The 72,089-nt window shown below is 45.1% G+C and overlaps 1 protein-coding gene across 1 annotated transcript; it reads left to right on the top strand.

Annotated features, from left to right (window-relative positions):
- Positions 1-21,118: 21,118 nt before the first annotated feature.
- On the top strand, positions 21,119-53,492 carry TIGAR (TP53 induced glycolysis regulatory phosphatase). Its single transcript, XM_077468510.1, has 6 exons — positions 21,119-21,485; positions 27,224-27,261; positions 29,857-29,978; positions 40,221-40,298; positions 41,303-41,413; positions 47,442-53,492. The coding sequence occupies exons 1-6, from the start codon at positions 21,454-21,456 to the stop codon at positions 47,886-47,888; spliced, it is 828 nt and encodes a 275-aa protein (XP_077324636.1). The 5' UTR covers positions 21,119-21,453; the 3' UTR covers positions 47,889-53,492.
- The last annotated feature ends 18,597 nt before the right edge of the window (positions 53,493-72,089 follow it).

Below are 72,089 nucleotides of genomic sequence, written 5' to 3'. Positions count from 1 at the left end.
TCTTGGCTGCAACTGGCTCCAGGTCGCGACCCCCAGGGTCCCCCAGCTCACACCCACAGTAGGGAACAGGAGGATAGGGATGGTGAGGGACAAAGCCAAGGTCGGGGCCACAAGCAGAACAGAATAGTCGGGTACACGCCAATAGGTCAGGGTCACAGGCAAGCAGGGATGGTCAGAACACGCCAAGGTTGGTAACGGAAATCAATAGCAGAGCACACGACAGGAAACAGGAAGCTAATACACAAAGGAATACACAATGGTTGATCAGCACTGAGCCCTGCAGTGCACAGGTTTATATAGGCTCCCTGATAGGGCCTGGGGTGGAGCCATGCTTAGAGGAGAGGTTATAAAAACCACCAGGTGGAAGTAGCTGGCTTCTTAGTCTGAAGACATGAGGGAAGGTAAGCAAACACAGGAAGATCACTGCATAACCATGACAAAAGATGAGCAAACTGTCAAAAAAGGAGATGTTTATGAAAAAAAACAAACACAAAATCCCCCCCCCCCCCCAAAAAAAAAAAATAATGTGTAGATGTGACGATTTCAAATATTGTATTGCTGAAATGAGTAAAAAAAACTGAAGAAATACATGCGGGAGAAGTGTGTGTGACTATGAGCATCAAAAGAAGTTCATTCTTGCAGCATTGTAAAGAACAAGAGAATGCGCTTCATGAAAGAATTTTTAACATTGCAGCGTGATGAATGTGCTATATCGATTACGAGCAGTAGTTTTACCTGAGCGAGCGCTTCCGTGTCCAAATTTGATTGTGACCATGCATGGCACCTTGTCCGTCGGAGTAGGCTACACATGATCGGAGTATTTCCGATCGGAGCATTTTGTCGGAAAATTTTAGCGGCAAGTTGGAAAAGTTGGTCCGTCGCAGACCACACACAGTCGGAATATCCGACAAAACGGTCCGATCGGAAACATTCCGTCGGAATCTCCGACCGTGTGTAGAAAGGCTTAGACTTTATTAATTTTCAACTTAAATTAGAAGAACTAGTAGTAATTCAGTTCTCTCTCCCTAAGGTGTCAGCGGCTGCATGTGCGATAAAAGTGTATGTATGTAGCTGCGGGTTACATACATAGTCATACAGTAGACCACACTGTTTTCCGGCCCCCGGGTATGAGCGGAGACATCACGGAACACAGACTAGGATACAGTCTGGTCTACAGCAGAGGTGCTCAGCCAATCACAGCAAGCAATGTAGACTAGTCTGTGTTTCTAGAAGTCTCCACCCATATCTGGAACACAGTGTGGTATAGTGTATAGTACTGGAGTATGTAGACAGCCACAGATACAGAACATACAGTTTTGCACATACAGCGGGCTGAAAGCTTAGGGAGAGACAATCAATGACTGACAGTTTGTCCCAACAACAAACTATAAAGAATAACAACATAATATGGCAGAAGGCTGTTATTCTGTTTCACAGTATCTGTGAAATATATAAGTATGCTAAATGCAATAAATATTTACTTTCAACCTGAGAGAACTGTAGTAATTTTATTTTTTTCCCCCTAAGTTCTCTCCCTAATGCCGCGTACACACGATCGGAATTCTCATCAGAAAAAGCTCTGATGGTTTTCCCGACGGAGTTCGGCTCAAGCTGTTTTGCCTACACACAGTCACATCAAATTCCGATCATTTATAACGCCGTGACGTACAACACATATGACGTGACTAGAAAAAGGAAGTTCAATAGCCAGTAGCCAATAGCTTTTGTCTCGTAGTTGAATCTGAGCATGCGTGATTTTTGGCGTGTCGGAATTGCATACACACGATCGGAATTACCGATAGAAAGTTTTTTTCGTTGGGAAAATTGAGAACATGCTATCAATTTTTGGCTGGCGGAAATTCGGACAGCTAAATTCCGATGGAGCATACACACGGTCGCATTTTCCGAAGAAAAGCTCTCATCTGTCTTTTTCTGGCCGGAATTCCGATCGTGTGTACGTGACATAAGGTGTTAGCGGCTGCATGTGCGATAAAAGTGTATGCATGTAGCTGCGAGTTACATACATAGTCATACAGTAGACTGCACTGTGTTCCGGACCCCGGATATATGAGCGGAGACATCCTGGAACACAGTCTACAGTCTGGTCTACAGCAGCGGTGCTCAGGCAATCATAGCAAGCAATGTAGACTAGTCTGTTTCTAGAAGTCTCCACCCATATCTGGAACACAGTGTGGTATAGTGTATAGTACTGGAATATGTAGACAGCCACAGATACAAAACATACAGTTTTGCACATGCAGCGGGCTGAAAGCTTAGGGAGAGACATAGTTTGGCCCAACAGCAACAAACTATGTATGTGTGCACAGTACTAAAACGGAAGATCTCTTAAATTGAAGAAGTGCAAAAAACTGTAGAACTACTACAATGAACAACCAACTAATGGCAGTATGGCACAATTAGACAATTGGAACATACTGGTAGTCAGTCATACTATGTTGTATGTTCCAATTGTCCAATAGCACAGTCCAATGCCAATTCATTTACTATGTTCAACAACATGGTAAATGAATTGGTCTATGCTACGGATTTATAAATATATTTCAGTAAAAGTGGCAGATTTCGCTTTAAGAACAAAAGTTGCTCAGCTTTCTCACAGGAGAGACGGTTTCTCTTCTCGTCAAGAATACGAGATGCTAGACTGAATAGTCTCTCACTCTCTGTACTGGTGTTTGGGGCAGATAAATATCTGCGTGCAATCTGTGCAAGCAAAGGAAAACGTTGTTTGTTGATGCGCCAGTACGCAAGGGGATTGTCACTTCTGGCGATAGGCTGTTCAGCTAAATAAATGTCCAGCTGTTGGGTAGCTGCACTTGTTGTGGCATTGCTATGGACCAGGGTGCATTCATGTAAAATTTCTTCAAACATATCAGATATGGAGGGAGCGTGTTCCTCTTCACTTGTATGCAACCGTTTCTTTTCACTTTCCTCTGTGCTACACCTGAAAACTCCTTCACTGGATGCTTCCACCACCTCCATTTGTGCCTGTATCATTTCCCGTGCACACTGCTTTTTCTCAACATTAAAATAATGCTCTTTAAATCGAGGAACTGTTGCAATGCAGTACAGAGGGTTGGACTCAGTATCTTGAAACCGGTTGGTAACCGTCTCCAGTAGAGTGGTTTTAGCCGTTTTACGCCATGGTCTGTTTCTATCTCTTTTCCTAGCAGATGCTTCAGTGCAGCAATCAAGGGAATAACTTCAGAAATGGAAGCATTAGTTGAGCTTATTTCTTTTGTTAACTGTTCAAATGGAGATAGAAGAGACAAACTATTTTCAACTAACATCCACTGATGTGCGCTCAGTGTTGCCGGCAGCTCGTAATCTGCAATGTATGCAGCTAAAACACGCTTTTGTTCAAAAAGACTTTGCAGCATATAGTAGGTGCTGTTCCAAGGAGTGGCTACAGCTTGCTGCAGTCGTTTCGGTGGCATTCCAAACTGTATCTGCAAAGCTTGAAATCTGGAATAAGCAAACTGAGAATTCTTAAAGTTACCCACAATTTTTCTTCCTTTTGATACAATATCAGATATGGTGCGCTGACTCAGCAATCCTTCATTCACAGCCAATTGCAGCGTGTGTGCAATACACGGTATGCTTCTAAGTTCACTGTCCTCCATTGCCTTTGCCGTGTTCCGCGCATTATCTCGGACAATCAAATGCACTTTAGACTCAGTTTCAGCTATTGCTGCTGCAGTATGTGATCCAACAAACTCACGTGCGTTAAGTAGGATGTTTTGCAATAGAAATTTGTCATCTATCCACTGCGCTGTCAGGCTAAGCATGCTCGTTGGACTGACGTCTGAACTCCAAATGTCGGTAGTAAAACTGATTGCTATGATATCGGTAGTCATGAGCTCTTGAATGTGTTTTCTAACACTGCAAAACAAATCAGGTAGACAGGTATCTGCAAAGAAGTGTCTGCTTGGTAGTGAGTAACGCGGCACAATATGTTGCATGAGCCTACGGAATCCAATGTCCTCCACAAAAGAGAATGGCTGGTCGTCTAATGCAATAAATTCCATAATTTTATCTGTTATGGTACGAGCTTTGGGACTGTCACTTGCAAATTTTTTAACCTTTTCAAAGACCGTGGCCACAGATGGTGTTGAGCCTGAGTCACTTTTTGGAAGTGGCACTGTTTTCTTGTAATCTGAATGCTGAACTGGATGTGACTATCACTTTTTTTTTTTTAACGCTGCAGCTCTTGCCATGCAAGGTAGTTATATGTCTGCACTGCAGTACATTTGACTTGTACCAAAAAGATAATATAATTGCACTGATTAAATTTAATTTTAAATGGAATGGATTGCTTGCATGCAAATTGCAATTGCATGCTATATTACATTTTTTTGAGCTATTCTGTTGTCTTCTTGTCATTGCATTTGTCAGCGTAGTATTATAACTAAGTTATACATGATTTGTTGAAACATGGCACTACACAATAAAATATATATAATATATATAAAATACATATATATTATATACAGTGCCTTGCGAAAGTATTCGCCCCCCTTGAACTTTTCAACCTTTTGCCACATTTCAGGCTTCAAACATAAAGATATAAAATTTTAATTTTTTGTGAAGAATCACCAACAAGTGGGACACAATTGTGAAGTGGAACGAAATCTTTTGGATTTTTGAAACTTTTATAACTAATAAAAAAATGAAAAGTGGGGCGTGCAAAATTATTCGGCCCCCTTGCTTTAATACTTTGTAGAGCCACCTTTTGCTGCGATTACAGCTGCAAGTCGCTTGGGGTATGTCTCTATCAGTTTTGCACATCGAGAGACTGAAATTCTTGCCCATTCTTCCTTGCAAAACAGCTCAAGCTCAGTGAGGTTGGATGGAGAGCGTTTGTGAACAGCAGTTTTCAGCTCTTTCCACAGATTCTCGATTGGATTCAGGTCTGGACTTTGACTTGGCCATTCTAACACCTGGATACGTTTATTTGTGAACCATTCCTTTGTAGATTTTGCTGTATGTTTGGGATCATTGTCTTGTTGGAAGATAAATCTCTGTCCCAGTTTCAGGTCTTTTGCAGTCTTTTGAGGGTGATGAGCTGTGTTGCTTTTATGCCAAACATATCATTTTGCATTGTGGGCAAAAAGTTCGATTTTGGTTTCATCTGACCAGAGCACCTTCTTCCACATGTTTGGTGTGTCTCCCAGGTGGCTTGTGGCAAACTTTAGACGAGACTTTTTATGGATATCTTTGAGAAATGGCTTTCTTCTTGCCACTCTTCCATAAAGGCCAGATTTGTGCAGTGTACGAATGATTGTTGTCCTATGGACAGACTCTCCCACCTCAGCTGTAGTTCTCTGCAGTTCATCCAGAGTGATCATGGGCCTCTTGGCTGCATCTCTGATCAGTCTTCTCCTTTTCTGAGCTGAAAGTTTAGAGGGACGGCCAGGTCTTGGTAGATTTGCAGTGGTCTGATACTCCTTCCATTTCAAAATGATCGCTTGCACAGTGCTCCTTGGGATGTTTAAAGCTTGGGAAATCTTTTTGTATCCAAATCCGGCTTTAAACTTCTCCACAACAGTATTACGCACCTGCCTGGTGTGTTCCTTGGTCTTCATGATGCTCTCTGTGCTTTCAACAGAACCCTGAGACTATCACAGAGCAGGTGCATTTATACAGAGACTTGCTTACACACAGGTGGATTCTATTTATCACCATCAGTCATTTAGGACAACATTGGATCATTCAGAGATCCTCGCTGAACTTCTGGAGTGAGTTTGCTGCACTGAAAGTAAAGGGGCCGAATAATTTTGCACGCACCACTTTTCAGTTTTTTAATTGCTAAAAAAGTTTAAATTATCCAATAGATTTCGTTCCACTTCACAATTGTGTCCCACTTGTTGGTGATTTTTCACCAAAAATTAAAATGTTATATCTTTATGTTTGAAGCCTGAAATGTGGCAAAAGGTTGAAAAGTTCAAGGGGGCCGAATACTTTCGCAAGGCACTGTATATAGTTATTAAATATAATATAATATATTATATTGCGAACTGTCATGTTTTAAAAAATCATGTGCTTGCTGTCATGTCAGTGTGTACTGTGTATAGCTAATAACTAACTATACTATACCAAAATGACAAATTCAATGACATCAGTTTTATATATAATATTATTTTTGCTACAAGTCAGATGTTCTGCAGTGCAGACAGACATATTTAATACCATACTGCATGGCACAAAGGCGTAAGTAATACATGTTGTTTGACTGCTATGACAGTTTCAGTAGTATAGTAAAATAAAATTAGTTGGATTGTTTGTCAGTTTAAGGCAATGCATTGCTCACCGGCGAATAGTAGTAATGGTAGCCATCCAGGAGGGACAGTGCCCACTCTTGTACTTCAGTATGCTATGTGCAGCCCTCTATGAAGCCGTCTCTCGGGTTCCAGCAGCGTCTCTTGGGTCCCAGCAGCGTCTCACGGGTCCCAGCAGCGTCTCACGGGTCCCAGCAGCATCTCACAAGCACGAGGAGCGTCCGCTGGGAAGGTGCCAGCGTCTCAGCAGGAAACGTGCTTTCGAGTGCGGCGTCTTATCCACGAGGAACGTGCAAGCCGCCCACAGAATGAGTGACATCATCCGAAGTTTCTCCCACCGCTACTGCGCATGCGCGATTTTCGGCGCCATTATCGGCAAGAATTCTCTTTCGGCAAAATGCAGAAAAGGCAATTTTCGGCCGATATGTTTCGGCGACTGAAATTTCGGTGCATCCCTAGTAGATAGCTAAATAACCAGTCCAAAATGTAAAGTCTGAAATTAAAAGGAAAGGGCTGCAGTACAGTTATATGCAGTAAAAGATAGCTCAATAATATCCAATACATGCAGGTGCTGAAAAAGTACATGCAGTATAAGCGTCCTCGCTTTTACCCCACGGTCCCCCTCCTCTACTTCCCCCTTCCCAGCATCCCCTCCATCCAATCCAACAGCAGTAGTCGGAATGCATCATGTGGAAGGACACACCACTTTTAAATTAAGGGTAGGTGAACTCTTGGAGTGACTATCTAATACTATATAATAATGTGCAATATTGAATATAGAATGTAATGAGATGATGGTCTGGTGGGCATGGGAGAAGTAGCCTCCTCTCTATGGTATAGAAGATGCATCTGTGCGTTTGACAATATGATCTAGCATATGGTATATTTTGATGGATTGGGTGGGTGGACGGGGCCCATCCGGATGGGAGTGGCAGGCTTTGGTGGGCATCACCTAGACATGCGAATGGCTCTATTTAGAGGGAACCTAGAGAAAGTTAGTCTGCTATCGCTGAGGCTCTAATAAAGAGGGTACTCTCTCGTAAAACGTAAGTTGTTTGCGATACCATCTGGTTCCTCCTAATGCCCAGTCCAGGTTGCAGGTGTCTAGAAGTCACAGTTCCGAATTCTTGGAGCAATGTTAAGCCTTCTTTTTGACGTTTGTATGCGAGTATGACTCTTGTTTTTATTTAAATAAAATTTATCTTTGGTAATGCGCAAGGTTGGTGCGCCCTCCCTGTTTTTCTATGTTTCAGCTCTAAGGATACCCATTGTTCTGAGGAGGGCAGAAAGATCTTTAACTTTCCATATTGTTACCAACGAGTTAGGCCGCGTACACACGGGCGGATTGTCTGGCCAACTAAGTTCGTCAGACAATCCGACAGACAGTCCGTTCAAAATTTGCATGAACGGACTTGACCACACACGATGAGCAGACAGTCCGCTAAAAGCGTGCGCGATGACGTGTACAGCACGTACGACGGGACTAGAAAAACGACGTCCTATACACTGCAATGCAACCTTCGGCCGTGTAAATCCTTTCTGAGCATGCGCCATACTTAGTCCGTCCAACTTGCCTACACACGAGCGGACTGTCCGCTGAAACCAAGTTTGGACGGACAAATCCAAGTTTGAACGGACAAAATTTCGGAAATTCCGTAAGACTTTGTTCGTCAGACAGTCCGCTGAAAAAGTCCGCTGAAGCCCACACACAAGCGGATTGTCCGCTGAAACACGGTTCAGCGGACTAAGTTGGACAGACAATCCGCCCGTGTGTACGCGGCCTTAGCTACACCACTTACATGTGGATTTAGCTCCAAAGTGCAGGAGAGTGTTTTGTGTCGTGAGATATTGAGTAACAGCATCTGCACTGGTAGGCACAGACAGCACAGTGCACCCACACCCAGCCATTGACTCCTGGCTGGGCAGAGGTGGAGCCACCAAGACTGGTATTTGCCACTGATCAAAGGCTCAGGTGTGGCCTTTTCCAGGGTGCATCAGAGTGGTCCAGGGGACACCCTCCCCCCCACCCCTGGTTCTGGTCCCTGCCCTACATGCTTAGATTTTGCTTGCAAAAAGGGATTACTCTTTTGGCTGGTGTGCGTGGGAGGTCTATTCACGCCACCACATAAATTATAATATCTCATAACGTGTTACAGAGGTGATACCATCTAATGTGAGTGGCACAGCGTGTCCTCCTTTTGACCACAGCACCCATAAGGAGATTTGGGGTGCCCCCAGCCATTGAGCACGTTGAGGGGGCCCTTTTTGGGGCTACTTTTGTACTTGCATCAAGGAGGTTGGATATTGATGTCACATTGAGAGGGCCTTTGGGGGCTATTTATGGATAGGGATCAGTATGGTCAGCCATTGACATCTTATCAGGCACCCGAATGACACATCGGAACTCTGCAGTATATTCTCTATAACTTTGGAAGCTTCTTTGAGTTCAGGATCATCTAAACTGCTCCCCTGGACAGGCTCCTCACTCTTCTTAAGAGTTTAATTAAATAGTGGTCATTGTTTTTAATGTGGAGATTGTTACAATTTGTGTAAATTAAATTTCATTAAAGGTTTTGTACTGTATTTTGGGGACGGTTATCGGAGTATGGGAACATTACTTTTGAATAGTTTGGTGATTATTTTGTGCTGGGTGGGTAGGTTAAAGTGACACTAAAGCTTTGTGTTTGTTTTTTCCTTAAAATAACAAACGTGTCATACTTACCTCCACTGTGAAGCTCGTTTTGTACCGAGTGGCCCCGAACATCCACTTCTGGGGTCCCTCGGCGGCTCTCACGGCTCCTCCCCGCATTAGATAACCCCCTGGGAGATGCGCTCTCCCGGGGAGGTTTCCTAGGCGGGCGCGCTCCCAAGTCATTCATTTGGGTGTTCATAGAAGCCGAATGTATGATTTGGCTCCGCCCGTCAGGTCCTTGGATTTGACTGACAGCAGCGGGAGCCAATGGCTGCTATGCTATCAATACATCTAATCAATACCCGAGAAACCGGCTTTTGCTGGTCTGCTCCTGCCCGGGACGAGACAGAGGGGGTACAGGTAAGTAAAACGGGGACTCAGGGAGGCTACAGTATTACAGGAGGTTTTTCACCTCACTGCATAGATTGCAGTGAGGTGAAAAACCTCTAGGGCAGTGATGGTGAACCTTGGCACTCCAGATGTTTTGGAACTACATTTCCCATGATGCTCATACACTCTGCAGTGTAGTTGAGCATCATGGGAAATGTAGTTCCAAAACATCTGGGGTGCCAAGGTTCGCCATCACTGCTCTAGGGGTTTACAACCCCTTTAAGTCCAAATCAGTTCCCTTTTATCATTGGGTATCACCTAGATGGCTGCAGCACCAATCCCAGCTGCAACTGTTCCTAAGACCAAGAAATGAGGGATCAAATGCCTCAGATTGCTCAGCTCTCCGTCCTCAGCCTGCAGAGAGCCAGTGACTGTCAACAGGGCTGGTGCAAGGATTTTTGAGACCCTAGGCGAAACCTCATTTTGCCGCCTCCACCCCCCTGCCCTGCCCATGTATACCTCACCTTTTTAATGAAGCGCCCATCAAATGCAGCCTCAGCAGCACCCATCAAAAGTAGCCTACTAGCGCATTTGATGTTTTCTTGCTTCTATTCATTCAGGAGTTGGGACACAGACTCAGTCCTCCGACGCTGCTGTGCCTCTGACACTATATGTGAACGGAGCAGTGGCTGCCAGCTGATGCTGGGACCTAGTTGCTTGCTGCAGAGAGAAGGGAGTAGGAACACCAGTGGCCAGGCTCCCTAGGCAGCTGCCTAGTGTTAGCACCGGCCCTGGCTGTCAATCTCCAGCTCTCTGCTCTGCCCCTCCAGTGCTCACTAGAGCAATGGGCTCTGGAGGGGGTGGAAGTGGCTGGATCAGGCTCTTAGCTGGTCACTGAGAGGCTGAGCCAGCTGTTGGTCTAGGCTTCTGGGTGGATGCTGACCACATGGTTAAGATCTTTTCAGAGCCTAGACTGGCTCTGTGATGTCAGCTAAAGCCCACTGTCGGCTGAAAACCGGTCACAGGAGTGCAGAAATAACTGCACTCCTGTGACCCACAGGTGAAGTACAGCCAAAATAGTTTTGGCCCTACTTCTCCTTTAACCAGTTTAACCTCCTTTCAGGTGGATGTTATATAACGTCCTCCCTGTCATGGCGCTTGTGCGTGCCCCCAGGGGTGTGCAGCATGGCAATCGTGGTGAGCCCTGTCCCTCAGCGCATAAATGATCAGGGTAAAAAGCCAAGGACATTGGCTCTTTACCATGTGATCTGCTTTGTCCACTCACAACTGATCCCATGTAAGCAAATACTGGTTTTCGCCATTTCCTTTACTCAGCATTGTCAGTGTGTGAGGAAAGGAAAGCTGTTTTTCCAGTGTACCCCCATCAGTGCCAATCAGTGTCCATCAATGCAGCATATAACTGCTGCCTCATCAGTGCCTCTTCATTAGTGCAGCATATCAATACCCATCAGTGCCGTTTATCAGTGCCGCCTCATCAGTGGCCATCAGGGCAGCCTATCAGTGCTCATTAGTGAAGAAGAAAAATTACTTATTAATAAAACTTTGTAACAGAAACAAAAGAAAAAGATGTATATTTATTTTTTTCAATTTTGGTCTTTTTCCGTTTGTTTAGCAAAAAATAAAAACCCCAGTGGTGATTAAATATCACCAAAAGAAAGCTCTGTCTAAGAAAAAAAAAATGCAACCCATGTGTGTTTTTGATTCATTTAGATGGGGAACTGCGTTTTTAGTGCAGTTTTCAAAACTGCACCAAAGATGCAGCACGCAGGACTTTTTAAAACTCACCACACCCACAGCACAGTAGTGTTAAGAGTCCCAAAGCATTGAAAGGGATTGCGTTTTTCTGCCTTTTCAGCATGGTAAAAACGCATCAGTGTGAGAGCAGCCTTGAGGGCTCGTTCGCGCATTCAGTGCCTCCTGAAGAGCGATCCCTCTTTGACAATAGGGATGGGCTCCGGCCTGTTCGGATCATATCCTCCAGGAAGCTGTCACTGCACACCGCCAATCACAGGCATTTCCCGGCCTGCAAACGCACACACACACACGCTGCCTATGATTGGTGGTGTGCAGTGATAACTTCCTGGCACACGCCTGAACACATCATTATTTGACAGGAGGGAAAGATGTTATGTTGGTGCCTCCCCGATTAACCACTTAAAGACCGGCCGTCGTTTGACAGCGGCACAATGGTTCTCCTGTGCAAATCGGCGTAGGTGTACGGCAGCTTGCGCAAGCTCCGTTGCCAAAGGCGGCGACATTGACTTCCTTCGCTAGTCCCGGCTACCTGGAGCGCGTTCAAAATGAACGGACTTTCCTCCGTGTGTGGGCAAGTCTGTTCATTTCAAAACTCCGCCGGAAAAGTCCCGTGTGTGGGCAGGTCCACTCGTTCGGGAATTTGGCGGACTTTCCGGCGGTTTGTCCGCCAGACTAAGTCCGGCGGATAGTCTGAACGTGTGTACGTGGCATTAGACTTACCGGTAATTATTTTTCTAGGAGTCTTCCAGGACAGCCTCTGAGACATACAGTAGGGCTCTTCCCTCTGGGACAGGAAACACATTCACCCAAATGGTTAAGAGGAGGTCCTCCAGGCCTTCCCTTTCAGTTTCCACAAGAACCGCCGGAAGGCTCTGAAAGACATAACACACTGGCATAACATTAGTATATGCCCTTTGCACCAGCTATAAAATGCTGGGTGGGAAACCAGGCTGTCCTGGAAGACTCCTAGAAAAAGAGTTACCAGTAAGTCTAACTCTGGTTTTCTCTTATCGTCTTCCAGGACAGCCTCTGAGATGATAAGCAAGAAACTTACTCTGTTAGGGCGGGACCACTGCCTGGAGGACCTTTCTCCCAAATGCCTGCTCTTTATCAGCAACCAGGTCCAAGCGGTAATGCTTTGCGAATGTGGAGTAGCTGGACCGTGTCGCTGCTCTGCAAATCTCCTCCGGAGTGGCATTGGCTTTCTCTGCCCATGAAGCTGAAACCGCCCTAGTTGAATGTGCCTTAACTAGAGGAGCTTTCCTCCCTGCCAACCTGTATACTTCAAACTGTCATCCTAATCCATCTGGCGATGGTGGATTTTGATTCCTTAAATCCTGTTTGTGACCCCGCAAAATTTCACATTCACAAACAAAGATTCTGTCTTCCTGAAGTCTTTGCTGATATCTAAACTAAAAGGCTACGCCTAATGTCAACTAAACTGAATTCTCCTTCCTCATCACCCACTGAGGAAGAGTAAAATGTTGGCAGGATAATGTCCTGAATTCTATAAAAAGTAGAAGAAACATTGGGGAGGAAACTAGGATCAGTTTTAGGCTAGGTTCACACCGTAGCAATGCGGGAACGCCGCGAATCCGCAGTGTTTTCCCGCATCGCATGCCTCCCGCCGGCAGTTCACACTGCCCTATGCGGACTGCTGGGAGTGTCAATGAAATCTTAATGACACCCCCAGATCCGTCCGCATATCGCAGTGCGATCTGCACACTCGGACAGGAATCGGATCGCATGGTGTGAACACCCATGCGATCCGATTCTGCTGCAGACCAAAAAAAGGGTCCCGTGCGAGTTTGCGGCGGGTGCGATGCGAATTCAGCCATACTATCTGTATGGCTGAACTCGCATCGCTACAGAGATCGGATGTGATTTGCACTGCAGTGCGGTGCGAATCACATCCGGATCTCCCACCCGCAGCAGTGTGAACCCAGCCTATAGCACAACCCTATCCTCCAAAATCAACAAAAAAGGCTCTCTAATTGATAGCACCTGCAACTCACTCACTCTTCTGGCTAAGGTGATTGCAATCAAAAAAGCAGTCTTTAGAAGTACCCACTTAACATCAGATTTCTGCAGAGGTTCGAAGGGACTATTTGTAAGTGCAACAAGTACCAAGGATAGATCCCAAGAGGGACAGGCTCTGACCTTCACTGGCCTGGTCCTGGAGAGGGCTTTAAAGAAACTCTTTACAAAACAATCTTTCTGCGGGGGACCTGAAGAAAAATGCTCAAAGCGGCAGCCTATACCTTCAGGGTGCTGATAGAAAGCCCTAATTCCACTACTGCCTGGAAGAAGTCCAACACTGCTGGAATTCCTGGTTATTCCTTCCCCTGTTCTGATAACCAGGAATTGAACCTCTTCCACACCTTGGTGTAAATAGCCCTGGTTACTGGTTTATGGCACTCTAAGAGAGTCTTGATGACTCTTTCTGAAAAGCCTTGGGCCCTTAACAGCTGTTCCTCAGATACCACGCTGTAAGTCTGAGGGTTTCTGAGAATGCCGGATAGGACCCTGTGTATCCAGATCCTAACCTCATCGGAAGAAGGGGACTGCAAACCAGGCCCTTCTTGGCCAGAAAGGGGCTATCAAATTGAGATCCGTTTCCTGGGTCTGAAATTTCTGGAGGACCGCCACGACTAGCCTTACTGGGGGGACGGGGGGGACGCATCGCAAAGGCTGAAGTGCCATGCCTTGGCGAAGGCATCCATCCCTCTGGCTTGATCCCGCGAGTGCAGGGAGAAGAACTGAGCAACTTTCTTTTGCTTTCTGAGGCGAACAGATCCACCTCTGGTATGCCCCAGGTCCTCACAACCCGCTCAAATACTTCCTGGTTGAATGACAATTCGTCCTGTTTTACTCGCTGACGACTGAGAAAGTCTGCCAGAGAGTTCTGAGTCTCCTTTAAATGTACTGCTGACAGTTTGTGCCCGGTTTGATTCAGCCCAAGCAAAAATGTTGCCTATTATCTGCAATGCAGGGCTCCTGGTCCCCCCCCCCACTTGTTTATATATTCGACAGCGGCCGCATTGTCCGACCTTACTTGAAGATTCTGTCCCTTTATTCTTTGCTGAAAGGCTACTATCGCCCTCTGCACTGCCAGTAATTTCCTCTGATTTGAGGTCTGTCTGGGTTACACCTGAGATCAGGATCCTTGAGCCAGATCCTTTTGCAGACATCCGAAGCCCCAGCCGAAAGAGCTGGCGTCTGTTGTCAGCACATAACAGACCCCTGTCCAACTTGCGATCGGTTCGCCCCCACCACAGTGTCCTTTTGGCTCAGGTGGATCTAGGCATAGGTTGATCCAACCCCTGCTGGCTGCCATCCCAGCTCTGCAGAAGGAGAGCCTGTAACGGGCGCTGGTGGAACCTTGCCCAAGGGGCTGCCAGAAAACAGGATGTCATTAAACCTATCACTCTCATGACTTCTGACTTGGGCTTTCTGATTGGTCTGAATCTGCGCTACTGCTAGACCTACTTTCTCTATCTTTTCTGGCGGGAGGAAGACCTACCTCTTTACTGAAGAAATTCTGTAACCCAGGTACCGTACCTCCTGGGTTGGGATCAGCTGGGACTTGTCCAGATTGATCAACCAACCAGAGAACACAGGAAGCAATGTGCCTCCTGTAGATTTTCTTCCAGCTGCTGGTAAGACTGGGCATATCATCCAGATAGGGGATCACTGTGATGGCCCTGATGTGCAGCGGAGCTAGGACCTCTGCCAGGATCTTCGTTAAAATCCTGGAAGAGGATGCTAGGCCAAACGGTAGTGCCCTGAAATGGAAGTGGAGAATTTCCGAGATCACCCTGACTGCCAGTCTGAGGAATTTCTGGAATTCCCAATGTATCAACCCATGCAATATGCATCCCTGAGATCGATCGCACCATATAGCAATCGGAACACAGGAGATTAGTTACCGAGATGATAGACTCCATCCTGAAATGCTTGTATCTGTTAAACTTGTTCCGGGAGGGAGATTGAGACACAACCTGAACTTGCCTGCCGGTTTTCGAACTACGAACACATGGGAATATACCCCCTATCCGCGTTCCGTATCTGGTACTCGGCTGATGACCTGTTGATTCAGCAACTCTCCCAACAGTAAACTCAGAGCTTCTGCCTTCTCTCGGTCTCTGGGTAACGGGGTTACTAAAAAAGTAGGTGGGGGAATGGCGTTGAACTCCAACTTGTAGCCATTTTCTATTCTCTTTAATAAGGCTTGAAGTTGCCTTGGTCCATTGTGGGAGGAAATCCCCCAACCTTCCTCCCACTGGAACACAAGAGTCACTGGGGCTTTGGGGTGGTTTGAGGAGGATTGAATAGTATTCCTCCTCTGCCACATCCCTTATGACTTGTCCAGTGTTTTTTAGGCCGACCCTCTCTCTCCTGCTGGGTCTGTTGTCTAAAACCTTGAAAAAGACATCTGCCCTCAGGCTTCTTCTTTTTCTGTCCTGGGTATGCTCCATGGCCTCCTGCAGCCCAGAACTATAGAGGTGATCGCTTGAGAAAGGCAATCTACAAAGCCTGAGTTTTGATGCTGCATCACCCAACCAAGCTTTGAACCATATAGCCCTACTTGTGGCATTAACCAAAGCTGCAGACCTGGCCGCTAGCTTTACCGACTCTGCAGATGCGACGGCTAGGAACCCAACTGTTTTAAATAATAAAGGAAAGGATTTTAGCAGCTGTTGTCGGGACGTGCCTGCAGAAATGTGAGACTGCAACTGGGTTAACCAGCATTCAAAATTTCTAGCAACACAGGTAGCTGCAAGGGCTGGTTTAAGCCAAATAGAAGAGGCGTCCCAAGCCCTCTTTAGCAGCACATCACCCCTTTTGTCCATGGGTTCCTTAAGGGATCCCAGATCGTCGAAGGCCAAATCAGTCTTTTTGGAAACCTTCGCTAGCGGTGCATCCAACTTAGGAACCTTGTTCCAAGGCTGGGCCGTGTCTTTTTTAAACGGAAATCTACGTTTGAGCCTGGCTGAAAAGAATAGTCTCCTTTCAGGGTGCTTCCACTCCAGCAAGATGGGGTATACTAGAGACTTGTGCACAGGAAAAACTCTGGATTTTTGGGCAGAGACCCCCTGATACATGAGGTCATGGTTATAGTTGTACCGACTCCTCTCTGATCTCTAGGGTGTCATAGATCGCTTTTAATAAGTCCCGAACATCGTCCAGTGTCAATTTGTACCTGGACCCTCTGGAGCAAGCCTCCTCCTCTTCAGTATCAGACCCGGAGTCTGCTTGAGAAGAGGCAAGTGATCTGGGCTCTCTCTCCCTTTCTTCCGTATCCTACTGACTGGGCTCAGATAGGGAGGGCAAACTTGCTGCTCTAGATATGGACACAAAGGGACCCTGCAACCTATCCATCATTCCTCTAAATGATTTGAAAGTGGATGCAATGTCATCTTTTACTGACGTAAGGATCTTATGACACTCTGTCATGGAGTCATCCTTAGTTAAATTATTGACTCATTTGGGGCAAAGCAGTTTCTCCCAATTGGGACCGAGTTTTGTCCCACAAACGGCACAGTTTCTCCTGGAAGGCTGCATCTGAGACCTGTCCTGTGCTTTACTTTTAAATCAAGACAGAAAACAACCTGTGAGCGCCTATCACCAACCCCCAACACCACTGTGCTCAGGGGAAGGAGAGAGGTACCCAGCCCTTCACCTGTGGTTCCCCACCCAGGGAAGGACTTTGGTCACAAGGAACTTACCCCCTCCCAGAGGGAGCCATGGGCTGCCCTCACCTCGCTTACCTGAGAGGTGCCGGTGCCAGAAGAACTGGAGTTAACCGCCTGAACTGCAGCAGTGTCACAGCCTCTGCTGGATCTACACAGGCTCCGGACGCCCAGCAAGCCACACGCTGCGCCTGGAGACCAGAACCTTGTCTCCCGGCACCCCCTGATGATGCAGCTCCACCGGAAGCCGTGTCACTTCCGTTCGTTGGAATGCATATGCCTCTCCTTGGATGCACGCACATTCGTTGCTGTACCCGGAAGAGCCGGGCAGCATGCATCCCCGCGATGGGCGCAGTTAGTTCACTGGCGAGCCTCAGGAGGACAAGAGTCAGATCTGTGTGGTGCAATGAAGGTAGGGGACCCGCTGCTCTTCAGGGGTCCAACTTGCCCCAAGTTTGTAGGCAGCGGTGTACAAGCAGCCCTCTCTTCACTGCTCTAGACAGAGGGGCGCTTTGGGCAGAGAAGAAGGTAACTCAGAGGATCCTCCAGGACAGTCCTGGAACATAGAGCTCCCCAGATTCCTCACATGCTTCCTTCCTGTCCAGCAGGAAACACAAAAACTAAGGGGAATGGCTGGAGGATCTCCTCTTAACCATTTGGGTGAATGTGTTTCCTGTCCCGGAGGTAGGAGCGCTATGTCTCAGAGGCTGTCCTTGAAGACGATAAGAGAAAATATTGTTTTGTTTTGTTTTTCAAAATTGACACACTTTTTTGTTTATAGCGCAAAAAATGAAAACCGCAGAGGTGATCAAATACCACCACAAGAAAGCTCTTTTTGTGGGAAAAAAGGACGTCAATTTTGCTTGAGTACAGCATTGCACGACAGTGCAATCGTCAGTTAAAGCAACGCAGTACCGAATTAAAAAATGGCCTGGTCATTAAGGGGGTAAAACCTTCCGGGACTGAAGTGGTTAAAACGGGCCTTCAGTCATTTTTTTCAACTTTCATTCTATTAAATCTTCTGCCTTTGATGTTTTAACTTTGGATAGTAAAACATTTTTTTTCTGCCAGTAAATACCTTATACAGCCCTTTTCTTTTTTTCTTCTCTGGTAAACAGCCTAGGCTTATGACATCATGCACAACTCTCTCTCTTACTCTTGTGAGAGTTTGCCAGAAAGGGAGGGGGGGGGGATGAGTCAAAGGAGGGCCAATGAGAGCTGCAGAGCTGGAGGTGTGTCTGTGTAAATCCAGGAAGTGAACAGGCAGCAGCTTCTGCTGCCCACAGTTAAAATGGTTGCAGCCAGACTCAGTGGAGGGAGATTTCTGCAGCATATTGGGCAAGTACAGAATAAAATAATATGAAAAGTGGTTGGAGGGAAGCTTCAGAATGGCAAAGATATTTTTAGTACAGTTTATGTGAGCAGACTACAGTTCATCTTTAACCCTATAAATGCCATGATTGCAGCACAGCCCCATAGACTTGCATTGGTTGCATTCCATGGTGGGAACTAAGCACAGTACACCATAGCCCTGAGAACTGCATACACAGGTTCAGATGGGTGGTTGGGGGGAGTTCAACCACCTGGTCATACCACCCCCTAGCCATACAGGTGAATCCTAACTGCTGCAATGTTTATGCTGTACCTGTATGTTACTGAGCACAGTGTTTCAACGCTAGCCTAGTCGTAGTAAAAGGATGTGTGTTGTGTGGACTCAGGTGCTAGGTAACTGTAGCCCTTTACACCACACCCAATATTCTGCATTACATAGTCACACCCCTATCCGCCTCTTTATAAAAGGTATGTAGCACTGACCCCGAAGGAGCGGCTGGTTTTGTTGGGCTTACTGTTACCTTCTTGACCTCGTGTACGTCTAGGGGTTACCCGAGGTAGATGGCCCAAAGGACTGCAGAGACTGACACTGAATCCACTTTGATTATATTTATTTGACAACAAGTAGATAGAACAGTCTCTCAATGAAGGGTAGAGGGTTGGGTAGGAAGTTCAGGTACTCTTGGAACTGAAAAAGATAGGAAGTCTCTCACTATAAAAATCCAGAGAATTACTGTTCACAACTGGATTCTCACAGCTACCGAATAGACCTCCTCTCACTAGGCCTAGCAGCCGATAGAGTGTTTGAATAAAGCAAAGTCTCTGCCACTGACTTGATATAGAACACTTGAACAAAGTCTATGCCACAGAGTTGATGTAGAACACTTGTGAATAAAGTCTCTGCCACAGACTTGAATGTAACTGAAGGATGTACATAAATTTAGAGAGCTATCATACGGTACCAGTATCTCGCAGCCGGTCCGGCGATACCGTATGAATGTAGATTCACTTGGCGCCTTTCAACTGAGCCTCCTTCTGAGAAGCCAGCCTTATGCATGGCCTTCTCCCGAAGAGTCCTCCCCTGGTTGCTTCTCCAGTTGCTGGGCCTCTCCACAGATGAGACGGCATCGGACCACCATTGAATCCTCCTCCCAGTTACTTTGCCTTGGGCTAGCCAGCCCTGAGACTTGGAATTGGATGGATCCGCACCCCAGGCCATGAGGGCTGGTCAGGAGGACAAGGACCAAACAGACAGAAAAATCTTCTGGACCGGAACCCAGAAGCATTTGATGTCAGTACCTTAACCACTTGCCGCCCGCCCTATTACAAATAGACGGCGGCAAAGTGGTTTCATAATCCTAACCGGACATCATATGACGTGATCAGGATTATGAGCCGCTGCGCGCCCCCGGGGGCGCGCATCGCGGCGATCGTTGTTGCGGGGTGTCAGTCTGACACCCGGCAACTACGATCTCGGTAAAGAGTCTCCGACGGAGACTCTTTACCACGTGATCAGCCGTGTCCAATCACGGCTGATCACAGTGTAAATGGGAAGAGCCTGTGATCGGCTTTTCCTCACTCGCGTCTGTCAGACGCGAGTAGAGGAGAGCCGATCGGCTGCTCCTCTGACAGGGGGGGTCTGTGCTGATCGATTATCAGCACAGCCCCCCCGAGGATGCCCACACTGGACCACCAGGGACGCCACCAGACCACCAGGGATGCCCAGCAGAGGTAATCCTCCAGGGATGCCAGTCAGGCACAATGGATGCCAATCAGTGCCCATAATGGATGGCAATCAGTGCCCACAATGGGCATCACTGATTGGCATGCATTATTGTTTGGCACTGATTGGCATCCATTAGTACAGTATAACACCTGTGTTGCTAATGAGTGCCCACCTGTGCTGCTAATGAATGCCCACCTGTGCCGCTAATGAGTGCCCACCTGTGCCGCCTATCAGTGCCCACCTGTGCCGCCTATCAGTGCCCACCCATGCCCATCTGTGCCGCCTACCCATGCCCATCTGTGCCACCTACCCATGCCCATCTGTGCCGCCCATCCATGCCAATCCGTGCCAGCTATCAGTGCCAATTTGTGCCACCTATCAGTGTCCATCCGTGTCGCCTATCAGTGTCGCCTATCGGTGCCGCCTATCAGTGTCCATCAATGCCACCTCATCAGTGCCACTTCATTGGTGCCCATCAGTGCCGCCTTATCAGTGCCCATCAGTGTAGCCCCATCAGTGCCCATCCGTGAAGGAGAAAACGTACTTATTTACAAAGTTTTGAAACTGAAACAAAAAAAAAACATTTTTTTTTCAAAATTTTCGGTATTTTTTTATTTGTAGCACAAAAAATAAAAACCGCAGAGGTGATCAAATACCACCAAAAGAAAGCTCTATTTGTGGAAAAAAAATGATAAAAATTTCATTTGGGTACAGTGTAGCATGACCGCGCAATTGTCAAAGTGCGACAGCGCTGAAAGCTCAAAATTGGTCTGGGCAGGAAGGTGTTTAAGTGCCCGGTATTGAAGTGGTTAAGTACCCTCTCCCAGAATGTACAGCAAGATGACACTCCCACTGGGCTGGTTCAGAGAAAGAATGGCACTCAATACGCCTAACTAAACTGCGTTCTCACATTTGCCAGTGGTGACAGTGACACCTGTGGCCAAGCAGAACCCAGTGCAATCCAGCTAGACTGGTACTGAAACCATAATTTGGTATAATTGACCCTAAAACACAACTGTGGCTTTAGGAATTTTAAATAGAGAAAAACACATAGCGCGTGCTCTTCAGGAGGCGGCGCTACTGGTATAAAGCTGAGAGAAGGTTTACCTAGCCTGGAGAGGTCTCCTCACTTCCCGTGTGTTGGAGAGGACAGGAAGTGATGGGGAATCACTTGGACAGGACACAACTAGGAACATTAATTCTATTCTACTCTCCACACAATAAGAAGTTGTGGCATTAGAATGAGATCATTTCCAGTCATAGCTGTGAGCAGCTGCTGCACCAAACCTCCAGCAGTGCCCTATTGAAGAGCGCGGTGTGTAGCTCAGTGTCGGCTTACCTCCTCTGGGCTTTCACAATGAGTAAGGAGAAAGCCCAGACTCACCCAGAGGAAGGTGCACTCACGCCAGTCAGTGTCCACATTGTCCGCGCCAGCCAATCAGCGCGCCCGTGAGCCCCAGTCAACGCGAGCTCATCTCCGTCCCGCGCCGTGATTGGTTGAGACGGCGTTACATTGAATCAGTCCTGGAGTCGCCCCGCAATGCAGAACAGCGGAGGACTGGCACAGTGATCGGGGCATGTGTGTGTGCCCGGCAGAGGAGTCCTACCACCATGGCCAGCTTCGCCTTAACCATCGTCAGACAGTAAGTAGATCCCCACCCCTATGTACACCAGGCGGCTGTCTGCAGATCCGCAGGAGAGAAAGGTCACCAGTGAGACAGAGAGGGGATCAATCACTGGGGGCCACTGGATCCTGCCGGGGGGGGCTGGGGGGACACACACCTCCCACTGGATCCTGCCTGGGGGGGGGAACACACCTCACACTGGATCCTGCCTGGGGGGGGGGAACACACCTCCCACTGGATCCTGCCTGGGGGGGGGGAACACACCTCCCACTGGATCCTGCCTGGGGGGGGGGAACACACCTCCCACTGGATCCTGCCTGGGGGGGGGGAACAAACCTCCCACTGGATCCTGCCTGGGGGGGGAACACACCTCCCACTGGATCCTGCCTGGGGGGGGGAACACACCTCCCACTGGATCCTGCCTGGGGGGGGGGAACACACCTCCCACTGGATCCTGCCTGGGGGGGGGGGACACACCTCCCACTGGATCCTGCCTGGGGGGGGGGGGGGGGGAACACACCTCCCACTGGATCCTGCCTGGGGGGGGGGGGAACACACCTCCCACTGGATCCTGCCTGGGGGGGGGGGGGAACACACCTCCCACTGGATCCTGCCTGGGGGGGGGGGGGAACACACCTCCCACTGGATCCTGCCTGGGGGGGGGGGGAACACACCTCCCACTGGATCCTGCCTGGGGGGGGGGGGGGAACACACCTCCCACTGGATCCTGCCTGGGGGGGGGGGAACACACCTCCCACTGGATCCTGCCTGGGGGGGGGGGGGAACACACCTCCCACTGGATCCTGCCGGGGGGGGGGCACACGCACCTCCCACTGGATCCTGCCGGGGGGGGGGGAACACACCTCCCACTGGATCCTGCCGGGGGGGGGGCACACGCACCTCCCACTGGATCCTGCCGGGGGGGGGGGCACACGCACCTCCCACTGGATCCTGCCGGGGGGGGGGGCACACGCACCTCCCACTGGATCCTGCCGGGGGGGGGGCACACGCACCTCCCACTGGATCCTGCCGGGGGGGGGGGCACACGCACCTCCCACTGGATCCTGCCGGGGGGGGGGCACACGCACCTCCCACTGGATCCTGCCGGGGGGGGGGCACACGCACCTCCCACTGGATCCTGCCGGGGGGGGGGGCACACGCACCTCCCACTGGATCCTGCCGGGGGGGGGGGGCACACGCACCTCCCACTGGATCCTGCCGGGGGGGGGCACACGCACCTCCCACTGGATCCTGCCGGGGGGGGGGCACACGCACCTCCCACTGGATCCTGCCGGGGGGGGGGGACACACGCACCTCCCACTGGATCCTGCCGGGGGGGGGGGGCACACGCACCTCCCACTGGATCCTGCCGGGGGGGGGGGCACACGCACCTCCCACTGGATCCTGCCGGGGGGGGGGCACACGCACCTCCCACTGGATCCTGCCGGGGGGGGGCACACGCACCTCCCACTGGATCCTGCCGGGGGGGGGGCACACGCACCTCCCACTGGATCCTGCCGGGGGGGGGGCACACGCACCTCCCACTGGATCCTGCCGGGGGGGGGCACACGCACCTCCCACTGGATCCTGCCGGGGGGGGGGCACACGCACCTCCCACTGGATCCTGCCGGGGGGGGGGGGCACACGCACCTCCCGCTGGATCCTGCCGGGGGGGGCACACGCACCTCCCGCTGGATCCTGCCGGGGGGGGCACACGCACCTCCCGCTGGATCCTGCCGGGGGGGCACACGCACCTCCCGCTGGATCCTGCCGGGGGGGGCACACGCACCTCCCGCTGGATCCTGCCGGGGGGGGCACACGCACCTCCCGCTGGATCCTGCCGGGGGGGGCACACGCACCTCCCGCTGGATCCTGCCGGGGGGGGCACACGCACCTCCCGCTGGATCCTGCCTGGGGGAGGGGCACCCCCCTCCCGCTGGATCCTGCCTGGGGGAGGGGCACACACCTCCCACTGGATCCTGCCTGGGGGAGGGGCACACACCTCCCACTGGATCCTGCCTGGGGGGGGCACACACCTCCCACTGGATCCTGCCTGGGGGAGGGGCACACACCTCCCACTGGATCCTGCCTGGGGGGGGCACACACCTCCCACTGGATCCTGCCTGGGGGAGGGGCACACACCTCCCACTGGATCCTACGGGGGGGGGGGCACACACCTCCCTTTGAATGAGGGGAGGAGGTTGTATTGCTTATTTATTATTTTCAGGTTTACACAAAGTGACAATATCAAGAGACAAAACCAGAGAAGATCTACAAATATCATCCAGTGTTTTATTTATAAATGTGGAACAAATACACATGGATCAATAGAAGCCTGTATATGTCATAGAAATGGGGGGGGGGGGGGGGTTGAAAACTTAAAATCTAACCCCAAAAATTTGGGGACGTTCGCAGTGGCCACACCTTAAAATGCTCCGTTTTTACTGCACAGGCCGGTGACCCTTTTGAGGTATGCTGCGCTGCTTCAGCACATCGCACTGTTTACATTTTTTTCTTTCTACAACTTTATTGAGAATGTGCAGCGGCGTCCAACACACTGGAAAAATGTGGCGTGACCGCATTTTTCCACACCGCGCATCGCACTGGTATTGCGGTGTGAACAGGACACATAGAAGACAATTGCATTCTGTTTTCTCTTGTCATTACGCCATTTATCGCGCTAAAGATGACCCTGTCATAAAAAAATGTTGTCATCCATTCAGTGATATTTTTGTTAAGAAAAACGGATTCAGTTTACATCAGTTAACATCCTCCTCCTATTTAGTTCTGTTCCTTTTACATCTGCTTCCAGAACAAAAATAGACTTTTTAACCCCTTCCTGCCGGTGTTCTGCCTAAAACTCCAACTTGCCAAAATCTCCAACCACGTCCCTTCCGGTGATTCTGCAACACAAATAATTTGAGATTTGGAGGGGTTGGCTGTTTTCACAGAACAGCAGCGTATACACTATGGTACACCATATAATCAGTGGGCATTGTAAGTCCGCTCGATACTGACCAACAACATGAGCGCCTCCACGGCGGCGACACCTTTTTTCCTTCTTAAGCCCCGTACACACGATCAGAAAGTCGTACGGAAAATACTGCTTTTGGATCGTTGGTACAGAGCTTTCGAGAGCCGATCTTGATAGTTCGTCCGATATTATTCGGACATGCATGGAAATTTTTTTGCGTGCGATGCCAGATCGTACGATTTTTGTTTAATCAGCACAGCTATCATTCGAAAATAGAATACAAATGCATTACAACACATGGCATCACATCAGAAAATGCTTTGCATTCATTAAGAGTTATGGCTCTTTCACCTGGGGCGGATCAGTGATGATCCGCCCCGTGGATATCTGCTTGCTTAGCAGGGATCACTCCGTCGATAGCCGCTGAGCAGGAAGATGACCGATCTGTCTCTGCACACCGCGCAGGGACAGACCTGTCAGAGCGCCGCTCTCTCCTATGGGGGATCGGATGAAGGCGGACCGCAGTGTCCTTCGTCCCCTGACCCGATGACGGATGGAAAAGTAGGTTTCTCCTCCGTCACACTTTTTCGGATCGGAGCGGGTCAGATGTCAGCGGACATGTCACCACTGACATCCGACGCTACATAGACCTCTATGGAGCATCCGTTCAGGTCCGCCTGAAAAACTGACAGGTGGACCTGAACGGAGCTGTAGTGTGAAAGAGGCCTTATACAAGACATTCTGTGAATGGCACCTGTGCTGACCAAATGACCGCCTATGTTCATCAAGCAGCATGGGGCCCTGAAGTTAGCAGAATTCAGTGTAGTAGCAGTGCCTATTACAGTGATTTCTAGCTTCCACAGGGATTGGTCAGGTATGGTCCAAGCTTGACTAATGTAACTATACAAAAAGGCCATGCCTAAACTTCAGCTTTAAGTGAAGATCCTCAGCTTGAGCAGCACAATGGTGTAGTGGTTAGCACTCTCGCCTTGCAGTAAAAAAGGGTCGCTGGTTCAAATCCCAACCATGACACTACCTACCTGGAGTTTGCATGTTCTCCCTTTGCCTGCGTGGGTTTCCTCTGAGTACTCTTCCGGTTTCCTCCCACACTTCAAAGACATTCTGATAGGTTAATTGGCTTCTGTTTAATTTGGCCCTAGTATATGAATGTGAGTTAGGGACCCTAGATTGTAAGCTCCTTGAAGGTAGGGAATGGGTATGTGAATGTATGATGTATATGTAAAGCGCTGAGTAAATTGAAGGCGCTTTATAAGTACCTTTTAAATAAAATAAAATAAATAATAACTCCTTTAGCACATCATCACACCATACTCGCCTCTCCGGCGGCCTGTTTCCCTGAGTGCAGGATCTAAGGCTGGCCAGAGATGAGTCTTTTATTTATTTATTTATTTAGTTCAACCTGATGGTTGTAAACTGACTTTATATCCCTATCCACACACTTGATGTGGAATCGTACCCTCTGTGTTTTTGTATTCTGACAGCAGGGAGACTTGCCTGCTGCCAGAACACGCTGATCAGCGCTGCCGGCTATAGCTTGCAGTGCTGATTGAGTGGAAATTTTCCAACAGGCAAGTCGATTTGTTAGATCAACTTCTGTACAACCGCAGTGCCAATACATGGATCGAAATTCGGCCAGTCCCTACTGAACCAGCCGAAATTCGATCCATGTATGGCTGGCTTAATTCCTTTCTATGACCTCTACTGTCTACGTCACTGCTGGGAACACAGAGTTCTGAGACGAGTATAATATTTCTTCTACAATGTCCCACCTACTATATCTGTCACCCTGGTAGGATTCTTTTTTAAACGCCCCCATCATCATGAAATCAAATGCTTGCTGGGGGAGGGAGCAGAGTTGGCCAGCAGAGGGCGGACAGCAGTAGCTATAAGTATGATTCCGACTTTATGCAGAGAGACTGAACCTAGCATATCAATCCACCCAAAGTGCAGGGGCTCAGAGACAAGATCTCTTGTATAGTTGCCAACAATTACATTTAAAACGGCCTCCAGCATTGGTGTTCAGTGTTTTCTTAACAGACCACACACTCCCATGCTGTTGTCTGGTACTACGCTTCTACGGTCAGGTGGAGATCACTCTAACAGTAAATGTCACATGCCCAAAATGCTTGCAAGCTCTCACAATAAATTGCTGAGTCTAGAGCTTATAGGTCCATAACCATAAGGTGAAGTGGCAGAAAAAGGGTGGCAGAAAATCTGCAACTTAAGAATGAAGTGGTAGTGCTGGATCCACAAATAACTGACCCCAAGCATAAGCTAAAGACCAGGCCAGTATGGGTCCAACAATAGAATGCAGAACAAATGCAAAATCCTGAAGCTCTTGGTACATGTAGGTCACTCTGCTTGACAGTTTTGGCTTCTTTTGGTGCTGGAGTGTTGAGGGCACATTGCTGCCACTCTGCATTCTGTCAGTGGCTGCACCATGGCATCCTCTAAGTGGTGGTACCTGATGTGCTGGTGCACAAGGTCTTCTCTGTAGGACATCTCTGAGGACTTTATTTAGCCATCATACCTCTCCTGTACTGGCTGGCCAATGTCCAACGGCTTTAGTTTTACAAATAACAACATAGAGCATTTTGTAGCATATATGAGCGCGCTGATCAGAAAATGATATGTGTTCTCCAGAATAGACTGCATGAATGTGTATTTTATGCTATTTTTGTTTTGTCCGCTGCTTCATGTGTGTATCTGTGGAATGAATGTTCAGCTATGCATATTAATAAACTCTCTCTCCTCCATGCAGTGGGGAAACACGCTACAACAAAGAAAAACTACTGCAAGGTAGGATTTATAAAAACATTTTTTTACTGTTTTTCAGCGAACCAGGGTTAACAAAGAGTACTGGTCACCAGTGCCCACATAGCAACAGCTTTTCCAAAAGATCTTCCAACAGTGCCAATCTAAAGGGCTCCACTTTCAAAAGGCTCTTGAAGGACACCCCTTGAGATCCTGACGTATACAAAGGTCTGCACTGAAACGCATCCATTGCCACAGGCAACTGGCAATAGTTTGCTGAGGCTCCATGAGGCTTATAATGGAGGCGGTCCTCACTTGTGACTTTTGCAATAGTCAAAATCAGAGTACTTGATGCACCTTGGTTTCACGGTCTTCCAAGTTGCTCTGCAGCAGCACTTATGTTTGTCTGTGAAGGTTTTCATTGATCCAGGTTGTGGTATAGCTGGAGGTAGTCAAATTTCACTGGACTTGTTTAGTAATGTTGAATTCCTTTTATCATCCAAGTGGTTTCAACAGTCTAAGCCCTTGTACACACGGTCGGACAATCCATCGGAATGTGTCCTATCGGACCATGTCGTTGGATAGTCCGACTGTGTGTGGTATGCATCGGACTGATTCCGTCCGAATATCCGTCGGACTCAATTTTCCAACATGTTGGAAATATTTCCCGACCAACTGGGCCGATCGGATCATGTGTAGAGAATTTTGTTCGGACCAAGTGCCACGCATGCTCAGATCAAATTCCTACATCAAAGCTATTGGCTACTAGCCTGAATGTAGTCCCATCGTAACGAAATTACGTCATCACGTTCTGAAAGGTCGGATTTTTCGACAACTTTGTCCGACCGTGTGTATGCAACAGTTTCGGACAAGATCCGACGGACAAAATCCGACGGATTTGGTTGTGGAAATCTCCGACCGTGTGTACAGGGGCTAAGTGTTGGAATTACACCTTAGGCCTCATGCACACTGGGTGTTAAAAACGCCACTTTTAGGAGCATTCTACTTTTTTTCTGCCGCTGAACACCCTTCATTGTTCGCCTATATATCCATGCACACATAGGTGTTTAGAGGCAGAAAAAACCCTAATGCCAGTGCATTCAGGAGCAGCAGCGTTTTGGTTGAAAAAATGCCTGACATGCCTAAATGCGTGTTAACGTTAGGGTTATTCAGCACTTGAGCGTTAATTTATTTTAATGGCCAGAAAAAAATGATCATTCTGGACAATGAAATGAATTGACAACCATTCGCTTGGCGTGCCTAAATGCGGTTTTATGTGCAGTTTTGACACTGCTTTTCTCTTGCCAGGAGAAAGGCGTTCAGGAGAGCTGGGCCCAGTGTGCATGAAGATTGACTTGCGATTGGTGGTGTGAGCAGCATTGATGTACATGAGAACAAGATGGTCTCACACCTCCTGTAACAATCTCAGTCAACATATGTCTTGACACATTTCATGGTGATTGGCTCAAGGCAAGTTAACCATGTGGATGTAAATGCTGGGATATGTTTCCTTCATTCATTAGAACTGAGAAAGCCATTTGGATGGGTGGCAAAACATCTTCAGCATTACAAAACCAGTCTAGGTAAAAGTGTAATGCCGCGTACACACGATCGGAATTGTCGTTGGAAAAAGCTCTGATGGTTTTCCCGATGGAATTCGGCTCAAGCTGTCTTGCCTACACACGGTCACATCAAATTCCGATCATTTATAACGTGGGGATGTACAACACGTAAGACGAGACTAGAAAAAGGAAGTTCAATAGTCAGTAGCCAATAGCTTCTGTCTCGTAGTTGAATCTGAGCATGCGTGATTTTTGGCATGTCGGAATTGCATACACACGATCGGAATTACCGATAGAAAGTTTTTCCATTGCGAAAATTGAGAACATGCTATACATTTTTGGCTAGCGTAAATTCGGACAGCTAAATTCCGATGGAGCATACACACGGTCGCATTTTCGGATTAAAAGCTCTCATCGGTCTTTTTCTGGCCAGAATTCTGACCGTGTGTACGCGGCATTACAAACTATGTATATTGTGCTATAATTCTTTGAAGATCCAGTCTGTAGATTAGAGGGAAGTAATTGTAAAGCTGTGAATGTCACAGTTTCATCTATACCAGGGGTCTAAAGACTTTCCAAGCAAAGGGCCAATTTTCTGTCCTTCAGGCTTTGGGGGGGCTGGACTGTGACTAGTGGATGTATAAAATGCCCTGGCATCAGTGTCCCATCATTGGTATTGAAAGGAGAAATATTGCCCCATTGAGAGGGTTAATAGAGGTAATGGTGACCCATCATTGGTGTCAGTTGATGAAATATTGGCCGAGGGCCAGATAAAGGCAAGCAAAGGGCGCCCCTGGTCCTTGGTTTAGAGACCACTGATCTATACAATTCATCTGCTGGGGCTTCTGGTCCCAGCACAACTCTGCTTGGTACATGTGATAAAAAGCTATGGGAGTTTTTCCGATACCCAGTGCACTGCAGGGTGACACTCAAGGAGAGAAAGTAAGTTGGCTGGCATAATGACCCATACCAACCAAAAAAATTTATAAATCACACAAAAATGGCTGATTTAGGCTACATGCTACTGTAGTTTGTATATTTTTGCTTTATTAAATTAGCCCATATGTCATGTCTACAGGGCAGGGTGTGGATGCGCCTCTCTCTGAAATTGGCTTCAAGCAGGCCGAAGCTGCTGGCAGATTCCTCAGCGGTGTGAAATTTACTCATGTCTTCTCCAGTGACTTGGTTCGGGCAAAGCAGGTGAGTTAATTTCTTGATTTTATTTAATGTCTCCTGTGGTATTGCTAATATTTTTTAACCTTTTCTGTGTTATGATATAATGTAAAAGACCTATGGATTTAGCTTTAAAATGTTACAGCATAAACCTGCAAATGTACAAGAACTATGTAGAAATGTATTAAATTGCATTTGTGGTCCCTGCTTAACTTTGACTTTATAGATGTATTTGCTGGCAAACCTGACAGGAGCTCTGAGAGGGAGAGCTGAACTGCTGAGCCATTGCTGGGAGCATTGAGGATGATTTGCTCCACAGTGCCTGCACATACAGAGAGCAGCAAGAGCTTGCTTTAAAGTAGAAATACGCTCAATCAAATGGCAAGCGTCCATCAATACAGACAAGTGAAAACAATACTCCCACTAAGTCTATGCATGTATAGATTGATGCACTTCTTTCTTTTACAGCTTTTTGTATGAAAGTCCACAGTCAGGTAACCATTCTGCTCACAACACATTAGGCGGCACATGACGTCATAGTCTCGGGTTCCAATGAAACGTCTTTCACTAATAACAGACATGCATGGCTCATTCGCCAATTGGGAAACTGCACTAAAAGTGCTTCGACTTTGCCTGTATCCCATCAATGGTGGAACGTAAAGATTGTAAGGGGGCTGAGTGACATCGCAAGTTGCATGGTGATGCTGATAATAGCCAGTAGTTTTAAAGGTGGATTTCTTGAATATTGGTGCACAAACAGAATTCAAACATTGCCTTATACATTTATCAAGGTACATGTGGTTTATGCCTATTTAGTGTTCACTTAGTACTACTAGAGTTAATGTCCGCTTTAAAGGGTAATTCGCCCCTTCCTGACTAACGACGCTACAAAGCAATTTATTCAGGGTATTTCCTGCCTCGACTACTGCAACTCCCTCCTCACTGGCCTACCTTTACACAGGCTATTCCCCCATCAGTCTATTATAAATGCTGCTAGACCAGGGGTGTCCAAACTACGGCCCTCCAGCTGTTGCAGAACTACACATCCCATGAGGCATTGTAAAACTCTGACATTCAAAGACATGACTAGGCATGATGGGGATTGTAGTTCCTGAACAACTGGAGGGCCGTAGTTTGGACACCCCTGTGCTAGACTAATACACCTTACTAACCGATCCATGACTGCTTACCCCTCTCTACCAATCTCTTCATGGGGCTTCCCCTACCCCATCATATAAAATTCAAAATACTAACCATAACATACAAGGCCATCCACAACATCGCCCCCAGCTACATCACCAACCTCATCTGCAGATATCACCCACAGTGTCCCCTCCGCTCCTTCCAAGACCTACTGCTCTCTAGCTCCCTCTTTACCTCCTCCCATGTTCGCCTACAGAGCTTCTCCCATCCTCTGGAACTCCCTGCCCCAGTATGACTGGTCAGCCCCTACCCTGTCTGCCTTTTAGGCGATCCCCGAAAATGCACTTATTCAGGGAAGCCTATCCCATTTTCACCTAAGAACTATACTCGAGTCCCCTCCATCAGATCACCCTCCGCAGCTATTAACTTTTGTACCACCTCCCCCTCCCCTTAGATTATAAGCTCCATGAGCAGAGCCCTCCTATTCATTCTGTATTGAGTTGTATTGTGATTGTACTGACACCCCCCCCCCCCCTCTACATTGTAAAGTGCTGCACAAACTATTGGCGCTAAAGGGACAGCCCATTACTGTGTAACACAGGCATGTCCAAAGTCTGGCTCGTGTTCTGGTTTGATGTGGCCCCCACTTGGAATCTGCATATATATACATCTGTGGCCCCCATAGCTCGAGCATGTTATGTTTTTTATGCTGTTAATATATCTATCTTCTTTAGCGTGACAAATCCCGAGCGCTGCGCTCATTCTTAGTATGAGCTGGGGCATGTGGCTGGGCCCTTATGAAGCTGACAGCGCGAAGAGCGAATCACAGGCACTGTGACTATTCCCGGTCTCTGCATCCGCGGACTGCAGATGCAGAGATCGGGGAAATGTCACAGTGCCTGTGATTGGCGGTGGCGCTGCGTGCTGTCAGCTTCCTTGCGGGCTCGGGCACATAAACTTGTGAACACACCCTGGCTCATACTAAGAATGAGCACGGCGCTCTGTATTTGTCAGGCTAAAGAAGATGGATATATTAACAGCATAAAAAACGTAATGTGCTCAAGCTTTGGGGGCCACAGATGGATATACTTGGGGGGGCCACATCAAACCAGAATGCGGTACAAGAGAGAGATTTTGAGAGATTTTTTTTTTAAAACATAACACGCCTGAGTTCGTTGTTGCCCTGAGCGGAGAAGATATATATTGTGATCAATGTTATAAAATGAATAGTATGCCATCTGCAATAAAACTTTTTGTATAAAATATTTAATTTGCATTTAATTTTAATGGTTCAAAATATGTCAGGTAAAATGGTCGGCTCTCACGCATGTTCATATGAAATCTATCCGTCTTTGAAAAAAGTTTGGACACCCCTGGTGTAACAGTGTGGGGAGACATGCGGACATTGGTTTTGAAAGTAAGTGTGTGTGTAGCATGGGATAGAGGGAGTTGCACACGGTAGGTGAGGGTTACTACTTGTCAGTATAAGTGGAGGAGTCCTCAAGCCACCTGTCCTATATTTGGTTGTATTTAGTCTTGCAACCCCTGTGTGAATACAGTATTTTTTTTTTGTAGGGGAGGGTGGTATTGACGGCCCTAATCCTCTGTTGGATGGGGGGGGGGAGGGGAGACGACTCTGTATGTATGATGATGATGATAATAATAATAAATCCACCTTCTGCAAAAAAATAAATGCACCCATATTGATAAAAAAGAAAATGTATCGGAGCATGCAAAGCATTGCGGCTGTGATCACCAGATCGCGGGTGAGGTGCAAAAGCTTCTGCAGGCTATTCCTCCAGCCCTTCAGTTATGAGGCTGGAGAAAATGCAGTTATATTGAGACCCTTGGGGAAAGATGGGACATGTAGTGTTTTCATTTATAGATCTCTGTGGAAGGATGACATGGGTGTGTGGGCAGAGCCATGCATACTGGCATCAAATTAAAAAAACTCCCAAGATGCTGCGGAAAGGACCATCCAGATTCGGTTGGGGGGGGGTATATGGTGCACCCTAATTTAGGGCGTGACATGAAACATGGTCAACATGGTAAACCTCTCTTTTAGGTGATCTGGCCACAGGTGCACTTTAGGCTGTTATATTAGGGAGCCTAATAGACATAGGTATTGGGGAATGGTTAGTCGGCACACACATTCCCTGATGTTTCCTGTGCTGTTTTAAAACTGGAGTGCTGTAGATGTGCAGACTCTTCTGTTTAGGGCAAAGAGAAGGAGTTGGGCACAGGGCATCCTATAGTGACTGTTGTGAATCCCAAGACCAGTTATATAGACTGGCATGTGCGGCCACATAGACCAATTTGATAAAAAAAAAAAAAAGAAAAAATACAGATTAAGGGGCTGCTGTCCAATGTTTAGACTGAAGGGTCCTGGCTTGGAAATCCAATTTCTTAGCAGGCTGCGCATGCCGCAAGGCATAACATACCCTTGATAATGACAAGGTTAACTTTTACTGCTTAGTGGGCATTCAAGTAAAGGAAAAAAATAATAAACAAGCAAAAACATTCTCCCAGAAATAGAAGCATTTCTCTCGACCTGTCTCCAAGGCAACCAATGTCTTTCTCCCTCCTTCCGCCAGTTTGTCAGCACCCCTCCTTCCTGAACTTGCCAGCTGAGAATATTGTAAACTCACCGAGGGCAAATCGCTGCTGTCACACAGCATTTAGTGTTATTGGATCGCTTGTCAAAATCCACCTACAACTGAAGAATCAATCCTATTAGATTTTCTGCAGATTTTTGTCTTCAGATTTACCAAAACCATATAATATGAGGTAAAACCTTAAGAGTTTCAATTTGCATGAAATCAGGCAGGCCTTGCACTACATGGTTTTAGTAAATCTGAAGACAAAAATCTGCAGAAAATCTAATGGTGTGTATGGGGCTTTACCTTTCAGTGGACATTTAAAAGGACCCTGTCAGGACAAAATTGTTAGGAGCGCTAAGCCCTCATGTCCGAGTGACTTCACTGGCTGCATAATTAGCGATTAGCAAGCAAAAATTACATACTAGGAGCTGAAGTCAACAATGGCAGCTCCAATTCTGGCAGATTCCCTTTTTAAATAGTATTTTTTTTTTTCACCACACCCCTTGTTATTGCTGCATTAGAAATATCAGAGTATATGAATAGGACAGCACAGTGGCTTGGTGGTTAATTCCTAGCAGCACCGAGGCATCCCAGTCAGGATACTATCTGCATGGAGTTTACATGTTCTGGTAATGCTTGTGTGGGTTTTCCTCCTTCTTCCTTTTTTTTTTTTTTTCCCCTCACACTCCAAAGACATGCTGGTAGGTAATTGGCTCCTGTCTTGGTTTTCCCTAGTATGTGTGTGAGATTGGAGCGTTAGACTGCAAGCTCCTTGAAGGAAAATACTGATGTGAATGTACAGTGTGTAAAGCACTGGGTAAATCGGCATAAATAAACACCTCAAATAAATCAGGCTGGGTTTTCCTTTACCCAGTCGCTGTCTTCCTTTTTGCCCGTCTGCTAGCTGAACTCATTTTGCCTCTTACACATTTAGATATGATCCCTGTATATACAGTGGTGTGAAAAAGTGTTTGCCCCCTTCCTCATTTCCTGTTCCTTTGCATGTTTGTCACACTTAAGTGTTTCGGAACATCAAACCAATTTAAACAATATTCAAGGACAACACAAGTAAACACAAAATGCAATTTGTAAACGAAGGTGTTTATTATTAAAGGTGAAAAAAAATCCAAACCATCATGGCCCTGTGTGAAAAAGTGATTGCCCCCTAAACCTAATAACTGGTTGGGCCACCCTTAGCAGCAACAACTGCAACCAAGCATTTGCGATAACGTGCAATGAGGCTTTTACAGCGTCCTGGAGGAATTTTGGCCCACTCATGTTTGCAGAATTGTCCTAATTCAGTTACATTAGAGGGTTTTCGAGCATGAACGGCCTTTTTAAGGTCATACCACAACATCTCAATAGGATTCAGGTCAGGACTTTGGCTAGGCCACTCCAAAGTCTTCATTTTGTTTTTCTTCAGCCATTCGGTGGTGGACTTGCTGGTGTGTTTAGGATCATTGTCTTGCTGCAGAACCCAAGTTCGTTTCAGCTTGAGTACACGAACAGATGGTCGGACATTCTCCTTCAGGATCTCTTGGTAGACAGCAGAATTCATAGTTCCTTTTATCACGGCAAGTCTTCCAGGTCCTGAAGCAGCAAAACAGCCCCAGACCATCACACTACCACCACCATATTTTACTGTTGGTATAATGTTCTTTTTATGAAATGCAGTGTTCCTTCTACGCCAGATATACTTGGACACACACCTTCCAAAGAGTTCCACTTTTGTCTCATCGGTCCACAGAATGTTGTCCCAAAAGTCTTGGGGATCATCAAGATGTGTTGTGGAGAAATGGAGACGAGCTTTGATGTTCTTTTTGCTCAGCAGTGGTTTTCTCCTTGGAACTCTGCCATGCAGGCCATTTTTGCCCAGTCTTTTCCTGATGGTGGAGGCATGAACGCTGACCTTAACTGAGGCAAGTGAGGCCTGCAGTTCCTTGGACGTTGTTGTGGGGTCTTTTGTGACCTCTTGGATGAGTCGTCGCTGCGCTCTTGGGGTAATTTTGGGCGGCCGGCCACTCCTGGGAAGGTTCACCACTGTTCCATGTCTTCGCCATTTGTGGATAATGGCTCTCACTGTGGTTCGCTGGATTCCCAAAGCTTTGGAAATGGCTTTATAACCCTTTCCAGACTGATAGATCTCAATTACTTTCTTTCTCAATTGTTCCTGAATTTCTTTGGGTCTCGGCATGATGTGTAGCTTTTAAGGATCTTCTGGTGGACCTTACTGTGTCAAGCAGCTCCTATTTAAGTGATGCCTTGATTGTGAACAGGTGTGGCAATAATCAGGCCTGGGTGTGGCTAGAGAAATTGAACTCAGGTGTGGACAACCACAGTTATAGTATGTTTTAACAAGGGGGGCAATCACTTTTTCACACAGGGCCATGATGGTTTGGATTTTTTTTCACCTTTAATAATAAACACCTTCATTTACAAATTGCATTTTGTGTTTACTTGTGTTGTCCTTGACTATTGTTTAAATTGGTTTGATGTTCCGAAACACTTAAGTGTGACAAACATGCAAAGGAACAGGAAATGAGGAAGGGGGCAAACACTTTTTCACACCACTGTAGTGTGTGTGTATATATGTATGTGTGTGTGTGTATGTATGTATGTGTATATATATATATATATATATATATATATATATTGGGTACACCATACTAGTACATTGTTGGACCCCATTTTGCCTTCAGAACTGCCTTAATTATTTGTGGCATAGAACCCACAAGGTGTTGGAAATGTTTCTCTGAGATTTTGGTCCACATTGACATGATGGCTTCACACAGTTGCTGCAGATTTGTTGGCTTCACATATAGTTACATAGTCGTATAGTAGGTAAGGTTGAAAAGTCCATCAAGTCCAACCTTCGTGTGTGATTATGTCAGTATTACATTGTATATCCCTGTATGTTGTGGTCATTCAGGTGCTTATCTAATAGTTTTTTGAAGCTATTGATGCCCCCCTAATTGATACCACCGCCTGTGGAAGGGAATTTCACATCCTTGCCAATATTCTGTATGCTTTTTTAGCAGCAGCTTGGCATTGCATGCCATTGCTGAGATTGTCAACTACTAGGACCCCCAGATCCTTTTCCATCCTAGATTTCCCCAGAGGTCCACCCCCCCCCCCCCCCCCCACCCCCCAGTGTATAGATTGCATTGATATTTTTGTCATCCAAATGCATTATTTTACATTTTTCTACATTAAACCTCATTTGCCATGTAGTTGCCCACCCCATTAATTTGTTCAGGTCTTTTTGCAAGGTTTCTACATCCTGCGGAGAAGTTATTGCCCTGCTTAGCTTAGTATCCTCCGCAAATACAGCGATTTAACTGTTTACCCCATCCTCCAGGTCATTTATGAGCAAATTAAATAAGATTGGTCCCAGCACAGAACTCTGGGAGACCCCACTACCCACCCCTGACTATTCTGAGTACTTCGCATTTATCACCAAACTCTGAACTTGCCCTTGTAGCCAGTTTTCAATCCATGTACTTGCCCTATGATGCATGCCAACGGACCTTATTTTGTACAGTAAACTTTTTTTTTTTGTTTTTTTTTTAAGTTATTTTTATTGAATTTTTGCATCAACATACAAAAGAAAAACTTTGATTATTCATAGCGTTGTGATATTGCATAGGTACACTTGAGTGGTCAATAAACCGTTTTCATTTAACATAGCGTGTGCAGTTATTAAGTATAAAGCTACAAAGAACAAACAATATGCACTTCTCTAGTTATGTAGCCATTTGGTAAGGTGTACATGGTTTAGGTGCACTGCATCTGTTAAGAACAACATATAGCAGGTTATCTATCTGGTGTTAGGGTTAAAGGGCTAGCCAGCCATCTGCCCCATATTTTGTGAACGGTTTTGGTCTTTTTTTTTTTTTTTGAACCTCAAACGTGAGTTTATATAAGGGTATCGAGCCATTAACCAGTTTTTACCAAAGAGATTTTAGGGGTATCTATTCTCCTTTCCAGGACAATAGTATGGTTTTTCTTGCATAGAATGGAGGATACGAAAAAGTCTCTTTGCATGAGTTGAAGTGTGGAGATCCCCAAAAATACCTAGGAGGCAGTTTTTGAGGTGGAGAATGTTTGGGAGGCCTATCACTGATGAAATGAAAGACTCTATTTCTGTCCAAAAGTTCTGAACTATTAGACAAGTCCAGAAGCCATGTAAAAAGTCTGCTGTTTGGCCACATCCTCTAAAACAGTCCGCTGTGGGAGTCAAGCCCATTTCATATAACCTAGCAGGGGTTAGGTGGGATAGATGAGAAATTTTAATGTTAATGATACGGTCTTTGGATGATATAACTGAGGTCTTGTAGGTATCACTGAATTCTGACCAGTCATCCTCTGCAAGCGTAGAATCCATAGAGGTCCATTTTGTCTGGGCCACTCGAAATCTAGGGTTACAGTCAGTCATGAGGGCAGCATAGTATGTGGAGATAAGTTTAGTGGTGTCAGGGTGTCGCAGTACTTTCTCTAACTTGGGTATAATGAGATTTTCGAATGAGCCAAACTGGGCACAAATGGCGTGTCGGAGTTGGTAGTAGAAGAACATATATGAGCGTGGTAGGTCGAAATCAGCCCGCATCTGTCGGAGGGATTTAAACCCCTATGTGTCGTACAGATGGCACAGGTATTTTAACTCCCTTGGAGTACCATCGGTACAGTAAACGTTTATGGGGAACTGTGTCAAATGCTTTTGCAAAATACAGATACACCACGTCTACGGGCCTTCCTTTCTCCAGATGTCAACTCGTCTCTTCATAGAAGGTTAATGGATTGGTTTGGGAAGAATGATTCTTCATGAACCCATGTTGATTACTGCTAATGATTCCATTCTCATTACTAAAATCTTGTATATAGTCCCTTATCCCCTCCAAGAGCTTGCATACTATTGATGTTAGGCTAACTGGTCTGTATTTCCTAGAGATGTATTTTGGGCCCTTTTTAAATATTGGTGCTACATTGGCTTTTCTCCAACCAGCTGGTACCATTCCAGTCAGTAGACTGTCAGTAAAAATTAGGAACGATCGTCTGGCAATTACTTGACTGAGTTCCCTAAGTACCCTCGGATGCAAGCCATCTGGTTCCGGTGATTTATTACTGTTAAGTTTTTCCAAAGTCTAATTTTAATTCTGTCCTCTATTAACCATGGAGGTGCTTCCTGTGATGTGTTCTGAGGATAAACAATGCAGTTTTAGTTACTGAAGTCCCCCATTCTTCATCCTCATTCTTTATGGGGCCAATATGGTCTGTCCTCCCTTTTTTACTGTTTGCATACTTAAAGAATTTCAATCTCCTGTTTCACCACATCCCAAAGGTGCTCTATTGGATTGAGATCTGATGGAGGCCATTGGAGTACAGTGACCTCATTGTCATGTTCAAGAAACTAGTGGTGAGAAGATTTTTAGCTTTGTGACATGGAGCATTATCCTGCTGGAAGTAGCCATCAGAAGATGGGGTATACTGTAGTCATAAAGGGATGGACATGGTCAGCAACAATTCTTAGGTAGGCCGTGGCGTTTAAATGATGCTCAGTTGGTACTAAGGGGCCCAAAGTGTGCCAAGAAAATATCCCCCACCATTGCACCACCACCAGCAACCTGAACCATTGATACAAAAGAGGATGGATCCATGCTTTGTTGTTTACGCCAAATTCTGACCCTACCATCTGAATGTCGCAGTTGAAATTGAGACTTGTGAGACCATGCAACGTCTTTCCAATCTTCTATTGTCCAATTTTTGTGAGCTTATGCAAATTGTAGCCTAATTTTCCTGTTCTTAGCTAACAGGAGTGGCACCCGGTGTGGTCTTCTGCTGCTGTAGCCCATCTGCTTCAAGGTTTGATGCATTGTGCATTCAGAGATGGCATTCTGTATACCTTGGTTGTAACAAGTGGTTATTTGAGTTACTGTTGCCTTTCTATCATCTCGAACCAGTCTGCCCAGTCTCCTCTGACATCAACAAGGCATTTTCGTCCACATAACTGCTGCTCACTGCATATTTTCTCTTTTTTGGACCATTCTCTGTAAACCCTAGAGATGGTTGTGTGTGAAAATCTCAGTAGATCAGCAGTTTTTGAAATACTCAGACCAACCCGTCTGGCACCAACAGCTATGCCATTTTCAAAGTCACTTAAAGCGGACCTTCAGTTACTTTTTCAACTTTCCATCTATTAAATCTTCTGCTCTTGATGTTTTTAATTTTGGATAGTAAAACATTTTTTTTTTCTGCCAGTAAATACCTTATACAGCCCACTTCTTGTCATGCCAATGAGAGCTGGAGGTGTGCCTCTGTGTAAATCCAGGAAGTGAACAGACAGCAGCTTCTGCTGCCCACAGTTAAAATGGCTGCAGCCAGGCTTAGTGGAGGGAGATTTATTGCCTCCACCCTGACACTTTCACGTGTAAAACTGTTTTATGATTGTCATGGTGTAATGTACTAATACATTAAATTTAATTGCAAAGATTTATAATATTAGAGTATTCATTTTTACTTTGTCTCACAGACAGCTTGTACCATCATGAAGAATAACCTGCACAGCGAGGGCATTGAAATTGACTATGACCCCAGACTACGGGAGAGGGTGAGCTCTTTCAACTTATACTGAGGTGTATATGGAGGGGAACTGCAACTTGTGTGAAACCACTTAGGAGTCTGCATTGGAGGGACTTAAATATTTGATTTCTATAATAGATTTTCTTTAACCATTTCAATACTGGGCATTTTGATCCCCTTCCTGCCCAGGTCAATTTTCACATTTCAGCGCTGTCGCACTTTGAATGACAATTGCACGGTCATGCAACACTGTACCCAAACAAAATATTTGCAAATAAGTAATTTTTCCTGTGCACTGATAGGCAACGCTAATAATCAGGGCATTGATGTGTAAACCATATACTGACAGCCTTGCCAGTTGTCGGTTTACGTATGATCAGCTGTGGACACAGCGATCACAAAGCCTGCCTGATGCATGCGTAGTGGACAGGGTTTTGGGAGAAAGTCCATGGACACTCTTCCAGAACTGGACAACCATACTGTAGCTGTTCAGCTAGAACCAGGTCACCAAGTGGTTAAAGGAAAACAGCTGTGGTGTTGGTAAATTTTACTTCTTTTTACACTGTTTTTCTCTTCTCTCTCTATTGGTATTTTTATATGTTCTTTGATGCAATGCACGACACCGGGGTTTCTAGAGCACTATGGGTTGCCTGAAGAGACCACATAGCTGTTATCTCCTTTTTTCTTCTTGGTGCAACCTAGAACAGCTATCTGAAGGGAAAGGATGGATCCATGCTCTGCTAGTTTCACTTTTGTATGTAAATTTCAGGATGTGCTATTGAGACTGTAAACTATGGGTTCTTTACATGCAACGTTGGGGAGAAACTGGAAAACGTTAAAAGGAGCCCGTCCCTAACTGCTGGCTGAATAGTAGACTACATAATATTCATAAGTTATATTTCATGCTCTCCTGATCGAAAGAAAGATATTTTCCAACATGTGATATTGTAATCCTGATCATAATTAGAAAACAAATGTACAGTTTTTTTAAAAAGAAGTATAACATTTGCTGTTTACTTTCATCTGTTTTAGAAATATGGTATAGCGGAGGGAAGACCTCTAGGTGAACTGAAAACTATGGCAAAGAAGTCAGGGGAGCAGTGTCCTTCATATACCCCTCCAGGGGGAGAGACCTTGGACCAGGTAACATCTCATACATTTCGGAAATGGAAGTGACACAACAAGAAGATCTAGTCCAAAAAAATTATAATTTAAGTATAATTTGGTGTTCTAAAGGCCAATGGGTTTCGGGGATCAAACACCAGTGGCTACAACATAACCTTAAATAAAAAATAGTAAGTGATCATAAGAACGATGACTAAAGACTGTTTTGTAATAATAGTAGGTACAACGATTTACTTGTTTGAACTATAATTTTAAAATAGATCAAAGTTATTTGAGAAGTTGCGTCATAATCACACCATGATACATTAAGACTACTTTCACACTGGGGTGGAGGGGCGTTAGCAGTAAAGTGGCACTAATTTTAACGGCGCTTTACCGCTGTAATAGCAGCGCTTTTCCTCGCTAGCAGGGTGCTTTTAACACCCACTAGCGGCCGAATAAAGGGTTAATAGTGCCACTGCCAAATCGCTTTGCAGGTCCTTCAGCAGCAGTGCCCATTGATTTCAATGGCAGGGGCGGTGGAGGAGCGGTGTATTCATTGCTCCCATACCACCCAACAGCTGCTGCTTGCAAGACTTTTTCTAACGTCCTGCAAGCACGGTGCTCCAGTGTGAAAGCACTGAGGTTCTCACACTGGGGCTGCAGGGGAGGCGCAATTTTTAGCCCTTTAGCGCCTGAAAAATACCCCAGTGTGAAAGTAGCCTAAGAAATGTTGAAACTATTCAAATAGTTCATACATTGTTGGAGCATCCTAAGACGTGTATCCATATACTGTATATGAGAAGCACATTACTTTAAAGTGGATGTAAACCCTCTCCTATACTCAGTGAAGTAAACAGCCTCAGATGATACACAGAGATAAAACAAATCTCCCTACACAAGTTTGTTTTACATGTATATCTGCTGTCTTCATCTTTCTGTACTCTTTAGAAAGTGCACATCCTGTTAGAATTCTTTTTTCCTGTTCCACCAGTGGGAGGGGAGTCTGTGTGTGAGCTGATTGGAGGACAGACACACACCCTCCTCCGCATAGGCAGAGGAATGAAGAAACTTGCAGAGCTGTAAATAAACTCTGTGGTTGGCTATCTCTAATTTACCTCCGCACACAAGTTCCCAGCTGCTTTTATCTTCTGTGTCAGAGAAGGTGTCATAAGTTATCATGCTAATAACAGAGGAACAGAGCAGCAGAAAGACACAAAACTTAGGGCTTTGGAGAGAGATGAGTAAACACTACAGATCTATGTGCCCAGATTTCATGAATGGGGTTTACAACTTCTTTAATTATCATAACAAATTGGAAAAAGTCGGGTAATATTAAAGCCTAAGTCCACATTTAATGTGCCTTTTAAATAGTTTGTTTGGGCCAATCTGGCCCAAACAAACTATTTACTGCACTAAGAGGCACACTTGCTGAGTGCGCAGTAATAATTGTACATAGTCCCAGCTACACACAGTATACAGCGCTGTGTTCCAGAAATGGGACATGAACATGCTTCGCTCAAGAAACAACATAGAGTAGGGGCGGAGAGAACTACTTGGGTGGAGATTGTGACTCCTGCCTCTCCACCTCAGCCAATCAGAGGAAGCTTTGTATTCATTCATAAAATACAAAGCTTCCCTTGAATGGCTAATCAGAGTTTGGCCTGACTCTATTGTGTTCCTTGAGTGGGATGGGAAGTTCATGTCTTGCTCCTGGAACACAGCACTGTATACTGTATATAGCTGAAGCTATTTACAATTGATACAGCATGCCCAGCAAGTTCTGTAAAGTGTAGTAAATGTATTGTTTTGGACATTGAACATGGAGTTTGGCTATAAATGAGAGTCAAGTGCTATCAAAGTGCTCAGAATAAGTATAAAAAAAATAGTGGAAAAGGAGTGGTAAAAATTTGTCCTATGGAAACGATGTTAGCAAATGAAGGTATGTTTATCTTGGAGGAATAGGAGTACATACTAAAAGGATTCAAGACATGCTGGGATTTTCTGGAGGGGGGGGGGAGATTCCACTGAGCATTTAAAAACTGTGATGTACATACCCGAGGGTAGTAAAAAAGCACAGCAATGTTCTGCAGCTGGGTAGGGAAGCAACCAGTTTATGCTGCTGACATTCTGTGTTTAAAAATATATAAGAGGAGAGTGAAATAATCACGTTGGAATACTCCTTTTAGTAAACCAACCCCAGTCATTTAAAACTGTATCTGAAGGCAGATAATTAGCCTGGCAGCCAGCTTTTTCAGAAGGAGGTTTAAAGACTAAGTTCACCTGTTGCAGAAAATACCCTCTGCAGTCAAGGGGCCCCAACAGATAATACAAATCTGTGCAGCTTTGTAAAATGATTATTAAAGTAAGTGTAAAGGCAGAAGGTGTTTTTATCTTAATACATTCTATGCATGAGTGGTCGTGTCATCCATAGGCTTGCTATGGACCATTCATTTGTTGGTTATCCCTCCTCTCAATATAAATAAAAGCAAAGTTTTATTCAGATTGCAGCACTTTTCAAAGGATAAAACATAGGCATATGTACTACACATGTATCCATAAGACGTAATTCAACAATGGTTCTTCTACCCTAATGTTACTGTAGTACCGTCTTTCAGTCTTTAGGCGTCACTGTTGCCCTTGCTGTTATCAGGTTGATGGTGGCCTTACACACTTATCAGGGGATAGTTAGTTATTTTAGGAGGAGGTTTGGGAGAAATGCATTCTTGTAATAGTTAAATTATTATTTCATGAAAAAAAAAACATACAGTATCTCACAAAAGTGAGTACATCCTCACATTTTTGTAAATATTTTATTATATATTTTCATGTGACCACACTGAAGAAATGACGCTTTACATTGTAGCAATGTAGTGAGTGTACAGCTTGTATACCAGTGTAGGTTTTGCTGTCCCCTCAAAATAACTCAACACACAGCCATTACTCTCTAAACTGCTGGTAACAAAAGTGAGTACACCCCTGAGTGAAAATGTCCAAATTGAGCCCAATTAGCCATTTTTCCTCCCCATTGTCCTGTGACTTGTTAGTGTTACAAAGTCTCAGGTGTGAACGTAGTAGGTGTGTTAATTTTGACGTTATTGCTCTCACTCGCTCATAATGGTCACTAGAAGTTCAATATGGCTCCTCATGGCAAAGAACTCTCTGAAGATCTGAAAAAAAGAATTGTTGGTCTACATAAAGATGGCCTAGACCATAAGAAGATTGCCAAGACCCTGAAACTGAGCTGCAGCACAGTGGCAAAGACAATATAGCAGTTTAACAGGACAGGTTCCACTCAGAACAGGCCTCGCCATGGTCGACCAAAGAACTTGAGTGCACCTGCTCAGCATTGTATCCAGAGGTTTTCTTTGGGAAATAGACGTATGAGTGCTGCCAGCATTGGTGCAAAGGTTGAAGGGGGGGGGGGTCAGCCTGTAAGTACTCCGACCATACGCTGCACGCTGCATCAAATTGGTCTGCATGGCTGTCATCCCAGAAGGAAGCCTCTTCTAAAGATGATGCACAAGAAAGCCCACAAACAGTTTGCCGAAGACAAGCAGACTAAGGACAGGGATTATGGAACCATAACCATAAACTTTATTTCGTTCAGATGGTGTCAAGCGTGTGTGGCGGCAACCAAGTGAGGAGTACAAAGACAAGTGTGTCTTGCCTACAGTCAAGCATGGTGGTGGGGCTTTCATGGTCTGGGGCTGCATGAGTGCTGCCAGCACTGGGGAGCTACAGTTCATTGAGGGATACCAAGAATGCCAACATGTACTGTGACATACTGAAGCAGAGCATGATCCCCCCTCTCTTCGTAGACTGGGCACAGGGCAGTATTCCAATATAACAATCCTAAACACATCTCCAAGACAACCACTGCCTTGTTAAAGAAGTGCAGGGTAAAGGTGATGGACTGGCTAAGCATGTCTCCAGACCTAAACCCTATTTAGCATCTGTGGGGCATCCTTAAATGGAAGGTGAAGGAGCTCAAGGTCTCTAACATCCACCAGATCTGTGATGTCGTTGTGGAAGAGGACTCCAGTGGCAACCTGTGAAGCTCTGGTGAACTCCACGCCCAAGAGGGTTAAGGTAGTGCTGGAAAATAATGGTGGTCACACACAATTATTGGCACTTATGGCCCAATTTGGACATTTTCACTTAGGGGTGTACTCACTCTTGTTGCCAGCGGTTTAAACATTAATGGCTGTGTGTTCAGTTCTTTTGAGGGGACAGCAAATTTACACTGTTATACAAGCTGTACACTCACTACTTTACATTGTAGCAAAGTTTTGTCACATGAAAAGATATAATAAAATATTTACAAAATGTGAAGGGTATCTCACAAAATTGAGTACACTGTATATGTTACGGTTGTACAATGTTGTTTTGATGTAAACTATACATTTTGTTGACTGGTGGCCATACAGGGTGCAATAAGACTGAGCGATCAATGTCTAGTTAAAAAAAAAAAACAATTGAATCGGGCATAGATTGAGCAAGACAAAAATGGTGATGGCACAGGGCAGTCTGTGGCTCTTTGCTTAGCCATGCCGTTTTGTCTTGCTTAATCAATACAAACATTTTCTTACCCTCACCATTAAAGTAGAATTTTGAGCTAAAGCTTAATCATCTTAAAACTGTTCTGAACCAAATAGTGTACTAAAATATTTAATAAAATATAACAGAATAATATTTCTACACTGATCCCCAATGTAACTGGGACATTTACACTGACCTCAACACAACAGCAGTAGTGACAAAAAACACCAATGTATTGAGACATTTACACTGACCAGTGATGTAACAGGTGGGGAAAAAGGATCTGTATACTTATCTATTCTCGGGTTGGTCCTGTCATGTGATCAGCTCCCTTGTGTCAGCTATTGCCAGCTACTGGAGGGAGAGGAGAATGCTTGACAATAGCTGGAATGCCCGAGTGGTCATGTCACCCATAGGCTTACTATGGCCATCCGTTGGTGGTGATCCCTCCTCTCAATATAACTAAAAGAAGAGTTTTTGTTTTTGGGGGGGGTTCTGATTCCTATAGAGCGGTGAGGGGTTTGAACCTCTGTTAGGTTTTTATTGATGTCTGCATCCCCATTAGGTGGATTCATTCTCTAACTGTCCTGACCACCAGTATCACCAGGAATAAAAATGAAGATAAGTCCAACATTTTTAGTTGCCACCAGAACAGGAATGGAGGTGAAATCTTCCAACGGGGACAGTTGGTCCCACGCTAACCTAAGAGGAGATTTACTTCACATTAGAGAGAGAGAGACTCTCACTTCCTGTTGAGTCTACAGGAAGTGCAAGGAAATCACCCTAATGATGCACATGGCAAAAAACTGAAGGCAATTTTAAATCCCTCAAAGGCAAAATGTTTTGGCTTCAGATATGCTTTAAATCCAAACTGTGGCATGAGCAAATATTGTCTAAATAAGAGATGTGTATTTGAGTGAAAGTTATTATACCTGGAGTTCAGCTTTAACTTTAGACAGAAGCTAGCTATAGTTTAAGTATCAAAAACCCATGACCTAAGTAAATTAATTTACATACAAAATAAAGGAAAAGCTATTAACATAGTGTGTAGTTTGTAAATGTAACTGATCTATGAAATTAGGTCATGCAAAGAAAAAGATACTAGTGGGTATAAAGTAAAGGCAACCTGGGGTGCTTGCAACTTTCATTGCCTCATGGGCCTGCTTGCCTGTCCTTTCTCACCTCCCATGGCATTCCCATTGGCCTGTGAGGCAGCCCATCATAGTGATATGCCAATCGGAGGGTTAAACAGAAGTGACAAACTCCACCACTACCCATAAATGCCAACGTCTTGCCCTTCACAAATGGCCCCACCTTTAGAAAAATGTGGGGGGAGGCAATAAAAAGGTTCTGCAAGTTGTGACCTAGGTGCCTGCACTTTACTGTATAACTGTTAGCTTTTTTTCATTTCAGTGATTTGAAGTAAAACAAAAAAAATATTGGAAATTAAATGTGTTGTTCTTTATAAAACTGTCTTATTGTGCCCTGTCTGTTATGGTAAAAGTATAATGAATTTCTTCACCAGGTTAGAGCCCGTGCCAAAGACTTCTTTGAGTTTCTCTGCCACCTGGTATTGGACGAAGCAAGTGCCACAGACCAGTCGGGACTCGGTGCTGCGGGCAGAGAAAGGATGGTAAATTTTGACCTTTCCCCCTTCGCTAACCAAGATAGTGAGCGCACGCCTGATTCCCCCGATAGCAGTGATGTCACGCTGGACGCTAACATCCTATTGGTGAGCCACGGTGCGTACATGAGAAACTGGATCAAGTACTTTGTTGAAGATCTCCATTTTACATTTCCTCCTGACCTAAAGAAATCCCGAGAACTCTCCGTCAGTCCCAATACGGGAATCAGCCACTTTATTATCAGCCTGAAGCCGGGAGAGCTCAGTATTCCTGACATCCGCTGCATTTGTATCAATCGCCATGATCACCTTGTGGATATTGCAGATACCAGCCACTACGTTGTATGATCTGTCCAAACTCCATTTTCCTTCACATCCATGTGCCCTGGGACATGCTGGGAGCAGTAGACTTGCAGCATGGCCAGGTATGCACTCTACTATTGCCTGATGCTTCTATTTAAAAAAGAAATGAATAACGGTTTTTAATATTTATTCTGTTAGTATGTGCAACCTCTTTTTTGAGGGCTTCCTTTTATTTTTTAACATAAAATTAGAGTTTGCTGGACCTTAAAGAACAGAGCATCACATAAAAAGTTCAGAAAGACAAATTAAACAGACTCCTTTTGCTGTCATTTTGGGGACTGTAATATATAGTTTACCTGCCACCTGTACACTATCTATTGTTTGAGGAAAATAAGAAGTATTCAAGAATATTTTCCCTGTAGTGTCTTTTTTCCCTCCCCCCCAACTTACAAAACCAGGGCCAAGAGTACCTGGTGGGTGGTGCACAAGCCATAATGCATTTGCAGTGCTGGAAACTTGGTGGACACCGATCACTACCCTGGCACAGTCTCTGTCTATGAGTGGTGCAGGGTGGGTAGTACCTCATGGGTGGGTACAGGAATAGGAGAGCCATGCAGGTGACATATTGAAAGATAAATATGGTCTCTCCCATCCCTTTTTGTAGATATACCCCCTAGACACTTTGTCCAGAGTAGCAGGTAATAACTCATTTATAAGAAAAGCTACGTGTCCCTGTATAAATTGATTGGCTTTCCCTTTATGGGTAAATATGCCTGAGCAATATTCATATATTATAGGTAGTACAGACACCGCACTTTACATATTGTACATTTACATCAGTCCCTGCCCTCAAGGAGCTTATAATCTAAGGTTCCTGTCTCGCATGCATACATACGGTATATACGCACGCACACACACACACACACACATACTTGGGCTAATTTAGACTGGAACCATTTATTCTACCAGCATGTCTTTGGAAAGAAATTGGGGTACCCAGAGGAAACCCACACAAGACCATACAAACTATATGTATATAGTATTCTGGCTGGGATATGAACCAAGGGCCCCAGTGCTGCAGGGCTGAAGTGCCAACCACTACTGCCTTTGCCAAAATTATAGACGATTTTTTTTTCATCTTGAATAAATAACAGTAAAAATGCTGATTCCTCTTCTTGTAGCACAGACAGGTCCAGACTAAGGGTGATTGTTGCCTTGTAACTCTATTGAAGAGCACCTGTTACATAAGCCCAATGGGAAATGTGTGCCTTGTCCTGCACTGATGCCCTAATTAACCTCATTAAATGACAAATTGACTAAATGTCAATTTGCACGGCCTTCATGGCTACCTTTTGCGTCGCACATGAGACCAGTATTTTTTTTTTTTGGCCATGAAACAATGCTAAACATTTTAAATCTTTAAAGAGCTCATCAGGGCTACATATCTTTAAGGCTGGGTTCACACGGTTGCGAATTGGATGTGGGTTTCCTCGTATCCAATTTGCATAGCAGGAGATTGTGACCGGCTCTCTATGGAGCCTGGTTCACACATCTCCGCAGCGGTTCAGGTGTGAATTGCACAGGGGTCTTGTGCATATTTTATATAAATCATGTATAATATAATAATACGGTAGTATTTTGGTCCGTTTTTCAGGTCCAAATTCAGCCCAAAATTTGGGCTGAAATCAGAACTGAAAAGGTGAATGGAGACCCACAAGACTCATGCTGTGAGCCGCTGCGATCTCTAGTGTGAATCCAGCCTATAATATAGGCCGTAGAAAGGGAAATGATTTTTTACAACACACAGGTGATGTTTGGTCTAGCAATCTCATTGTAATGTCAAGTTCAAACCTTCCATAGCCTAAAATGGCAGCCAACAGAACAGTAGGCTGTACAGAAAAGGTAAATAACAACTTTTTATCCGTCCCCAATATTGGGTATTTGTCAATGGTATCAGTATCTCTTTTTATTCAATGACTTTTTGTGGGCTTTTTAAGCTCCAGGTTCTGCAGTGGTCTATATTAAAATTTAGATTTTCATGATGTTTTGTTTCTCACACTGTTCATATAGTACTTGAATTAGATTGTTGAATAAGTACATGTAAATATCTTCAAAAGGGCTAACATAACTTTATTATCGATGTGCAGGTGATGACTGTGAAACAAAGCATTAACCATATGTGTCTTGTGTTTTAGCTTGAAAAGGTTACTCTTTACATGTAAACCCAGGGATGCAGAAAGCCAGGGAATTTCCACACTTAAAGTAGAACTCTGTCAGTACTATCATTTTGGATAGAGTAAAGGAGGGTTTTTTTTTTTCTTGCCATCTGTGTTGCCTCATTGAGGTGTTTTGCCTTCACTTCCTGTGCTATAACCAAAATGGGAAGTGAAAGGAAATCCCTCTAAATTGAGGGAATTCCTGGCTGCCGCCGGGGTCAACAGAATTAGTTTTTCCCCTCTTTTCCTGTTCTGGTGACATCCCAAAATTCGGGGGTTTCTTTCATTTCTGCTCTTGGTGATAATGGTAAACAGGATACATTGAGAGGTTTGAGAACGCTGATCAGGAGCTGGTCATCAGACCTTTGTCGGACCCTACAACAGAAGCTGGCTGAAGCAGCTGCCATACACATGCGCCAAATGTGTACTAGACTTTAGTCCTGTTGTGGGCTGACAACACCAACAGCATTATGTTTGTGAACTGAGTGGTGGTAGCCCTGGCCAGTATCTTTTGCTAAACTACTCAACCACTCCCACTCTCAGATCTCTTATCACAAAAAGGCTAATAGTTCTCTAGTCTAAGCCCTTGTACACACGGTCGGAGATTCTGTCGGAATGTGTCCGATCGGAGCATTTTGTCGGATATTCCGACTGTGTGTGGTATGCATCGGACTGTTTCCGTCGGAATATCTGGCGGACCAACTTTTCCAACTTGCCGGAAACATTTTCCGCCAAAATGCTCCGATCGGACATACTCCGATCATGTGTAGAGAATTCCGATTGGACAAAGTGCCACGCATGCTCAGATCAAATTCCTACACCAAAGCTATTGGCTACCAGCGTGAACATAGTCCCGTCGTAACGAAATAACGTCACCACGTCGGATTTTCCGACAACCTTGTCCGACCGTGTGTATACAACAGTTTCGGACAAAATCCGACAGATTTGGTTGTCGGAATCTCCGACCGTGTGTACAAGGGCTAAGATAGGAACTAGGAGATTTCTTTGAGATGATACGGGAAGTGAGGTGGAACACAGAACAGTCAACTAATTTTTTTTTTTATGCTTATTAAACAGATATAATGAAATTCTTCCAATGGTGTATTAAACAGACTAAAAGTGCGCAAATAAGAGAAGTTCATTGTCAGTTTACACACACTTTAAAGCAAACCTAACCTCAAAATCAAGGTTCCCTATGGTTAAAATGAGCTAAAGGGTAGGTAGAGTGTTTTTATTTTCACCTAGTGATCCTGCCAGTAACCCTTCCTGTCCTTGGGTGACTGCTCACTTAGGCTTGGTTCACACCTAAGCATGTGGCTGTGGGTGCGGGTTCCCGCGACCACCCCCATCCGCAGTAAAAATGCGCTGCTGTGAGAAAACACATGAGGCTGCTGTTCATTCTGAATGGCACCCCCCATGGATGTAAAAACGTAGCGCATTTGCAGATGCAGGAACCACAGGAAAATCTCATGGTCAAAATTGCTGTGCGATTTATTTTTTATTTATTTTTTCCCCTACAGGCCACATTTTGAAAAAGGTGCATGCACTTTTTGTTTTTTTCTTCTGGAAACGCAGGCACGGTAGCCTATTCAAATGAATGGGCTGCCGTGCCCTTGTAAACGTAGACCGCAAACACGCGAAGGTGTGAACCTAGGCATAGTTGCCACCTTAGGACACTCTCCTGATATGAACTACAAACGCCTTTCCATTTCCATTTTATGAGGCTGTTCTGTATTTTATAGCTGGGAAAGCTGATTACATAGTTTGAGGTTTCAGTTCAATGTGCAGGAAGTTACAAGAACACTGGATTTCTACCAGGATCAACTGGTATTTTCTGTACTTCTGCAGAAAATGTACTTGGCTTGAAGCAAGAAAACCAATGCAGCGACTGCATTTAGGGACTGATAAGCTGCAATATATTACATTTTTGTTCTTGGTTTTAGCTCTGGTTTAGTTTATTTTTATGTGTATATAGAGCGATAAGAAGCAAAGCTGGCATACATGCACACATCAATTAAGTGCGTATGTATGACCAGATCTGCATATTGCTGCACCCCCTATCAAACAGCAGGGTATTTGAGGAGACAAAAGAATACTTGAACAATAAATACACATACCATTCAGTGCAGCTTCCAAGGGATTTTCCACTGACTGACTGGTATCCAATTAGACATCAGCTGAGAGGAGATGTTAGTGGCAGTGGGCCCGTGCCAAGAGTGTTAGCAAATTAGTTCTGGCTTAAAGCTAACCTGTGCTTTGCCTGGTCCAGGCCTGAGGTTCTCCTGCAGTGCGGGGTTTATATGGTCACTGTACATAGACAATTATGTAAACATTTAGGAACTGCCCTTGGAAAAAAAAATGACTAAAATTAATTTAAGCCAAAAACATTTCATCTAGTTTTCTTGGTACTCAAATGCGGGGAATCAAATGCTACTTTTTTAATGGGCTTAAAGTGGACCCTTTAACCCCTGCAAAAATCCATGGTGCATGCACGTCCTTAAATTCATTTGTACAATCAACGGTTTTTGTTTAACTTACATTTTTTCCATTTCCTACTTTTCAGTAGGTTCTGGTGATGTAGCCAGTGCCGCGCATTTTGTCCCCTGGAAGGCTACATCACCAGGAACTTCAAGGGGGCTGTTCCCTAATATGATGTATGCACCGTATGGTACTTATTGATCAATAAGCTAAGGGACTTCCCATTGTGCATGCATCAGATGATCATAGAGCCCGGGCAGCCTAATAAAGAAAGAAGCATGTTCCTATTTGTAAGTTTATTGGTTTCCCTAAATACATTTATTTAGTGTGGGGAGTTTATCAAGGATGAGGAGCCAAGGGGTGTTATGTCAAGCTGAAACCTTTTTTTTCTCAGTTTTGGATGCAGTGGAGAAGAAATAGAACCTCTGCCTGGTTTCCACTGCCATCTGAGGCTCTGTTAGAGATATTTACCTTTACTTCCTGTCCTGTTGAGAAAATTTCCACCAGACAGGAAGTAAGGAACTTTTAGCTGATTGGGGCCTTTATTGTAAACATGGCGTCTGGACTGTTAGTGACATGGCTGTGCCACCAGAGGACCGCTACTGGCTGAAAGCTCTGCGTTTTTTTCCCATAATCCTCTGTGACCATAGCATAGGGCCATTCACTCAGATTGCTACCTGAGCTAAAAGAAACCCTTCTACTTCATATAGTATCCAAACATTAGTATCAGTATTCATAATACAATATACTCAGATAATATATTGTAGATTAGACTGTTTTGGCTTGAATCGGTCACCTACTGGTCTTTAATTGGCTCCATCTCCAAGATGTATTACTAAATATGATCTGCAAATTTTCATATACATTTGACTGTACTATATTGCATGTTGTTGTTTTGTATGATATTTAATTTATTACAATTAAAGAATTAAATTAAAGAACATACTGTATAAGATTAATTGGCTCCCGTGTATTCTGTCAACTCCATGCTGGCAATCCCATGTTAAAGTGAGTTAAAACAGCCAGATTAGCAAGTAAAAGCAAAACACATTACATTTATTTGGCACACGGTTAACCTCTTGATTCCTCCTAGATGTTAACCCCTTCCCAGCCAGTGTCATTTGTACAGTATTATCACTGTATTAGTGCCATTAGCGGCATCAGTGTCTGTCAGTTAGTGACCCCCCCAGCCAGTGTCAGTGTAGCGCCAGATTGCCCACCACACTATCACAGGCACACTTAAGTTGCTGATCACCACCAATCCAATATACTATAGCATCTAAACCTGCATAAATTCCAGTATATATACCATAGTTTGTAGATGCTATAACTTGTATAGCACAAACCAGTTCATATTCACTTATTGGAATTTACCCAACAATATAAAAACCCCAGTGGTGATCAAATAAGACCAAACGAAAGCTCTATTTGTGTGAAAAATGATATTTAATTTGCATATAGTGTTGCACGACCACGCAATCGCCAGTTAAAGTAGCACGGTGCTGAATAGTAAAAAAAAAAAAACATTCTGGTCATGAAGCGGTTAAGGCAGCGGTTTTAATCATATCCAAAATGGAGCAAAAAAGCTTTTGACTTTAGATATACTTTAACAGTTTCCTGAAATTTTGTGATGCTACCAAAAGTATGTATTTTTTTTATTTATTTTTTTGAACAAAGTAAAATGAAATTCTAGTCTATACTTCATTCTTTCTAGATGTCAGCCTTGCGCTATGAGTGTTATGCCGCATACACACGGTCGGATTTTCCAAAGGAAAATGTTCAATGGGAGCTTTTTGTCGGAAATTCTGACCGTGTGTAGGCTCCCTCTGACATTTTTCCATTGGAATTTGCGACACACAAAATTTGAGATCTGGATCTCAACTTTTCCAACAAAATCTGCTGTCGGAAATTCCGATCGTGTGTACACAATTCTGACGCACAAAGTTCTAGGCATGCTCGGAGTCGAGCAGTGGCTGTTGAGCTTCAATTCTCTCGGCTCGTCGTACATCACCGCGTTCTTGACAATTTCCGACAACATTGTATGACTGTATGTATGCAAGACAAGTTTGAGCCAACATCTATCGGAAAAATTCCCATGGATTTTGTCGGAATGTCCGATCGTGTGTACGCGGCATTACACTAGTAAACCTGTATCAGCTGCCAGCACCAAGATGACCAATCTCCATGAGAGAGCACAGTCTTAAAAAATATATATATTTTGTGTGGTGCTTAGGGTTGCAAAAATTACCAAATACCGTACTCTACCCCAAAAGTACTACTATGCATAAATATTGTAGTATTCTGAAACATTAGTTATATTTACTAATGTGTTTAAACCTTATATCAATATATGTATAATTGATTGATTATAAATAAATTGGTGTTCAAACTAAGGCTCGGTTCACACAGGACGCGGCACGACTTGCAGCGCTGCGACCTGCCGCGACCTCAGCGGCGACTTGCAAAATGACTTCTGTATATAAGCCAATGCAAGTCGCCCGAGGTCACCGCAAAAGTAGTACAGGAACCTTTTTTCTAAGTCGGAGCGACTCGAGTCGCTCCTACTAGAACGGTTCCATAGTACAGAACGGGGGCGACTTGTCAGGTTGCGGCGCGGCAAGTCGTGCCGCGTCTGGTGTGAACCGAGCCTAAATCAAATTATAAAGTTCTAGTAAAAACAACAAAAGATAAATATTTATAAATATATACAGCATATTTTAAAATATATAAAAGTCCCAATTCGTATATCCTTATAGTAAATCCTCGTAGTGCTCAATGAAAAGTGCTTGGTGTCCATTTTTTTTTCTTTAAATCCTCAACTCGTGTAACACAAAAAATAAAGTGCTCAGTGCTGTCTTTTAACTTTTAAACGTGCTCCACTCTGTGCATTCCCACTTTTCACCTCACTCATCAGAAGAAAATTACTTATTATTCTCAGAAGCAGGTCATAAGTGCTTTTGGATGAATGTCCATCCACGCTGGGGACAAGATATTTGCTCTTTTAGGATCCCTCTATACAGGGTCGGCCCAAGAATGAAATTCTGCCCCCCCACCCCAAAAAAAAATAATAATCATGCCCACCAAAAGGCCCCCACATTCATTATTTTATATCTTGATAACTAAAATTGAATTCACCAGAAAATCTGATTAAAAATGCCATAAACCTATTCCCTATTTTGTAGGCGCTATAACTTTTACGCAAACCAATCAATATACACTTATTGTGATTCTTCGTCTGCTGTCTTTTTTTTTTTTTTTTTTACCAAAAATATGTAGCATAATACATGTTGGCCTAAACTGATGAAGACTTTTTTTATTTATTTTTTTGTGATACTTATTATAGCAAAATGTAAAAAATATTTTGTGGGTTTTTTTTTTTTTTTTTTCAAAATTGTCACTCTTTTTTTTTGTTTATAGCACAAAAAATAAAAACCGCAGAGGCGATCAAATACCACCAAAAGAAAGCTCTATTTGTGGGGGAAAAAAGATATCAATTTTGTTTGGGTACAGCACCACGCGACCGCGCAATTGTCAATTAAAATAATGCACTGCCATATTGCAAGAAAAATGGCCTGTTCATTAAGGGGACAAATCTTCTGGGGCTGAAGTGGTTAATCGGAGCTGGGCAAGGCAAGCCCCTCTCATGTCTCACACAACTCGTGATGTGTGACAGTGTACTTACAGTACTCAAAATTGGACTCCTGCAGACAATGCTGCTCAGCTCACACTTGGGCACAGGCAGCTCTCTTCAGACGTGCTCCCTTCCCTCAGTCTCTGAGCCACGCTGAAGAAGATGGAAGAGGTGGGTGGGTGGAGGCAGAGCTGAGCGCTCTGAATGCTGGGGCAGCCGCGGCCCCTGATGTCATTGGTTGCCGGGCGTCAGGCGATTATAGCAAACAGTGCAGTGCACAGCCGACCAAGATCGGCCCTGTTACTGATCTGACCTCCTCCTGACAGGTAGGGTACGGCCGGCAGCTACTAAGGTATGGGCATAGGAGTGCGCAGCCTATTGCATTAGGGTGTGCACCCCAAAACTCAAACACTGTGTGTGTGTGTGTGTGTGTGTGTGTGTGTGTGTGTGTGTGTATGTGTATGATATCCTATACTGTTGCCAAAAGTATTGGGACCCCTGCCTTTACATGACATCCCAGTCTTAGTCAGTAGGGTTCAATAATATGTTGGCCCAACCTCTGCAGCTATAACAACTTCAACCCTTCTGGGAAGGCTGTCCACAAGGTTTAGGAGTGTGTCTATGGAAATTTTTGACCATTCTTCCAGAAGCACATTTGTGAGGTCAGGAACTGATGTTGGACAAGAAGGCCTGGCTCGCAGTCTGCTAATTCATCCCAAAGGTGTTCTATCGGGTTGAGGTCAGCACTGTGCAGACCAGTCAAGTTCCTCCACCCCAAATTAACTCATCCATGTATTTGTGTACTGGTCCAAATCATTTGGTGGAAGGGGATTATGGTGTGGGGTTGTTTTTCAAGGGCTGGGCTTGACCCCTTACTTCCACTTAAGGCATCGGCATACCAAAATATTTTGGACAATTTCATGCTCCCAACTTTGTGGGAACAGTTTGTGGATTGCCCCTTCCAGTTCCAACATGACTGCCCACCAGTGCACAAACAAGGTCCATAAAGACATGGACTTAGCAAGGATGGTGTAAAATGGACTTCAAGTGCAAACATTCACATTATAATAGTAACTAAAACATATAAAATTAAGTGTAACATTTAAAAAAAAAAAAATTCCAAAGTGCTATAATGGTGTGAAACTCACAACTAAAAAGTTGTTGCACTTGAGGTAACTCTGTATAGCCAATATCTATAGGAGGGGTTTCCACCATCCCTGCTAAGTTTTATACAGTAATGCCGCGTACACCCGACCAGACTTTCCGGCAGACTAGGTCCAACGGTCTTCCCGACTGACTTTCGGCGGAGTTCCGACGGACTTTCCAAATGAACGAACTTGCCCACACACAATCACACCAAAGTCAGAGGGATTTGAACGTGATGACGTACGACCGGACTAGAATAAGGAAGTTCATAGCCAGTAGCCAATAGCTGCCCTAGCATCGGTTTTCGTCTGTCGGACTAGCATACAAACGAGCGGATTTCTCCATAGGAACTGGGTCCAGCGGAGTTAGGGTGGAAAAATGTGTAACATGTTCCATTTCTAAAGTCCGTCAGATTTTTGGACAGCAAAGGTCCGATGGAGCCCGCATACGATCGAATTGTCTGACGGATTCATCAGACCTTTGCTGTCGAAAGGTCCAGTTGTGTGTACGTGGCATATGTCTTATTTTTTTATTATATGTAAAGTTGTGTATGAGAGACCAGGATTGTGGTAATATTAAAGCCTATTGAGATTCCATGCATTTGTCAAAATTCAGTGGTGATGTCGGGGGTGGGTGGAACCCAGCAGTTATCAAACCCCAGCTAATGATTGGGCTGCTTAAGAAAGGGGGCAGGGCCACATCCCATTGGCTGGTGTTTGATCACTGCTGGGTCCTGCCCACCCCCAACATCAATGCTAAGTTTGACAGCTGGTCTCTGCATTCATTTACATTACATGACAGTTTCACACACTCAGCGACTCTGGCAAGCGTCAATATCGGGGCTCAGTGTGAAACTGTCTCATAGACAGCACAAACTGCACACTCTAATGCAGCCTTTAATAGAAGATCTCGGGAGACAGCCAGCGTGGGTGATTAGGGTGTGCCCAAGCATATTCGGCACATCCCTTGTGCATGCCTATGGGTATGGGTACAACTTGTCACTGCCGGCTGCTGCCCCTCTTAAGATGCCAAATGGAACTGTGGGCCCACTGGGTCCCATGGTAGGGCCGGCCCTGCCTATATATATGGTTGTTCTCCATGTGAATGCATATTAGGGAATAGAGGAGAGACACAAGACAGTCTCTATGTTCAATCCTTCATATCACTCTCTCTAAAAACCCTTGGGCAGCTCTCTTACACAAACCTGCCCCCCATCCACACATATCGGACTATCCGGCGGACTTAGTCTGGCGGACAAAACCCCGGACTGTCCGCCGGACTTTCCGAACGAGCTACCTGCCCACACACGGCACTTTTTCGGCGGACTATCCGCCATACTTTTGAAATGAATGGACTCGCCCACACACACACGGAGGAAAGTCCAAGACCCCCAAAGTCGGAAGAAGAGGGCGGTGGCGAAGAAGAAAGCCTGGCTCCTCCGCTAGTGAAAGAGCTAGCAAAAGAGCAGAAGGTAGCGGAGGAGTCCGGCGAGAAGATCCCCGAAGATGGAAGAAGACCCTCGGAGCTGTGCAATAAACTATGTTAACCCTTGTGTGTTGTGTTTTTATTTTTTTTATTTTTTTCACAGGTGAATGGGTAGGGGTACAGGATTCCGATAAGCCCCCTGCCCGCAGACCCCGACAACCAACGGCCAGGGTTGTCGGGAAGAGGCCCTTGTCCTCATCAACATGGGGACAAGGTGCTTTGGGGTGGGGGGGCGCACCCCCTCATGTTGAGGGCACGCGGCCTGGTACGGCTCAGGAGGGGGGGCACGCTATGGACCTAACCGGGGACCCCCACGCCGTTTTTTTCGGCGTAGGGATTCCCCTTTAAGTCCATACCAGGTGACCAGCGAAGGAGGCGTCGCTGGTCCCGGCTACCTGGAGACGTGCTCAAAATGAGCGGACTTTTCTCCGGGCGGGAAAAGTCAGTTAATTTCAAAAGTACGGCGGACTGGCACACACACGGCCGTACTGTCCACCGAAATGCGAGTCCGGCGGACAGATTGGTGTGCAAAACTCCAATCTTAGTCCGCCGGACTTTTGGGTAAAAAAAAGTCTGCCGGAGCCTATACACGGGCGGATTGTCCAGCGGATTGAGTCCGCCGGACTTTTCCATCGGATTGTTTGATCGTGTGTACGCGGCATTTGTCTTCTTGGTGGCTCAATAAACATTATACAAAGCCTGGAAACAGAAATCGATACCCTTCTCTGAAGTAAAACAATGCCTCTCTTCTATCCTCAACGATGGTCTCACTAAAGTCCTAAAAATATGGGAACCATGGCTTAATGATATCATAACTTTTATATTGATCATTCACTTCTTTCTCTCTGATCAAATGCTTCGACAAGTGACAACTACCATCATCACCAATATTGGTTCCACATGGGATTACCTCCTTCTTGTCCCAAACTTAGTGCCGGTTCACGCTGGGGTGGCTTCAGTCGTGCAGCTTGCAAACAACTTCGCAATGCAAGCCGCTCCAAAGTCACCCCCATGTAGTACAGGAACCTTTTTCTAAGTCGGAGCAACTTGAGTCGCTCCCATTAGAACGGTTCCATGCATGCCACTGCATGGAGCGTGACTTGTCAGACGGCTAAGTTGCCTGACAGGTCGCCCCGGCACTTACTGATTATTATTTTTTTGTCTCTTTATTTAGTTAGATATTTTTACATTTCTAATTCACTTGACTTAATTGACTTGGATCTTTTCCTATCCATTTTACATTTTTATTTTTGTTATGTACTAATTGTTCTTATTAACAAAAATGTATGATACGTTTAATGCTTTAGAATTTCTTGACAGGTATTGTGCTCTGTGTCATTCTACTGATTTAAAAATGTTACTTTTTTTTTTTTTTTTGCTACTTCTTAATGAAAATTTTTGTAAAATAAATTTTTTTTATGTTGTTTGCAGACCAAAAGCAAAGCAAGTATACAAAAATGATCTTTACATTTTATTACCCTGCAACACAAACATGTACCAAGAGAAACACATGGGCTGCATTGGTGGAAAATACTAGTTACCTCGCTTTATGTTGGTTCTATGGCTATGATGCTTTCTGAGTCACTGACTGTGCCAGCAAATCAGGGGGTCTTGACTTCACTGCCAGCATACTTGTTCCAGGTCAGTTTCTCAGAAAATACTGAATGATAGGTTTCCTTTTAGTGTAAAGTTTCACATTTGACTAAAAAGTATATTTAAGTCCTATTTAGTCCTTCTTTAAATGCTGTTAAGCCGTATCCTATTCCTTCGGCCTGTGTAATTATGAGAGCAGTATTAATAAATCCGTGTCCCTGGCAGTAATTCACAGTAAATATATTTGGCCCGGTGAGGATTGTATGACAGGTTCCTCTTCCGTCAGCTATGCATGAAACACGATATGCTACAGGAAATGTGAGCAGGATCACATGGGGCAAATTAAAAAGAAAATTAAAATAAAATGCCAGAAATAAATTGTGCAGTGACTTTACACATTGCTACCATCCTAGCCTACCCTAAAGCCCAATAGAACCTTCCATATTTATTACTGTAATGCAGCCAGGCTATATACTTAGACAGTAGTACATCTGGGGGATCTTTTACTTTTTGTTTGACATTGGTAAGTGCTACAGCAATAGTAAAAGTATCCTGTGCTGGATTTTGAATCATATGTCCAGGTTTCAGTCCACCTGAAACCCAGGCACATTATTCAGATAGGAATGTGGCTTAGAACAGGGCCTGACAGGAGGGTACTGTTGTCTTTGGAGTGCCAGAAAGTGTCCCAGGTCTGTCACAATCCTTTAATGTATGCTTAAAAAAAATGGCTGCCCACTTATATGCCCATATTGGCTGATTATTTTACACTGGGCAAAAGAGATTCAAGGTTATGAGATTCCTAATGACCCATGGGTTGTATTACTGTATTGTACATGCAAACCAGTGGGAACATATAGATTTTTTTTTATAACACCGCACCTTCTTAACGCTGCAAAAGCTCCCATACCCCAATATTATAAGCAACTGACCTTACCTACTTTACGCCAATGCCTACTGAAAGTAGATCACACATACTGTATGGAAGATCTTACCCTCAGAAACAAATCTGACCTAGCAAAGAAAATATGGTCCTGCTGGTTTGCCTTCAAATATACCTCTACTTACGTGGAAATTATGTCTCAGCCTAGATAAAGTACTGTTGAACAGATATATTATATAAAAGGAGTTGGACCAAGGCGGGCACACTCCGTTCCCCCCCTCTTGTTTCCTATTCTTTACTTTTACTCTTCCCTTTTCCTATGCTTACACTCTGTCTTCTCAAGGTTTTATGCCTACGTAAAGGGCATTTACAGGGAAGATTCTGTTGCCTATACCCTATGTATTGGGTAAAAGTCCTTGTTTATGTTAAGTTGGTAAGAAGTGAGCACACTGGGCCTCGATATAGGCTCTAGCTAGTATTAGAATATGCATATACCTGTATAGTTCTGCATATATGGTTAACTGACTGTTCACTTATTATGAGGTTCACTTCTCATCCTGTCTTAATATTTTCTGTTTTATACATTGTACATTATCCATGCTTTTCTTTTATAAAAAATGAATTAAACAAAAAAAAAATTACTTTGCACCTCTATAGTGTTCGGGTTTGGCTTGAAGAAAAAGTGGCAACCCTACGTACACTGCTCCAGCTAACTAGAGTTGCCACCTGTCCAGGATTCACCTGGACAGCCTGGGTTTTGAATCATGTGTCTGGCTTTCGACAGGCTGAAACCCGGACACATTATTTAGACGGGGCTGTGGCTCCCAAAGTAACCAAGATAGTCGCACACAAATCTGCTGCTGTCCAGGAGCTCCGGGCGACTTTCTGGGGGCAGGTCGATGATGTCAGCAAGAGCAATTTGGCCACATCCACAGTTTTCTGTAGCATGCTATGTACACCACATTTCTACTCTCCTTGGGGCACCCAAAGGTGTCCCAGGCCCTTAAAGTGTTCGGGTTTGGCTTAAGAAATGGTGGCAACTCTACAGCTAACATATGGAATGTTTTCCTGCAGTGTTTCATATTTACCTAACCAAAAACAAATAAAAGCATTTTTCCTGCTAAACATAATACATACATTTATAAATTATGGCAAAACATTATTGCATTCCTATAAATCAATATACTTATTTTAAATTAAAAAAAAGATACGGCATTGCTTGAGCATACCACAAGAGGGCAGCCTATACTCTACAGCTAACATATGGAATGTTTTCCTGCAGTGTTTCATATTTACCTAACCAAAAACAAATAAAAGCATTTTTCCTGCTAAACATAATACATACATTTATAAATTATGGCAAAACATTATTGCATTCCTATAAATCAATATACTTATTTTAAATTAAAAAAAAGATACGGCATTGCTTGAGCATACCACAAGAGGGCAGCCTATACTCACTGCATAAAAAAGCGTTACAGCTGAACCCCAGGAAAACAGCTAAATACACATATTCAGGACCTGCCAAAGGATTTATATTTCTGTCCATCCAGTCCTGAGAGTTGCATAGCTCTGTCACACAGCACAGCAGAGCAGGACACCTGATTTTCTGCTGGTGCAGTTAAAGCAAAACTTTATACAGGTGTGGTTGTGATAGCATTGCTATAGAAAGTAAGTATGCACAGTGTACATTATGACATATACTGTATACGTTTTAGGTTTGCCCTTCTCCAGCAGTGTTAGGCCTGTGCTCCCCACAGTTCTGTCACTGCCGCTGCCATTCTTCTTTGAGGATCAGTGTCTGGGTCGTGGCTGTGCACTGCACAATAGTCAGTACAAAACATAAAAAAAATCATCAGACAGGCAAAAAAAGTTTTTTTTTTTTACAGACGAGACATGCAAAATCTCATCTACCTGCTACAAATTTTTAATGATAGTTCTGCTTTCCTCCTATCAGAATGCTTCTTGTTAGTGCAAGAACACTACAGAACAGCTGGCTGGCTTCTTGTGCTGCTCTTCCTCTCCCAGTCTCAGCTTTGCTGTACAGTGGATGGCAAAAGGTTGATGTCAAGTTAGATTCAGGTACTTGCCCTGCTTTGCAATTACATAATATATTTAATGTGTTATTAAAGCTTTGCAATTTTATGTTTTTTTAAATAACAAGCATGTCATACTTACCTGCTCTCTGCAAATGTTTTGCACAGAGCAGCCCTGAACCTCCTCTTCTCGGTCCCCCGTTTGCTCCTCCCCTCTGCCAAGTGCCGCCAATGCAGAGAATACATTAACTTAAAAAACCATCAGGTTTTAGTATATTCCATTTTCTGCAAAAAAATAAGGTAGTGCCCTGCCAAAAAATTTGACTAAATTTAGTTTTCAGCTTTACTGTACTTAGTGGAGAAATTATCAATTTCTTTGGTCTGGTCAGGGTTTCCCTAAGGTCAGTGGTTGATTGTTCCTGTCTGTTTCTGGTGGAGGGTTCCAGAATATAGAATAGGAGGGTCAACCACCGATTTACGAATATTTATCAGAGCCCAGTCAATCACTGGGAAGGGGGTTCTCAGAAGGTGATAAATGTTTCTTATCCTGGGGCTAGCCTTTGACTAAACAAGTATGCGGGAGGGCATCCCCTTGGAACACTGGTCCGGAGAAGGACCCCTTTTTTCCTTCACTGAAGAGTGTTTCACTGAAGAGTGTGTCACTTGGAGACTCAGTGACAGCAGCTGTCCTAGGACATTGTAAGACATGGTTTTGGGCTCTCAGGTTTGCATGTGCTGGAGGCAATTGAGTGCCAGAGGTTACTGAATAGACTAAGTCTGCTCTTAGAGAGAATGTTTGTGGCAAGTAGCCTTTGTACTAGGAAGGGAGACCTGGGCATTTTCTCAACAGCCCCTCTTAGGAGAGTCCTCTGAAGACATGCTTTTGCACAAACAAACGTAGGGTGATGGTGCCTATGAGTTGACTTCACGCTGCCACTTCTGATTTTCGGGACGGAAGCCTTACCAGCAAGCTCAGCCTATTCTCTGTCAATGCTGGATTATTTCTGTGGCATTTTTGTGCCATTTTTTATATAATATAATATGATAAATACTACACTATATATGATATTTATTTTCTTACATCAGGGGACACAGAGCCATAGTAATAACTATGAGACAGCATGTGATATAAATCAGCTCCAAGCCTACTATGGCAATCACCATCGTTTTTCACTCCTCACCACAAGGGAGCGACCAACTGGGCAGGATCCTGTATAAAAAATAGCTCACCACATGAAGTCGCAAAATTTTAAAACAGCTTACCTGTAAAATCCTTTTCTTTGATGTACATCAGGGGACACAGAGCCATAGTAATAACTATGTGGGTTATATATTGGACCATCAGGTGCTGGATACTGGTTCGCCCCTTAAGGCGTGAACTTACCCCATATAACCCCTCCCACTACTGGGAGTCCTCAGTTTTTTCGCCCATGGTCTCAGGTGTTGGGCATGTGTGTACTGAGCTCCACGGGCAGTAATCCTTTGATGAGAGCCAGCCATCCTGACCGGATCTGTTCTGATGTCTCTGTAATGGACTAAATGAATGGTACCTGGGCCTCGTCATCCAAAGACGCAAGGTTTTGCTTGCAAATTCTTTAAGAGCTGGGCCCTGGGATCCAGTACTTTTTAGTAGTAAGGCCAATAAATGTTTACTGGCAGGGTCTTCTCGCAGGTCCAGGATTGTGGGATAACCTGTGTTTTCCCCGGTTCCTGAAGGTTTCCTTTTAAGGTCTCGGAGCCTACCGTTAAGGGCGAAGATTGTTTTTTTTATCTCTGATAAACCCTGCTGCGAGATAAGGTAGGGGAGATTTTCTCAGGAATCTCTCCTTCCATGTATTGTGTTGTCATGTCATGTCTATGTGTCACCACTGGAGGCTGTATTGAGTACTCACCATTCTGATGCTGGAAACAGCAGAAGCTCCATTCTCCTCTCCGTTTAAGCCAGCTCAGCCCCTCAGGTATGAAGGGGGGGTCTGATCACTTCCTGGGCCCCCAGATTGGCGATTTTTGTCTGATTGAATGCCAGCCAGCTTTTTTGGCAAGCCGTGGCCGCTCGCTGAGCGGAGGATTTACCCCCCGCCGCCCGCCATGATGCCGGCGCTCACGCGGGAGATTTAACTTCCCTGTTTGAAAGAGGAAGGAGGGCGTTTCCGTGCGGGGGGCGCGGCTAAGCTGCGTCAGACACCGGCCACACATGTAGGAAGTAGTTTAGAGCTCTGCAAGAGAAGCTGCTGCCTGGTGGTGGAGGGACAGTGCAGAGCGGTTGCTGGTCAGGTTTGGTGACACAGGCATTTCCTTTTTGACAACATTATACTGTATAGCTAGGATTAATAGCAGTTATTGTACTGCACTATAGCCTAGCAATTGAAACATTCTGCATTCAATGCTGCAATCACCTCTGTGAGCAGAGTCTCATGTGCCTAGTGGATAATGCACTGATGTTAAAGGATCCAGCAAGTTAAGGTTGGATTTTCCTTTTAAAGACAAGATGTCTTTTGCAGTTCTTGCCGCAATTGGAGTAGCTCAGTCCATTAACCCTTTAACATCTGCTCCACTATTTTGGTGGAGCACATTTTGAGCCACGCCAATGCATTGGAATGTGGACTCCAAGGGGTTAAGGAACAGGTGTGAGATACCTGAAAGTTCTGTCTGATAAGCAGGCCCGGTAAGGGGCTGGTGTATTTGATGCACTGTGTCTCACAGATGCTATGAAGGACTCGATAGTTTAAGCCTTATGGCTCATACTTGGACTAGTGCATTTTTGCAGAGGTCCGTGGCTTAAATATTGATCAGCCAAAGCACCAGGTGAAAACCCTTAGCCCGTCTGTGTCCCTTCCTGGGGTACAACTATTTAGAGTGGATAAGTACATCCAAAACTTGGTAAAGCTCTCTTTACCAGTAAAAGGAGGTTCAAACAGTTCTCCTTTAATCGTGAAGCCTCTCCTATGCCTGGGGTATCTGCCTTTAGGCAGTCTCGACGGTCTCAATCGTCAGGTTTAGGAGAAAGTTCCCAGGGGCAGCACCAGGATCTTGGGGGCAGAAAGCCCATAAAGCAGAATGCTAAGGCCTTCTCATGAAGGAGCACCCCCACTCGTTTGGATGAGGGAAAAGGTCCTGCGATTCTCAAGGTCTGGCAGGAACAATGTTAAGAGCAGAGGGATTTCTGCGATTTTTTTTTTTTTTTCTCTAGGTCACATCTAGAGTTTCAAGATCCCAGATGGCCCAGTCGGCTTTCGATCTGAGGGTCCGGGGTTCGGCTCCTGTTTGGGTGCTGCCTGTGGGGTCCTTGGAGCTGCTGATGCGGCAGTCTTTATGCAAGAGTGTCTGTCTCATCAAAGAATGCTCCTAAGGTTCCAGAGGAAAAAAAAAAGGAAGAAAAGTCTCTCTTTCTGGCCTCTGGATCAGCTGTTATCCCAGTCGGTGATATCAGAGATTCCCTTAGTGGAACAGGGGTTTTTGGCTCAAACCTTTTAAGGTCCCAAAGCCAAACAGAGAGGTAAGACCCATTCTAGATCTCTGAGATCTGAATCGGCACTTGAACATCCGATCCTTTCATAATTCGATCAGCTGTGTTCATCCTGCAAGGAGGGGAGTTGCATATCTCCATGTGCCAAAGTTTCCCACTTACCAGAAATTTCTGGTAATTTGAAATATAAAATAATTTTTTCAATCGTGGCACTGCCATTCAGCTTCGCCACAGCACCACGAGTGTTCTGAAAGATTCTTGCACCTCCTTTAGCCAGGTTAAGGGTTCAAGGCATAACGGTCCTAGCCTATTAGAAGATCTACTTATAATAGATCATTCAGTCTCAGGTCTAAAACCAGAGTCTGATCTCAGCTGTAGATATCTGAAATCTCTAGGTTGGATTCTCAGCCTAGGAAGATTCTCCTTAAAACCATCAAGGAGGTTACTTGGGGGCTGGTTATAGATACCGTACAGAAGAAGGTATTCTTACCCTAGTCGTGAATCAGTTCCATTGTAGGACTAATTCAACTTATCAGGATAAAGAAAAAATTCCTTAATTCGCCTGCAGGAGATTTTTAGGGCAAATGGTGGCCTCCTTCAGGGCCGTCCCTTACGTGCAGTTTTATTCAAAGACTGCTTCAAGACACCATCCTGTCGGTCTGGAATAAAGAGGATTCAGGCCTTGTTTGTTTCCAATACACTTGGCTCCCGACATAGATCAGAGCCTAAATTGGTGGTTGTTATCCAGCAGGAGGGAAATTCTTTATCCTGCAAGTTGTTAACAACAGGTGCCAGCCTTCTAGGCTGGGGAGCAGCCCAGGGGAGATGGTCCAGGTTAGAGGACCTTGCCTATCAACCTTGAAAGTTTCAGGCAGTACATCTGGCCATAGAATCTTGGCGGTCAGACTACAGGACTGTCCTGACAGGATTCAGTCTGACAGAGCCACGGCAGTGGCTTACATCGATCACCAGGGGAGGCACGAGAAGTCGTGCAGCCCAAAAAAGAGGTGAATAATGTTCTAGCTTTGGCAGAACACAACACTCCTTGCCTATCGGCAATTTTAATATTTCAGGTGTACTACTTGAGATGCCAACAATTATTTCCGGGAGAATAATCTCTTCACCCCGACATCTTCCTAGCAATATGTCAGATGGGGTACTCTGGGCATGGACCTATTCGCGTCCAGATTCATTAATAAGGTCAACAACTTTATGTCAAACAAGAGGTCCGCTAGCAGGCGGAACAGACGCATTAGTCTTCCCAGGGGATCAGTTTTCACTGATTTATGCATTTCCTCCAGCTCTGCTACTTCCATGCCTTATCCGCAGGATTAAGCAGGAACAGAAGGAGGTGATTCTGGTGGCCCCAGCCGGGTCCCAGAATATTATTTTTTTTTTGAGATCTTAAAGATGGCAGTAGGAGTCCTTTGGACTCTGCCATTATAGCCAGACCTTCTTGCACAAGGTCCGGTATTTCATCCTACTTTACGGACAAGGAGTTTAACAGGTTTGACTGTTGAATCTCACTCTATAAAAGATTGTGGGTGATCTCCTTCTGTAGTTTCTGCTTTGACTAATGACAGGAAGCTGGCTTCCAGAATCACTTACTATAGAATCTGGAAGGCATAGGTTTCTTGGTATGGATCCAGGGCTTGGCACCCCAGGAAGTATGTCAATAGGCAGGATTCCTGCATATGGGATCTGAAATGAAGCTGGCCTTGACTTTTATCAAGAGCCAGATCCAGGCAGTGTCAATGTATTTTCCTATGGCCTCTTGCTTCCCACTCTTGGTGCGTAGCTTATTCAGGGGGTAACACAGTTTATTCTCCCTATCAAGGCACCTCTAAGGCCGCGTACACACGCGCGGACTGTTCGCCCAACTTTGTCCGTCCAACAGTTTCGGCAAACAGTCCGCTCAAACTTAGCATTAGCGGACATGGCCACACACGACGGACGAACAGTTTGCTGAAACCGTGCGCGATGACGTGAACGGCACGTACGACGGGACGAAAAATACGACGTCCTATACACTGCATTATAGCTTTCGGCGTGAAAATCCTTTCTGAGCATGCGCGCAACTTTGTTTGACGAACAAGCCTACACACGAGCGGACTGTTCGCTGAAACAAGGTTTCAGCGGACAGTTTTACGGAATTTCCGAAAAACCTTGTCCGTCCAACTGTCCGCTGAAAGCCCACACACGAGCGGACTGTCCGCCCAAACACTGTTCAGCGGACAAAGTTGGACGAACAGTCCGCCCGTGTGTACGCGGCCTAAGTCCTTAGGATTTAAAATTGGTCTTATCGGCTTTGTTAAATCAGCTGTTTGAACCTTACGAGAAATGCCATTGGTTCTTTGACAAGAAAGATAATCTTTTCTGCTTACCATTTCTTCTGCTAGAAGAGTATCGGAACTAACGGCTCTGTCTTGTTAGAGCCATATTTCATCATGCATAAGGATGAGGTGGTTTTATGTCCTCATTCTGAATTCTTACCAAAAGTGGTAACAGGTTTTCATTTAAACCAGGATATTATTCTTCCTTCTTTCTCCCCATAAGCCTTAATCTGGGGAAGAGAAAGCATTAAGCCTCATACACACGATAGGACTTTGTACAAACTTTCACTTGGATTTTTGTCGGCCCTGAACTTGTATTGCATACACACAGCAGGACTTTTTCAGCCAACTTTCACCAAATCATGTGTTTTTTCTGCTCTTTACCGCCACCTTTGGTCAACTTCTGTATTGTTGTCTGATCTTTTGCATTGGTTCTGAGCATGCCTGTTTGTACTTTGTACAAAAGTCCTATGGTTTTCTGTACACACGATCAGACTTTGCTCCATCGGACTTTTGTTGCCAGAAAGTTTGTCCGTTCGCACAGCCAACAAAAGTCTGATGAAAACCAAAAAAGTTTGTGCGATGGAGCGTACACACGGTCGGATGTTGCTCCAAAACAGCTAATTTGCATGTTTGTTGTCAAAAAGTCTGATCGTGTGTATGGGCCTTTATAGTCTCTTGATGTAGTAAGAACGATCAGAATCTATTTAAAGGTGACCGCTCAGGTTCGCTAAAAACACAGGTTTTGTTTGTACTGCCAGGGGGTCCAAGATATGGACAAGCAGCGTCAAGATCCACTATTTTCCAAATGGATTTGACAAGTGATTGTTCAAGCTTCAGCTTAAAGAAGAAAATTCTTCCTTCTCATATTAAGAGCACACTCATCCAGGGCGATTAGTGCCTCTTGGGTGGTGCATCATCAGGCCTCTATGGCTCAGATCTGTAAGGCCGCAACTTGGTCTTCGGTTCATATGTTTATCAGATTTTATCAAAACGATATTAAAGGTCATGAGGATATTGCCTTTGGGCACAGCATATACTGCAGGCTGCAGTATGAGTCCTCTGGCCTCCTGTTTCCTTGATTCTCTCTCCCCCTTCAGTTGCCATTGCTATGGTACATCCCACATAGTTATTACTATGGCTCTGTGTCCCCTGATGTAAGAAAAGAAAATAGGATTTTTAAAACTGCTTACCTGTAAAATCTTTTTCTTTGATGTACATTAGGAGACACAGAGGTCCCTCCCTTCTTCTTATACACTTTGATTTCTTGGCTACAAAACTGAGGACTCCCAGTAGTGGGAGGGGTTATATGGGGGAAGTTCACGTCTTAAGGGGTGTGCCATTGTCCAGCACCTGATGGTCTGATATATAACCCACATAGTTATTACTATGGCTCTGTGTCCCCTGATGTACATCAAAGAAAAGGATTTTACAGGTAAGTTGTTTTAAAAATCCTATTTTTTGCGGCTCCATGTCGTGTGCTATTTTTTATACAGGATCCTGCCCAGTTGGTCGCCCCCTTGTGGGGAGGAGTGAAAAACGATGGTGATTGCCATAGTGGTCTTGGTGCTGATTTATATCACATGCTGTCTCTGCTGCCTTTACCTCCAGATTATTGTTTGGGTTCATATTGGTGGAGGAGTAGTGGCACCAACGATTACAGCGCCTTGAAAAAGTATTCACACCCCTTGTAATTTTCCACATTTGGTCATGTTACAACCAAAATGGATTTTATAGGGATTTTATGTGATAGACCAATGCAAAGTGGCACATAACTGTGAAGTGGAAAGAAAATGATAAATGGTTTTCAAATTTTTTTACAAATACATTTGTGGTGCGCATTTGTATTCAGCCCCCCTGAATACCTTGTAGAACCACTTTTCTCTGCAATCACAGCTGCAAGTCTTTTTGGGGATGTCTCTAACAGCTTTGCAAATCTAGATAGTGAAATTTTGGCCCATTCATCTTTGCTAAATAGCTCAAGCTGTCAGATTGGATAGAGAGCACCAGTGTACAACAATTTTCAACTCTTTCCACAGATTTTCATTTGGATTTAGGTCTGGACTTTTGGGCCATTTTAACACATGAATATGCTTTGAGCTAAACCATTCCATTGTAGCTCTGGCTGTATGTTTAGGGGCGGTGTCCTGCTGGAAGACACACCTCCGCCCCAGTCTCAACTCTTTTGTAGACTCTAACAAGTTTTTTTTCTAAAGCCGCGTACACACATAGCCGTCTGTCCTACGTACTTAGTCTGGCGGACTTTAATAAGGGGGCCCCCCGGATACCGGCCCCCCACCCTATGTGAATGAGTATGGGGTACAATGTACCCCTACCCATTCACCTGTAAAATAAAGTACAAAAAAAAAAACACAACACACAAGATAAAATAATTTATTGCACAGCTCCGGGGGTCTTCCGTCTTCGGGGGAAGACCCCCGAAGTCGGAAGAAGAGGCCGCGGCGACGAAGAAGAATGCCGGGCTCCTCCGCTAGTAAAAGAGCTACAAGAAGATAGCGGAGGAGTCCGGCGAGAAGACCCCCAAAGACGGAAGACCCCCGGAGCTGTGCAATAAATTATTTTATCTTGTGTGTTGTGTTTTTTTTTTTTTGTACTTTATTTTACAGGTGAATGGGTAGGGGTACATTGTACCCCATACTCATTCACATAGGGTGGGGGGCCGGTATCCGGGGGCCCCCTTATTAAAGGGGGCTCCCGGATTCTGATAAGCCCCCTGCCCGCAGACCCCGACAACCAACGGCCAGGGTTGTCGGGATGAGGCCCTTGTCCTCATCAACATGGGGACAAGGTGCTTTGGGGTGGGGGGGCCGCGCGGCCCCCCCTTCCCCAAGGCACCCCCCATGTTGAGGGCACGCAGCCTGGTACGGCTCAGGAGGGGGGGCGCTCGCTCGCCCCTCCTTTCCTGGCCTGCCGGGTAGCGTGCTCGGACAAGGGTCTGTTGTGGACTTGGGGGGACCCCCA

This window comes from Lithobates pipiens, unplaced genomic scaffold (genome assembly GCF_037356315.1).
Source record: "Lithobates pipiens isolate NorthernLeopardFrog02 unplaced genomic scaffold, aLitPip1_a1.2 Scaffold_8, whole genome shotgun sequence".
Classification (NCBI taxonomy): Eukaryota; Metazoa; Chordata; class Amphibia; order Anura; family Ranidae; genus Lithobates; species Lithobates pipiens.
Note: the sequence above shows the minus strand (reverse complement) of the source record. Positions and strands in the feature narration are given on the sequence as shown.

Bases quoted from the DNA above. Each gene is read 5' to 3' on its own strand.
- TIGAR (XM_077468510.1), top strand. From the start codon at position 21,454: ATGGCCAGCTTCGCCTTAACCATCGTCAGACA. The intron at 29,979-40,220 runs GTGAGTTAATTT...TTTGTCTCACAG, and splicing joins ACTTGGTTCGGGCAAAGCAG to ACAGCTTGTACCATCATGAA. The intron at 40,299-41,302 runs GTGAGCTCTTTC...CATCTGTTTTAG, and splicing joins ACCCCAGACTACGGGAGAGG to AAATATGGTATAGCGGAGGG.